At 40.2% G+C, this 60,905-nt stretch overlaps 2 protein-coding genes across 2 annotated transcripts in view; both read left to right on the top strand.

Annotated features, from left to right (window-relative positions):
- The first annotated feature begins 13,215 nt into the window (after window positions 1–13,215).
- Window positions 13,216–42,154, top strand: MYH2 (myosin, heavy chain 2, skeletal muscle, adult). The gene is made up of 38 exons (XM_006863429.1): window positions 13,216–13,419; window positions 13,508–13,651; window positions 16,093–16,249; window positions 18,132–18,159; window positions 19,063–19,177; window positions 19,257–19,349; window positions 19,755–19,818; window positions 19,970–20,068; window positions 20,842–20,945; window positions 21,460–21,598; window positions 22,166–22,284; window positions 22,377–22,526; window positions 24,320–24,490; window positions 24,619–24,928; window positions 25,472–25,545; window positions 26,360–26,447; window positions 26,534–26,651; window positions 28,301–28,424; window positions 28,514–28,650; window positions 28,981–29,236; window positions 32,028–32,270; window positions 32,363–32,539; window positions 32,622–32,767; window positions 32,844–32,934; window positions 33,021–33,410; window positions 34,166–34,292; window positions 34,925–35,043; window positions 35,178–35,374; window positions 37,084–37,267; window positions 37,344–37,509; window positions 37,612–37,736; window positions 37,885–38,193; window positions 38,278–38,481; window positions 39,146–39,271; window positions 39,355–39,525; window positions 39,609–39,713; window positions 39,841–39,936; window positions 41,873–42,154. Exons 1-38 carry the CDS (start codon window positions 13,216–13,218, stop codon window positions 42,023–42,025), a joined length of 5,823 nt encoding a protein of 1,940 aa, XP_006863491.1. The 3' UTR covers window positions 42,026–42,154.
- Window positions 42,155–45,809: 3,655 nt separating this feature from the next.
- MYH1 (myosin, heavy chain 1, skeletal muscle, adult) overlaps window positions 45,810–60,905 on the top strand; it is a 32,418-nt gene continuing 17,322 nt past the window's right edge. The window contains exons 1-22 of the mRNA XM_006863428.1: window positions 45,810–45,832; window positions 46,088–46,118; window positions 47,749–47,991; window positions 48,090–48,233; window positions 48,348–48,504; window positions 51,766–51,793; window positions 52,557–52,671; window positions 52,762–52,854; window positions 52,989–53,052; window positions 53,555–53,653; window positions 53,747–53,850; window positions 54,031–54,169; window positions 54,383–54,501; window positions 54,588–54,737; window positions 56,248–56,418; window positions 56,519–56,831; window positions 56,924–56,994; window positions 58,321–58,408; window positions 58,491–58,608; window positions 58,879–59,002; window positions 59,092–59,228; window positions 59,560–59,815. Coding sequence (XP_006863490.1) covers window positions 47,788–47,991; window positions 48,090–48,233; window positions 48,348–48,504; window positions 51,766–51,793; window positions 52,557–52,671; window positions 52,762–52,854; window positions 52,989–53,052; window positions 53,555–53,653; window positions 53,747–53,850; window positions 54,031–54,169; window positions 54,383–54,501; window positions 54,588–54,737; window positions 56,248–56,418; window positions 56,519–56,831; window positions 56,924–56,994; window positions 58,321–58,408; window positions 58,491–58,608; window positions 58,879–59,002; window positions 59,092–59,228; window positions 59,560–59,815 — 2,694 coding nt within the window. The 5' untranslated portion in view covers window positions 45,810–45,832; window positions 46,088–46,118; window positions 47,749–47,787. The remainder of the gene's footprint in view (window positions 45,833–46,087; window positions 46,119–47,748; window positions 47,992–48,089; window positions 48,234–48,347; window positions 48,505–51,765; window positions 51,794–52,556; window positions 52,672–52,761; window positions 52,855–52,988; window positions 53,053–53,554; window positions 53,654–53,746; window positions 53,851–54,030; window positions 54,170–54,382; window positions 54,502–54,587; window positions 54,738–56,247; window positions 56,419–56,518; window positions 56,832–56,923; window positions 56,995–58,320; window positions 58,409–58,490; window positions 58,609–58,878; window positions 59,003–59,091; window positions 59,229–59,559; window positions 59,816–60,905) is intronic.

The following is a 60,905-nucleotide window of genomic DNA, read 5'->3' as shown; positions in this document are numbered from 1 at the left end:
GATTCGTAACCACTACGCTACCAGAGCTCCTTTGGAAACAGCATTAGCATAGTGTAAAGTCTATGTGAAGAACCATCTGCAGGGAAGACAGGAAACAGGGGATCAGAATCAGATGTGGTTGGACTGGTTGCATGGACCTTAAAAACCAAGGAGAGGATCCATGTTGTTACGTGTTGTTGAGTCATTGCCCACTCATAGCAACCCTATGTGCAACAGAACGAAACACTGCCCAGTCCCAGTCCTGCACCATCCTCAGCCCATTGCTGCTGCCACTGTGCGTATCCACAGGTTTATCCAAGAAACATAATTGTCTGGCCTCATTTCTGACTGAAAAACCCTATCAGTGTGCCTCAGACTTTAGTGTGAATAGGAATCATCTAGAGAGCTTATTAAAACAAGGATCCCTGGGTGACTCCTGTGGAGATTTTAGTTCAAGTAGGTTTGGGATGTAGGCCCCAAATCTGCATTTCTAATAAGCTCCCTAATGATTCTGAGACTGTCTGGTCACACAGACCCTGCTTAGATTACCACTGATGTATTTAATGGTGCACAGAAAAGTAGAGTTCAGAGACAGGGATATGCTATGTCAACGTTTTCCAGCATTTGGCGAGATTGTACTAAACACTACATGGAAAAAGACAAAAAGAATTCCAAGGTGAAATAAATTTGTGACAAGCTTAGTACAGTTAAGACTATGCTAAGAATCGTGAACATACCAATACGCATGGTTACCCTTCCAGAAGGAACAGAGACACACAGTGTGTTCCGAGCTTCTCTGACTGAAAGAGGGCTTTGTCATTCGTCATGCATGATTCATGATTCAAAGGCCACATGTTGATAAAGCTGGTGCATGGGACTCTTGGAGAACTCCTCTAAAAGACAAACACCAGAGATGAGGCAAAAGCATTTTATGGACAGAATTTTTGTTTTTGTTTTAAGTCTTTGCCCATGGGTCTTGAGGCCAATCATTTTAGAGATGAGTAGCTCTGCCAACACTGATAGGTTCACTTGAAGTCATTTTCCAGTTGTTAGATTTCCTAATTCTACTTAAGTTAATAGTTTTCCTGAAAGCCCACCTGGCATCATTTGTTTGAGAAAAATCTTAGTGAGGAGGGTCTATCTAAGCACCCAGCTACCCCAGTGATGCAGATGAAGAAATGCAAGAAGGTAGCTCTATCATTCTTGTCTTTCTCTAACTGCCCAGGACACTTTCTGGTAAGCACAGACTAGGCACATATCACATCCTCATGTACATATAAAAGCATCCTCTCTTCTTATAATCTCTACTTTGAGGACTGTTCAGAATTGACCAGCTAACATTTTCCCAAAAGGACATGACAGATCTTTGGAATTCGCATGGTTGTTTCTGGAAAATACAGAATACGAGGCGAGAGTCTCCCACAGAGCAATGAAAACAAAACAAATGCCCACATTCTTCGATGGTGACAAAGAATGAGGAAATCCACTCAGATTTCGGCAGTCAAGTTTTCCAGATAGAGGAGAAGGATGACTGGGTCTCCACAGCACTTGGCTCTCAGAGCATGGCCTTTGGCTGCGTCCCCTTTGAAACGTGCTTGTCAAGTCATGCCAAGTTCTAGCTTCTGCACAGGACTGGTGCTTTGGATGACTTTATCATCCTTTCCTTCCTATTAAAAAAAAAAAGCTTCTTCTTCCTCAAGATCTAAAAATACCCATCAGCCTTGGAGTGCAGCCTTGTTTTCATCAACTCCTGCCTACTAGACTAGTTGTTTGACTGGGACAAGCCAAAACCACAAAGAAAAAGAAATCATTTTCAGGAAGTGGATCCAAATTTGGGTCTCCTTAAAAATGTCCAGCTCACAGAAATAGCAAAAGTCTTTCCTCCTATTCCATCCCATTCCCAACTCACACTATTTCTTTTTTTCTTTTCTTTTAGGGATTAAAAAAAAATTTTTTTTTTTGAGGTGGGAGAGAATCTTGGAAGGATATTATAAACAGTTCATTCCATTTTTTATTCTTGAAACTGGGAGAAAGAATTCAGAATGGGACTTATAGAATCCTTTTCTCCATCCCCAAAAGTTGACTCTAGACATTTCATCATTGTTGTTAGGTGCCATTGAGTGGGTAAGGACTCATAGTGACCCTGTGCACAACAGAACAAAACACTGCCCGGTCCTGGGCCAACCTCACAATTATTGCCACACTTGAGCCCATCGATGCTGCCATTTTGCCAATTTCATTGTAGTCATACAAAATAAAACTTTCTCACAGAAACAGTGGGTAGATTTTCTTTAGAACCATTGTATGAGAAGACTGTAGTATTCAGTGGTTGTTGTTGTTGTTAAGTGCCATTGAGTCGATTATAGTACCCTAAATTCTTGGAAGTGCTGCTCTGGCTAATAAGGCCATATTTACGGCTGTCAAAGTTGATTTGGCTTCTTGTTGATCATATAGGACAGAGTAGAATTGCTCCACAGGGCTTCCAAGGCTATAACTCTTTATGGAAGCAGACTGCCACATCTTTCTCCTTTAGAGCAGTCAGTGGTTTTGAACTCCTGATCTTTCAGTTAGCAGTCTAATACTTAACCCACTGTGCCTAGGTCTCTGTAACAGACCCATATTTGGGGCTAAATATTTGTTTTATTCAAGTTAAATCCTCGTGCCTGGCGTTCTTCTGTGACATCCTGTGAGGCAGAGTAGGAGCTGGGTAAAAGCCATAGTTGTTTCCAAGTGCATGAGGCATCAGTCAAGGAAGGATCTTAGTCAAGGAGGAGGGTGAGGAGTTCCGTATCCCAGCAGTGTGGTCAAGAGGGGTGTGGGGGGGGATATCAAGGGAAAGAGAGGAATCCAACCAGAAAGGGCTGAATAAGGATGTGGAGGATGAAAAGCCAATCAGAGGACCGAGAACTGAGTGAACAATATGGAGTCTGGGGGACAAAGCAGAAAGCTCCCACCTAGGGAAATCTGGTCAGCTTCATTTGGAGTTCTGAGGGAGGATGCTTACTCTTAATGAAGCAGTTCATAGAGATAGTGGTAACACAATCTGGTCCCAATTTGTCTCCCGTATAACTATGTTAGACTCTTGTCAGACAAGACTGCTCTATCTTTCCCCCCAAATTTCCAAACTTTCTCTCTTCCACACTCTTGTACTGTCTGCTTCTTTTCTTGCATCTAGACCGTCTTTCTTCCTGTGTCTCCATCTACCAACTCTTACTCATTCCTTCATGAATCATCACAGACGCCACTTACATGAAGCTTTTTCTGATTCCTCAGCCCAAATACCACCTCTTTAGTCAGGACATTTGCATATGCGGATCCGATTGAGAGGAAGGGTAGCCAAAATTAGGGGGAAGGGGCTATTCCATGCTGTCTACTCTAGAGCTTAACACTTAACATTTTATACATCCCAGAGTAAATATTAGCATACTTATTTTACTTCCCCACAACATTATAAGATGCCTGGGTAAGGCTAGCAGTTTGCTAAATTATACTTTATTTGTTGATCTAAAGGAGTTAGAGCAATTCTGGAATGACTTGCTCTTGAACTTACACATATTAGCCATTAGAAGCAACAGATCTTTATTTGAATTATACTCTATTTAGGCAAGCCATATAATAGCCCTCTGAATCATGGATTCTCCAACTTCAGTAAAGTGAGAAGTCATTTGTCCTATCCATGCCCCAGAACTGTTGAAAGAAGAAAGTGAGATAATGTTCACAAGATCTTTAGAGGCTATAAAATGATATGTATGTAGGTTGACATGCATGATATAAAATAGTATATTATCAGTTTAATGTCTATTTATTCATTTTTGTTGTTGTTAAGCACCGTAGAGTCGGTTCCTACCCATAGTGGCCCTGTATAGGGTTTCTGAGAAGTGGCTGGTGAGCTTGAACCACCAATCTTGTGATTCAAACTGACTTTGCAGTCCAGTGCATTAACCCACAGCACCACACCAGGACTTCTGTTTCACTAGTCATTAATTAATTGTTCAGTTAATATGTATCAATGCCTACTATCTGATAAGCAGAGGACAATAGAGACCATATACACAATGATAAAATTTCCTTAGCTGCATAATCAGATGAATCTTTATTGCTTGTTTAACCCAGCGTAAGTTAGTAAGAAAATGTTGGGTACGCAGGAGTGAATATTTTCTTCTGCAACTATCCTTAAGAAATCAGTTTGCTTGATTTTTATTCTGTTGTTCTTTTTCCAAATTTTTAGAATTTCCCACTACCTATGTTATCTTTAAAGAACTCTGGTAGCGTACTGGTTACGAATCAGGCTGCGAGCCGCAAGGTCAACAGTTCGAAACTACCAGCCATTCTGGGGGAGAAAGACGAGGCTTTCTGCTCCCGTAAAGATTTACAGCCTCTGTAAATCCTGTACAGGGTCACTATGAGTTGGAACCAACTCCAAAGCACATAACAACAACAACAACGTTATCTTTGTAATTAGGAAAATAAACAAGCATTGGCTTCATCTTAAGGAAGTTCGTTTTGCTTTTTGAAAATGTCACCATGAAGGGTAGGCAAACTCCTTTATGTGCATCTAGATTATATGCTTTGTATTGATGAGAGTGCTGGGTGTTAGGCACCAAGAATGCCCATTCTCCTCCTAAGCACTTAGTTAGATGCTCTGCCTCCTTTATGTGCATCTAGATTATATGCTTTGTATTGATGAGAGTGCTGGGTGTTAGGCACCAAGAATGCCCATTCTCCTCCTAAGCACTTAGCTAGATGCTCTGCCTACAGCAAGAATTTGGATTCTTGTTGGATTTTAACATAGCACACTTCCAGCAATTTCCTGTACAGTTCTACTGACGAATGCTCACCATACAAACGTCCTCCTTCCCACACCTGTTTTACATTAAGACTAAGTAGTGTGTTCTTTGAAATTTAATTCTGAAACTACAAAAGAGAGTCATATGATATAAGACAAAACCAAATTACAAGTGCATTTTGAATGATATCTCACCACCTCTCTAATAATTTTAAATTGTAAATACACTTACAGGTTTCTTGTAAGTTTTTTTTTTTTTCTTTTTTCCTTAACGAAGCAAATTCTCCAGAAATTCTGTGACTGGATGTTTGAGTTGCAACTGATGGGACTTTATACGAATGGGTTGCTACTGCAAAGCTATCAAGTTTGAAGCAAGCACATTCCTAGAAAACAACATCAACACCCATAGTTTTCAGTACGTAGATTGATGGATCTGGAGTTTTGTCAATAGAAGAAAGAGTACAGTGGCTACTGGAAAACAAACATCTCGATCTCGGGTCCTGACTCCTCTAAGACTTTATTCTTCTCTCTTTAATCCTTTGATCATAACGCCTTTCAAATACGCTAATTCTTTTCTTTGCTTTTTAGGTGGTGGTGCTTTTTTTTAAAAAAAAACAAAAAAACAACAAACAACAACAACAAATTATCCCTTTTCATTTTTAAAAGAATGTACCTGTACCTGGTATGAAAAGTCAGTCTCTCTTCCTCCCTGTCATCTAACCCTCAGTTCCCTTCCCCGCAGATCACCAGCTAACCAAGACCTTGAGCACTTTCTACACCAAAGCTTCAGATTAGATTCTCATTTCTACAAGCCTATCGTGGTGCTGTGGACTCCTGGTGTGGCGCTGTGGGTTAATGTGCCAGACTGCAAAGCCGTTTGAACTGCAAGGTCGGCGGTTCAAGCTCACCAGCTGGTCACTGTGGGTTGGAATCGACTCAACGGCACTTGACAACAACATGGTGGTGCCATGGGTTAAAGCATTGGGCCGCTAATGGCAAGGTTGGTGGTTCAAACCCATCAGCTGCTCCAAGGGAGAAAGACGAGGCGGTCTGCTTCTGTAAAAATGTATAGGCTCAGACACCCTATGGAGCAGTTCTACTGTGTCCTCTAGGGGTCACTATGAGTTGAAATCCAATCAACAACAGTGGGTCGGGTTTGGCCTTAACTTTATGTTTATATCAATTTATCTTTCTTTAGGCCAAATGATCCTGCCCCTATCAAATAGAATAACCAAGAAAATTGTCTCAGTACTATCTGAACTAGATTTTGACATAAGTTGCTGTTGTGTTGTTGTTAAGTGCCTAACAGTTGGTTCCAACTCATAGCGACCCTGTGTAGGGTTTCCAAGGAAACGGCTGATGAGTAGGAACAGCAGACTTTTCGTTTAGAAGTCCAGTGATTTTCCTACAATGTCAAAAAGAGGAAGAGGGCATTTCATGGTGGCCCTGGGAAGCTTACCTAAGAGACCTACATATAGTTAAAGCTCTGTAAATGTTTATTGGGTAATAGAAAGAGTCAATGAAGCAAGCACGACTTGTAGGAGTATATGTTGTTGTTGTTGTTATGTGCCGTGCAGTTGGTTCCCACACATAGTGACCCTGTACAGGTTTCCAAGGCTGTAAATCTTTACAGGAGCAGAAAGCCTCATTTTTCTCATGTGATAGCTGGTAGTTTCAAACTGCTGACCTTGTGGTTTGCAGCCCGATTCGTAACCACTACACTAGCAGAGCTCCTTGTAGGAGTATATAGAGATCAGAAAAGAAACTAGCTTCACCTCAACCCAAATCACTGCTGTTGAGTTGATTCTAACTCACAGGGACCCCTAGGACAGAGTAGAACTGCCCCCATAGGGTTTCTAAGACTGAAAATCTTTACAGAAGCTGACTGCCACATTTCCTCCCAAGAAGCAGCTGGCGGGTTTGAGCCACTGACTTCAGTTAGCAGCCAAGGAGTTTGACCAGTGTGCTACCATGGCTCCTTGATGCAACCAAAATGCCAAAACCCACTGCCATTGAGCCAGTTCCAATAGTGACCCCGTATGGGGTTTGCCAGACTATAAATCTTTATAGGAGCAGAAAGCCTTATCTTCCTCTCACAGCGTGACTGATGGGTTTGAACTGCCAACGTTGCGGTTAGCAGCCCAATGCTTACTCCACAATATTACCAGGGAAAATCAATAAGAATGATGCAGAATCTGTAGATTATTCATTTATGGCTAAAAATACAAATTACTCAACCGAAAAATATAACAGGCTAGTAGTCGTGTTCAAAGCGTTCACTGTTATTAGTCATCCAGGAAATACAATCAAAATAAGTTATTTTTCATCTATCAAATAAAGCCCAAATGAAATATATGCTACTAAAGTCCAGTTGTTGTTGTGAAATGCCGTCGAGTCAATTCTGACCCATAGTGACCCTGTATAGGGTTTCCAAGGAATGGCTGGTGAGCTTGAACCATCGACCTTACAGTTCAAATGGCTTTGCAGTCTGATGCATTAGCCCACAGTGCCATACCAGGACTCCAAAGTCCAGTATGATGTGCAAATTGTGTACACAAATCTCTGGAAAAAGAATTAAGAGCTTTAAAATGTTGCACATACATCAGTGTCGTTGACATTCTAAGTCTACTTCTAGAAATGTAATATAAAGAAATAGCAAATATACACAAAGACAGGTTACAACAGAGGGTGCCAAGTAAGAACTAACAAAAGATGGAGGTCAAAGTAATCACAATTGTTAATATCAATGGGTGTTAATGTCAATGAGCAATGGGTGGTAAGCATTGTTCTAAGCTTCTAAACACTTTATCTTATTTATTCTTCGTAAAACCCTTATGAGGTAGCACTACATTATTCATTTTGTAGGTCAAGAAAGTCTTGGTAAGATTAAATAAATTGCTAAGGACATCAGGCTGGTGTGCAGTCAAGATTCAAATCCAGGTCCCAATTTCAAGGATGATTAGGATAAAGACGCCTACAGTAGCTTAAAATTTGTAAACTAGAATGTTAGCGGTACTTTCTATATCTGAACACCATTTTGCATGTTGATGAGGATCAAATATTGCTGTTGTTGGTAAGTGCTGATGAGTTGGTTCCAACTCATAGCCACCCTTTATAGGGTTTCCAAGGAGTGATTGGTGGGTTTGAACTGCCAACCTCACACTTAGCAGTCTAGGGTTTATCCTACAGAGCCATACCATGTGCCGATGAGGATCAAATAGATGCATAAAATATGAATCATTTCCCCCAAATGCGTTGTTGCTGTTGTTAAGTGCTGAAGTGTCAGTTCCGACTCATAGCAACCCTGTGTAGTATTTTTTCAAGTTGTTGTTATGTTGTTTTGAAGGTGATGCAAGTCATTTCATTAGCGATCTCCTGGGTTCTCAGACAGATGATAATCCTCCTGAAGACAGGCCAGTGGTAGCTATTCCCTGTGAATCTCCTAGCATGACGAATATTCATTCTGATGTCATTTTTTCTCTCAGTGTGACCTATGCCCCAAGGTGAACAATAGAAAGTAGGAAGTCCCTGACTTTTTAGAGCAATAGTCAAAATATAAGTGAAATCAGGGTATATCCTTTGATCGGTTGATGATGCATGGAGGGGACTGTGACCATGGCAATGCTACGATGTATGATAGAATGAATGTAAAACTAATGTTCTCCCATGTAAACTATCATATATTTCACAATAAAACACTTAAATATATATATATAAGTGAAATCAACTAAAAGGCTTGAAGTGAATGTGATCTTTGGCCGATTTGCAGAGTGGGAAAGCATATTATCTTCACTGACACAGTGTCCAAGCCCTAGTTCTTGGAGAATGATCACCAGTCACAACTTGTAAGCTGAGTGGCACAGGAAGCAACGAAAATGCGTCTCTCAACCAGTGGGAATGAGGCTTTGGATTTTCTTCTTTCCATTAGAACATAATGCATTAGGCAGTCTCCTGGTGCTGTGCTATATAGATCAGCCTGGACTTCAAACCCCCAGGTTGGCAGTTCAAACCCACCAGCTGCTTCTCGGAAACCTGCTGCAGGGTCGTTATGAGTCGAAATGGACTTGATGGCACTTAACAATGACAACCTGTGGAATGGAAGGACTGGCAAGCCACTTCTGAAAATCAGCCAGTGAAAACCCTGTGGATGACAAGGGTCTGATCTGTGACGGATCCAGGGGGATGGCTCTGGACCAGGCAGCCTTTTGTTCCCTTGTGCGTGGGGCCACCATGAGTCAGGGGAAGACTCAGTCAATAGAGCTAATAAAAACAGTCTATCAAATTCAGCATTTACTGAAGGAGTTTACAAAACGGGGAAACAAAACATATAACTGTGAAATAACTCAAGATTGAAGATCTCAAAAATAACATAAAAAAGAAAGAAATATTCAACAAACCTAAAGATAAGGCCCATGAGCAGCAGTGATGGTGGGGCAGGAAAAGATATTGGGTTGGGCACTAAATCTGTCTGCACCATTGTTGTTGTTACATGCATCGAGTCGATTCCGACCCATAGTGACCCTGTATAGGGTTTCCAAGGAGCGACTGGTGAGCTTGAACCTCTGACCTTGCAATTCAAATGACTTTGCAGTCTGGTACATTAATCCACAATGCCACACCAGGACTATTCACCTCATTACAGAGATGCTCAACTCATGTGTTACATCAGGCATCAAAAGGGTTACAAATGTGCTATCCCATGTTGATTTCCTCAGACTTGGGGTGGCTGGAGGGTTTGGGGAGTGGCTCTATCTGACCAGGGACACTTAGATGGTGGCCTGGGCTAGTTGGGAGTTTGGTTGTATACCCTACAATCCCCAAAGGAGGCAAACAGAATGGTGATACTTGTCTTAAGTGGAACCTAGCAGGGCGCTTACTTTAGCTTTCTGCTGCTGTCAGAGACCCTGGAGCTGCTAGGAGAGCCCCAAGTACCATCTGCCAAAGGAAGGCACAGGCAGGCTGAAGAGGGTCTCCTTGGGGGGGACAGGTCTATGACTAGATCAGACATTTCTGTGTATTTGTGGTTGTCAACCTTTCGTCAGGGTGACTCCTTAAACAATATGCGAGCTTTTCTGAAATTAAGAGCAGCTTTATCATCTTCTGAAATATTTAATATGAAGAAAGTTCAAATGGATTCAAAATGCATGCTCATTACCCTAGGAATACCAACATCAGATGATTCAGTGAAAGAAAAAGGAGAACTGATAAAAATTTTAAATATTGTTTCAAAAGTTAGTTATGCTAAACATGAATTTACAGATTTCACTATCATCATTCACAATTTTTTGATCAGGAAATGTGCGTCATCACTTCAAGTACGAAGCCAGATACAAGCACGTTTTGGTCATGAAATCCAGTTTAAGTTTCTCTTTTTAAAATATAAAAAAGATGTCATTTGGAAGCTTTTGACACATCTGGCATTTAATATTTTCTTAATGTTGTACATATCACATAATATAATTAATTATGTTACACAAATAGATTCCAAGAAACAGAAAGAAATTTTCTCACCAAGTTTCGTTATGTTTGTTTATAGATATAGTCAAATCCTTTCCAAGTCACTGTAGGGTAATATGCTAATATTATCTTTTTTTTCCCCCCCTCATTGTGCTGTGATACAAAAAATGTTGATGAGTACTGCCTTCAAACATCTTTTAGTTGGAGCAAATACTCAACCTTTCATATCACAAGAAAATCAAATAAACAGTGGAACCGGAAATGGTGTACTGAGCAGAGATAACAGCTTGGATTAAAGCAAAGACATGCAAGAGCAAAGAAATTCCTAAAACTCCAAGAATATTACAACAATTTCAGTGGTTGAGGGCACATAGCTCACTTAATTTTGCAGAGCTGGGAAGAAAGGATCAACAGGTAGAAATGACGAAAATTAAAACGATGATTTGTATTTTATTTATATCATTTTAATATGATAAATGTTAAATATGCAAACATGATGCGAGGCATGTCCAGCATGGCCAAAAAAGAATGCAAGCGGGAAGCCAGGTATCTGACCGTCCAGCTACTGCCTTTATCCACCAGCTTGTCCCTTCCTTTCAGATCATCTTCTCAAATTATCCATAGGAGATTTATTCACATACTCAATAAGAAAAATATTTCTAATTATATCCAACCATTTTAATATGAATGAGAATTATGTGGGGACGGACACTCATTGCCAACATGCTTTTTTGCCAAACAATTCCTTTTGACTTAAGAAAGAAGAGGCGGCTGCATTGTTTCCATAACTATCCATATAAAAGAGCCCTTGGAACAGGCTGACAAGTCCTGCTTTAAAAAGCTCCAAGGTAAGTGGGAGCCCAGCGGGACCTGGCTTTTCAAGAGAGACGCTCAGGCCACCCTGCCCAGTCTCGGCGGCAGCTGCTTGTTTTGGTAATGCCGCTCCTTTTGCTACTGCAGGGTTTACATCTGGGGCCCTGAGAAATCAGTTGCCTTCTGTTTACAATAGCAAATCTTGACACAAATGGGATTCTATTTCATTTATGTATTAATTCACTTTTTTGTTCATTGATTGATCAAGGGTTTCCCCCTTTTTCTTTTACAGAATTGCCTCCATTTCCAAGCTACATCTCCTCACTTGCTAACAAGGTAAGATCTGGACGAGCTAGTCCCTGAAGAAGCATGAGAGAGCTTCTGGGATGGAACTGTGTCACTAAGCAACCTTTGAGAAAGTGCTTGTGTCAGTAAATGCTCTCTAACAACTGTGCTTGAGCAAGTTCTTGAGAGGAAAGTTTTCCAGGGCTTGTCTTTTAAAACAATGTGCCTGGCCCCATTTTATGTCAGGCATCCATGGCATGACATTTAGCAAGAAAATGGTTTTTGCTAGAATATGACAGTGTTTTGGCAGGAAAAAGACAGCAATAAGGTGACTTTGCTAAAATGTCAGCTTCACTAATAATGTATCCAGCTATTAGAATCTGTTTAGTAATCAACACACTAGCCAATAAATAACATAGGAGGTATCCTTCAATGTCTTAAACCCCTTTGTGAATGTCACCTTATCCATGGAATTTTGGTTGTATACATAATAAAAGGGATTAACTTGCCCTATTACTACACACTACATTTCTAAAGAGAGACTGGTGGATAGCTGATTACAATGAATTTCAAGTAATTTGATCATGTAATGACTGCAGTAATATTCTTGGCGAAAAGAGCTGAAAACAATTCTTTCCAAGCCCAGTTTCTTCTATTGATGTAACTGGCAATGTGTAGATATCATAGAATGGAGCAGCTGCATTTTTCAGAATGAAATTTGGGATAGCAACATGAACAACAAAAAATCATCTTCAATGTAGAAGAATGAGGCTTTTATTTTCAATTAGTATAACTGGGTTAAACTGATTAACTGGCTTTACTAGGCAAAGAAATCATATTAGAGGAAATCTACAATGCACCCAGTTAAAAAAAAAAAACCAGTGAGCAAAATGATAATTCCAGATGATACAGAACTTGATGCTCTGGCTGAATATCTATAAAAGGAAATAAAGTTTCCTTACATGGCATTGCAAGAAATGGAATTTGGAGTCATTACAACGAATGACATTAAAAAAAATTTTTTTATATATATAACTGGAAAACTGAACTTCTTCAAATTGCTTTTTAAGCTTTTTCCCCCAAAAACTGTCTTCACAATAGTGAAGTCCTGGTAGTGTAGTAGGTTATAAATTGGGCGGTTAACCGCAAGGTCAACAGTTTGAATCTACCAGCCGCTTTGTGGGAGAAAGATGAAGCTTTCTGTTCCCGTAAAGATTTAAAGCCTAAGAAATCCTATACAGCGTCACTATGAGTCGGAACGGACCCCACAGCACACAACCACTAATCACTACCATCTTTGCAAAATCTCATAGGTTGTGAATTAAGAAAGGCAGTTATTATAATCCCTGTTCTAAAGATGGACATCAAAGCTTAAAATGGCCAAGTGACTGACCCAAGATCACAAGTTACTCTTCCTTGTTGTTGTTGTTGTTATGTGCCGTCGAGTCGGTTCCGACCCATAGCGACCCTGTACAGGGTTTCCGAGGGTGTAAATCCTTACGGGAGTAGAAAGCCTCATCTTTCTCCTGTGGAGCGGCTGGTAGTTTCGAACCACTGACCTTAAGGTTCGCAGCCCGATTCGTAACCACTACGCTACCAGAGCTCCGTTAGGGCTATAAAATCAGCTCCTAATTAAAATGCTAGTCTTTGTGGATTGAAAAAGATCTGTATTTAGATCCTTGAGTACAACACTTGGTACCAAATAACCACCCGCTACGTTTTTTTTCTTGTGATTATGATTGTTTTAACACCAATAGCACGGTGTGCCTGTGGGATTTCCAACAAGGTCCAAGAAATATAGTCAATATAAAGACTTGTCAGTGCATGTGACAGTCCATAGCTCCAGTGGGAAATGTTTTATCTCCTTTAGGACCTCTGGCCTTTGAATTGCAGCCATGAGTTCCGACTCAGAAATGGCTGTTTTTGGGGAGGCTGCTCCTTTCCTCCGAAAATCTGAAAAGGAGCGCATTGAGGCCCAGAATAGGCCCTTTGATGCCAAGACATCTGTCTTTGTGGCGGAGCCCAAGGAATCCTTTGTAAAAGGGACTGTCCAGAGCAGGGAATCAGGGAAAGTGACAGTGAAGACTGAAGGTGGAGCGGTGAGTAGAGTCCCAGAAATCTACCACATTGAATTGATTTGTTTGTTTCGCTTCTTGGTATAAATGGTTTATCAATCATGTTTATCAGACTCTGACGGTGAAGGATGATCAAGTTTTCCCCATGAACCCTCCCAAATATGACAAGATCGAGGACATGGCCATGATGACCCACCTGCACGAGCCTGCTGTGCTGTACAACCTCAAAGAGCGCTACGCAGCCTGGATGATCTACGTGAGTGCCCGTCCTTCCCTGCCTCCCGCCCCCCTAGTGGTCTTTAAACTCTTTATGGTTATCACCATGTGCCTTAGTAGGCCTTTGCTTCCTTTATACTATCAGGAATTACATGATGCTTTCACTAGTAGTGTAACCATTTAAGAGATTTATTGTTCTCATAGTAAGGGCCAAACCAACAACCTGCCAGGGAAGCCATTGTTCATTCACATCATTTCATTTTGCCACACTTCACTTGAACAGACATATGAGCAGCTACTGCCTCATATATCAACCACGTGCCTACATATTCCCCCTCTACTTCAGCTAGCATAGTGGTTACAAATCGGGCTGCTAATCTCATGGTCAGCAGTTTGAAACTACCAACTGTTCCATGGAAGAAAGATGAGGCTTTCTGCCCCCGTAAAGATTTACAGCCTAGGAAACCCTGTCGCTATGAGTCGGAACCGACTGTATGGCACATAACCACCACATAACCACCACCACTCTGTTAGCTGTGGATTCATCTAGCAGGAAAAGATAAACTTACCTTTTAATACTCAAAAAATGATTTAAAAAATTACTTGCATTCTCATTTCTCCTAACTGACAATAGTTTGTACCTATAGTCAATTCCCTGCTAGTCTAGATTGTCACCCTATCAATACAACCTCTCTAACTTCTCCAGGCAGAGCTGATGTTCTGCCCTATTGTTTCTATCCCTGCCATCATACTGACCTCGGTTTTCTGTGATCATTTATCAATGTGTCTGTCTCTTACACAGACTTGGAGTTCCTCAAGGGACATCATCTCATCTAACCTTCACTCCTAGTGGCTTGCAGAGTGCCTGGCACATAATAGGCACTCAGTAAATATTTTTTAACTAATTGTGTTACATCCATATGTTTACGCACTTTTGCCAGTGCTGACTTGCATGCAACTGAGCAACACCTAGGCAGGTGTTTATGGTCAGAGCATCCATTCTGATTTTTTGGTGCCTGTCCTGGACCAGTTGTCAAAGATTTTGAAAATCCCCCTGTTGTAATCATATTTATACTATTTGGGACTTTGTTCCTGTATAATTTAACAGTACTTTGCAAGATACTTTCTCTGTGTTAGTACATATTTTTATTTTCCCTTTTAAAATGTCTGCATCATACTATGTTTAGGAAAATTATAGAAGTTCCTCTAACAAAGCACTTATTGGTTGGCACTTAGCTTGTATCCAAATTCATCATCTTCTGAAGTTTGAATTATCTGGTAGTGTAGTAGTCATGAGTTGGACTGTTAACCTCAAGATCAACAGTTTGAAACTACCAGTGGTTCTGCGGGAGAAAGATGAGGCTTTCTGCTCCTGTAAAGATTTACAGCCTTGGAAACCCTGTACAGGGTCTCTATGAGTCGGAACCGACTCCACAGCATCCCCCCTTCCTCAACTACCACCAATGTTGAGGAAATCAATCCTCATTGTCTCTAACAGGCAAAAGGTCTCATTGTAGCCATAGAACAAAACAAAGAACACTTGGAGTTCCAGCGAGGTAAATGACATAGTGACAAGCCCCACCAGTGTTGTTTAGGACGAATGCTCCTGTTAAGTGGCATAGAATCGATCCAACAGAATGATCCTGTGCCATCTTCTCAAACATTGTTGTTTCGATCCATTGTTGTACCCACTGTGTCTTCCTTTTTTTGTTGACCCTCTACCAAACATAATGTCCTTCTACGGGGACTGGTTACTCCTGATAACATGTCCAAAGTACAGGAGACAAAGCCTCCACATCCTTGCTTCTGAGGAGAATTCTGTTTGTACTTTGTCTAAGGCAGATTTGTTCATTTTTCTTCACCAAGACTACAATTCAAAAGCATTAATTCTTTTTTTGGCCTTCCTTATTCATTGTCCAGATTTTCCAAGCATATGAGGTGATTGAAAATACCATGCCTTTGATCAGGCACATATTAGTTTTCAAGGCGACACTGTAAAGAGGTCTTTTGCTGCAGATTTTCCCAGAATGGAAATTCCGGAACATATCATTGTACTCGTGCAGAATCTGTCCATAAATCAAGAGGCAGCCATTTTACACAGAACAAGGCAATACTGTGTGGCTTAAAATCAGCAAATGTGTGTGTCCAGATTAGATCCTTTCACCAGATGTATTCAATCTGTATGCTGAGCAAATAATCTGAGAGGCTGGATGGTATGATGAAGAACATGGCATCAGGATTAGGAGAAGACTAACAATTTACAATATGCATATGGGGAATAGTAGTAACAAGTCTAAATTGTGGTCCCTTCCCTTAAGGATTTTAGTTGTAGAAACTGCAAACTAGTTTTCATGCTGGTGTCTTGAAGAAATGTAAAGTATTCATTTAAAGTGCTCTGTTTTGTGAAAATTCATTTAACTGGTGAATTACACAAATATTAGGAAAAGTAGTTAGTCTTTTTTTTTTTTTCCCCTTGCACAGACCTACTCAGGCCTCTTCTGTGTCACTGTCAACCCCTACAAGTGGCTGCCGGTGTACAACCCCGAGGTGGTGGGAGCCTACCGAGGCAAAAAGCGTCAGGAGGCTCCGCCCCACATCTTCTCCATCTCTGACAATGCCTATCAGTTCATGCTGACTGGTGAGTGAGTCCAGTGATTTTTATATGGGTAATCTTTTCGGGAAGTTCTGGTGTGGTGCTGTCAGATAATGCACTGGACAGCAAGGTTGGTTTGAACCACAATGTCTGCGGTTCAAGCTCACAAGATGCTCCTCAGAAACCCTATACAGGGTCTTTATGAGTCGTAACTGACTCGAAGAAATTTAACAACAATGACAATGATTATTATAGAATAGAACCACAGGAGGAAGATCCTCCAAATGATCTCAGTACAATCTGGAAGATGGGACCAGGAAGGATAGATTTTGCAGTCCCTAATATGTGGCACTGTAGGATCAGCACTGGACTGAGAACCGCAAGGTCAGCAGTTCAAACCCAGCAGCTGGTCCTCAGAAGCTCTATACAGGGTCGTTATGAATCAGAATGGACTCAACAGCACTTAACAACAGCCACAACACATCTGGAAGCACAATGGCAACGTAGGATAAGCACTGGACTTCAAACCACAAGGTCAGCAGTTTGTGCCCACCAGCTGCTCTGTGGAAGAAAGATGAGGCTTTCGGCTACCAGAAAGATTTTCAGCCTTGGAAATCCTATATGGGGTCGCTATGAGCTGAAGCCGACTCAATGGCATTTAACAACAACAATATGACATATTTATGAGTGTTACAAATTTTTAATCATCAACACAGATTGGCCATAGTACTTTTGAATGACTCAGGAACTCAAATAAATTTGATCATAAAACCTCCCCAATATATTGATGTACATATATGGCTTCAAAACGTTTGTGGAAAATGGAATTAAAAGATCATTGCTTTTTTCCCAGGAACTTTTAAAGCCTCCTCATGTAATGACTTATATTCACACACACACACACACACACACATAATTGCAAACATACACTCAAACACACAAACTGAATCTCCACTACCAAGAGCCAAAGGCCAGAAAAGAGAGTTTGTCTCTATAGCCTTATCCTTAAATGTGACCAATGAATAGTCTCCACATTAAGAATGGTATAATCACCCTGAACAGCCTCCATCTATATTTTAAGGTACATCTGGTATCAAGACAATTTTACCATGAATCTACTTCTTAGAATATTGTCAAATGAAAGGACTTATCACATTGGGAAAAAGCCTCCAAGAAATCCAATATCCTCATCAGAGAGTAAAAGTTCAAAATGAACTTTTACTTTTCTCTAATTAAACAACAAAAACTATGGGTGAACACTTCCAAGCTACCGTCTTGAATGTCATTACTCCTCTCATATACAAAATATCTCCAGTGCCCTTTTTTCTCTACTTAGATGTCATTAGGTGAAGGTGTCATTTAATCCCACTAGAGATCAAAGTCTTCTTTTGATCTTTATTTAGTGGTTGTTGTTGTCAAGTGCTGTCAAGTCAGTTCCGACCCATAGCGACCCTGCATAGGGTTTCCATGGAGTGACTGGTGAGCTTGAACCGCCGCTGACCTTGCAGTTCAAAGGGCTTTGCAGTCTGGTGCGTTAACCCACAGCGCCACACCAGGACTAGAGTATTAAAAAGTAAAGATTTGCTATTCCAGGAGAATAATGTCATGTGATCACTTATACTACGGGTTCCAAAGCTTTTTTTCTACCACATAATTTTTATTTCAAATGAAGACTTGGGAGACTTTAATGTAAAGCAGATAGAAGTGGGCATGCTCTGTTGAAGCAAGTGCAAACATGAGAGGGTGGTGGGGATAGTGGGAAACACAGCAAGGAGGCAGAGAAAATATGGCAGGCCTAAGGACTCACCAACCCTTCGGAATTGCAAAGCCCTCTTTGAAAACTGCAAACTTCCATTTCATTTTATTTTATTTACCATATACAAATATGTAAGAAAACTGTTAAAAGCCTTCAAATTTTCTTTTTCAGACCGGGAGAATCAGTCAATCCTGATCACGTAAGTAGATTTTATGTCCTGGTTAATATTATTTAATTATTATTAATAATTAATTAATAATATTAATTAATATATATTATATATATTAATTAATAGGCTTTTTCTAAAAAGTAACTTTACATTTACAGACAAATTGAGCAGAAAGTACAAAGAGCTCCCATATGACTCCTCTGTCTCCCCACTCACCCACCTTATCCCTCACCCACGTTTCCTCTATTATTAACATCTTGCATTGTTGTTGTTGTTGAGTGCCTTCGAATCAGTTCTGACCCACAGGGGCCCTGTATAGGGTTTCCAAAGAGTGGCTGGTGAGCTTGAACCACCGACTTGACAGTTCAAACTGAATTTGCAGTTTAGCACATTAACCCACAGCGCCACACATTAATGTGGTATATTGGTTACACGTGGTGAATGAATATTGATTGATACACTATTATTAACTAAAATCCATAGTTTACTCTGTTAAGTAAGCACTGGACTGACAACCACAAAGTTGGCAGTTGGAGCCCCACCAGGTGCCCTTTGGGAGAAAGATGAGGCTTTCTGCTCCAGCAAAGACTTTCTGCTCCTCGAAAACCCTGTTCAGGGTCACTATGAGTCAGAACCAACCCGACTGCACTTAACAACAGCAACAAAATGCATAGCTTACATCAGGGTCCATCCTTTGTACAGTTCTACATGCTTTGAAAAACATTACAGCATCATGTAGAACAGTTTTACTGCCCCCCAAGTACCTAATGATCTACCTATTTATCCACCCTCTGCCTCCCTCAATGGCTGTCAATCAGTGATCTATTTTCCACATCATCTCCATCTCTAGATTTGCCTTTTCCAGTATGTCATATTCTTTAATGACTGCATTAGCTGTCAATCTGGGGACCTCATCTGATTTATCTTTGACAGCGGAGAATCCGGGGCAGGAAAGACTGTGAACACCAAGCGTGTCATCCAGTACTTTGCAACAATTGCAGTTACTGGAGATAAGAAGAAAGAGGAAATAACTTCTGGCAAAATTCAGGTGGGTCTGGTTGCCGTGGTTAAAATCTTAGGTAAGAATTTTCAAGACCTGAATGTGAGGACTGTCCTTTTCTTTGCAGGGGACGCTGGAAGATCAAATCATCAGTGCCAACCCCCTACTGGAGGCCTTTGGCAATGCCAAGACCGTGAGGAATGACAACTCTTCACGCTTTGTAAGTTTTTTTAGGAACAATGATGGACAGTGTTCATTGGTCAAAATTTATGGCAGGTTTTGAATACATTCTCTGAATCTTCATTCATTCATGTTAAATTACACCGGGGTTGTACCCTTTGGGTCGGGAGCGTGTAATAACATGGATCAAAGCCCCATCCAAAAGGACATGTGTGTACCTTTTCTTAGTTCTTCTTATTTGTCATATTATCTACAATTAGTCACAATTTTTAACATCAAAGATAAAAGTATTTCACTGCAAATTAGAAGATACACTTTTCCTACCATATATAAATATCCTGTGAATTGATTTTAGCAGCTCCAGTATTTTGAATTTCTCAAAGATTTGCTATAACTTTAAAAAGCAGTAATCTTACAAAGTATTAACACTAGTTTTACTTTCAAGGGTAAATTCATCAGAATCCACTTTAACACCACAGGAAAACTGGCTTCTGCTGATATTGAAACATGTAAGTGTCTAATGTCAAGTTACTGTCAACTAGGACTCAAATAGACTTTAAAATCATTTCTGTTTCTGACGGCCTATAAAAATTACCGAGAATCAAAATTGAATCTCATGAATTTTTACATCTTCCCTGTTTGCTATTTGTTTGCTTCTAGATCTGTTAGAGAAGTCTAGAGTAACTTTCCAGCTTAAGGCTGAAAGGAGCTATCATATTTTTTATCAGATCACATCAAATAAAAAACCGGAACTAATTGGTAAGAAATCTCATCGCTTCCTTTTTAAAACTACTGTATCAACATCATGGCTAATGCATGATCCATATCTGAATTTTGATGAGTTTATAGTTCATGTGGTTTTTGAAAATTGCTTTATAATTTGAATAAAAATTTCTATGTGCTCATTACAAAAATCCTCAGGAAAAGCTAAAGGAAAATAGAATATAACACACCAAAACTCTACCACTATGAAATAATCACTATGAACTCTTGGGTGAATTATCATTCTCATGATCTTCTAACTCGAGCTCCATATATAGATATACATATAATTGTACATAAGTAAAGGAATTGTTACATGCTTTTCCATAATCTACCTCCTTTAAAACTGAGTAGTGATATGGGTTTTCCTATGTCAATAAATATAGTTCATAAGCAAGAATTTTAATAGTTTCATAGTATTCAATTCTAGAAGTAACCATTCTTTACTTAACCATACCCCTTTAAGTATGTTTAGGTTATTTCTAATTTTGGATTTTAAAGAGTCAACACTGTAATGGTCATCCTTATTGATACAATTTTTCCCGTTACGAGATTATCTTTTTAGATTATAGTGGTTTTAAAAGTGGGAATTATAGAATACACCATAATTTCAAATTCAAGGTCTTTGAGGTGGTGCTAAAGATCTTTTAAATTTCACTTTAAAGCCCATTATTCATATTTCAAACAAGTGCCGTATAGTACCTTAGATCTTGTCTAGAAGTCTCTTGTTTTTCTGGAGAGAATAATTCTGCTCTATTCTATGCATCTAGAAATGCTTTTGATCACCACAAATCCATATGATTACCCATTCGTCAGTCAAGGGGAGATCAGTGTGGCCAGCATTGATGATCAAGAAGAACTGATGGCCACAGATGTAAGTTGAACACAAGAAAATTAGAATTGTTATGTTGGATTTCAGCAGTTGTTCATCCAGATAAATACCCAGTCTCTAGTAGAAACAGCAAAGGTGGGGTCAAGGATGACTGGGGTTATGCTGCCTGAAGTTAATTGAAAAGATTAGGATATGACCCCAAAACATTTTACTTTCCCTTGATAGTCTTCTAAAGAGATGTCATTCCTGAATTTACCTAAATCTGCTTACATTAGACCCATACCAACTATCGAAACAAATTCTTTCAATTTACTGTTGTTGTTCTGTATCCTGTTTACTTTTGAATCTTCAGAGAGAATGCATCTATAATCCTAATGCTCTGTGCTGCCTTCTGGTCAACTTTATCTCTATGCACCCAACCTAAGGGGTTCCTTGACACCCATTAGTGCTGGTAGTGCCCTCAGCTTGATCAGCAAGTCAAGAATGGAAACGTGAATTACGAGCAGTAAGTGTACGGATCAGAATCTAATAGCTACCTTATTGGTTATGTTGGCAGAGTGCTATTGACATTTTGGGCTTCTCTAATGATGAAAAGGTCTCCATCTACAAGCTCACTGGGGCTGTGATGCATTATGGAAACATGAAATTCAAGCAAAAGCAGCGTGAGGAACAAGCTGAGCCAGATGGCACTGAAGGTATGAATGTAGCCATCCACTTGATTTCACATCTGTTTGAAAAACACATTCTTAACTGACTACTATCCTAGAATGACAAATCAAATTTTAAGAGTTTTGTTTCAAAGTATAACTAAGTAATAATATTACATGAAATACGGATGGTTCTTATGGTTTCTGACAATCTTTAAAGCAAATTACCCATAATCAAGGTCTTGAACTTGTTGTAAAATGGGCAAGAATATTAAAAGAGATACACTAAAAACACTGGACAAGATTTGTTGTTGTTGTTATGTGCCGTGGAGTCGGTTCCCACTCATAGCGACCCTGTACAGGGTTTCCAAGGCTGTAAATCTTTACGGGAGCAGAAAGCCTCATCTTTCTCCCGCAGAACAGTTGGTAGTTTTGAACTGCTGACCTTGCGGCTCGCAGCCCGATTCGTAACCACTACGTTACCAGAGCTCCTTCTGGACAAGATTATTATACCTTAATATATATGTAACAACAACAATAATAATAAAATATATGTATAAGGAAGTGGGTTTCTATGGCACATAATAACACTGTTTAATCCCTACTTCCTTTTAGTTGCTGACAAGGCTGCCTATCTCCAGAATCTGAACTCTGCTGATCTGCTCAAAGCCCTGTGCTCCCCCAGGGTAAAGGTCGGCAATGAGTACGTCACTAAAGGCCAGACTGTAGAGCAAGTAGGTGCAAGATTCAAATTTACCACCAGTGATGAAACCACTTTTAAAGTCCTCCAATAGTTCTATCAAGAGTTTTATCTTTCTCTCTCAAGGTGACCAATGCTGTGGGTGCCCTGGCCAAGGCCATCTATGAGAAGATGTTCCTGTGGATGGTCACCCGCATCAACCAGCAGCTGGACACTAAGCAGCCCAGACAGTACTTCATCGGGGTCTTGGACATTGCTGGTTTTGAGATCTTTGATGTGAGTTCCTAACTGGTTGGGATTTTACAATATGGCAATGGAAATATCAATAAGGACAAATCTGTAAATACTTGACCTTTCCTTACCACTCTCAAAATGTTATACTAAGGCTTAAAAAAGTGATTGGACAGCGAGTCATTTATTGTGGTGGCAAGCCCACTTCTATGAGAAATAGTACACTTAATGAGGACTCTCCAATTTACTACATGATCCAATTGGAATTAGAAATTAGCTTGGTGTAATGGAAGTCTCTAAAAATACCCCAAAGCAAAATGAGATTGACAGAAAGGCATTAAACTTGTGCAACATATAATACAGACTCTAAATATATGGAAGAGAAATCATTCATACTTAGGTGGATAATATGAGTGGAGAAAATGTTAGTGATTTGGAATCAGCATTAGTCAATGCAATCAATTTTTTATACTTGTCATTAATGTGGTATCATGGGATACAAATTCATATTTGATTACAGTTTTAAGAAGTGTATTTAATTATTTCTAAATATAAAAGCAAATTTTCAGAAAGTGTAGAAAATTAAGAAAAACCCTCATCATTCAACTATTTATATCTAGTTAATATTAACATGTTAGTGTGTGCTTTTTAAAAATACAAATGCATGTTATCATACATTGTGATGACAGTGACACACGACATTTGATTTTTGTCCCCATTCCCCATTGAAGAACAGAGGAGACAATCATTTAGTTGACATGTTGAGCATGGTGACTCCATACAATAAAGTCTTTCCCCAGATTCTAACAGGTCACAAGTTGATTGTTAAATAAGTTGATAAGAAATCATTACCCCTCTGGAAGATGCAGAAAGGATGGGGATATAGCACAGAATGAGTAAGCAAGTACAAAAAGAGTGAGGATGGTAATTTATAACAAACAACGTTTTTCATAAAATGTCAGCAGAGAAAAGCAATAGATCCATGTGCCCCTAAAACTTTCAACACTTTCACCTCAAAAAGAGACTTATCAGCCCAGTGATTTTGACTTCATAATCTAAAAGCTGGAGTCCTGGTGTGGCACTGGAGGATAAGCACCGGCCTGCTAACCATGAGGTTGGTGGTTCAAACCCACCAGCTGCTCCTTGGAAACCCTACACCGGGTCGCTATGAGTCAGAACTGACATGATGGCAACAGCCTAAAAGTTACTCACCACATATTTGTTTTTCTCCAGTGGGGATTCTACCTTCCCCCGCACACTCTGAAACTAAACTCCCTCTTGAAAAATTGTAAGCCAGTCACTTCATACCTTTATAGCGCCCCTATTTTAGGCAGCCAGTGTCTAAGTTGCCCATCCCTATCAACCCTGTATACAGAGCGGATAGGAGTGATCCTTGATATGAAGACTCCTTCCCTCTCGTTGGTATTTTGAGCTACTACATCCATAAGTACAGGTCAAGTTCATCAAATTATAGCAATTTACACTTGTTTCCTTACCACATATTTTAAAAATAAAAAGTCCTGTAGAAAAAAAAATGCTCAATTTACTAATTTTATTTTTTTATTGTGAATTATGTGATAGTTTATATGGGAGAACATCAGCTTTACATTCATCCTATCGTATATCATTTCATTGCCATGGTTATAATCCCCTCCATGCATCATCAACCAACCAAAGGGTATACCCTGCAAGCCTGTCCCCCAGTCGTCAGCATACAGCCCCTCTCCTTGTCTGGGTCTAAAGCCCCCAGCCACTCCATCTCTCCACGTCATCTTCTCTGTCTCTATCTCTGCCTCAATTTACTCTTAAGAGAGAAGTAAACATATCCATGTATTTAGTACAACAGCCTGGAGCAGCTGTGCATCAACTTCACCAACGAGAAACTGCAACAGTTCTTCAACCACCACATGTTCGTGCTGGAGCAAGAGGAGTACAAGAAGGAGGGCATCGAGTGGACATTTATTGACTTCGGGATGGACCTGGCTGCCTGCATTGAGCTCATTGAGAAGGTTTGTTTGACATTGCAGAAACTATGTTTTGTGACAACGGCCTTATTCATCACATCTTAGTTTCATTTTATAGACAGAAACAGTTAAAAGAAAATGATATATGTTTGTGCTTGTGGTCTACTTTTCAGCCCATGGGCATCTTCTCCATCCTGGAAGAGGAGTGCATGTTCCCCAAGGCCACAGACACTTCCTTCAAGAACAAGCTGTATGAACAGCATCTTGGAAAGTCCAACAACTTCCAGAAGCCCAAGGTTGTCAAAGGCAAAGCTGAGGCCCACTTCTCCCTGATACACTATGCAGGCACTGTGGACTACAACATTACTGGCTGGCTTGACAAGAACAAGGACCCCCTGAACGAGACTGTGGTTGGGCTGTACCAGAAGTCTTCCATGAAAACTCTGGCTTACCTCTTCTCGGGGGCACAAAGTGCTGAAGCAGGTAACACTGAATGTCTAGCACTTTCTCTAGGTATTAAACAGCATGGTGTTAGACAAAAGGTGATGATCTCATTTGTAGTCCTGGCAGAAGGACCATCAGGATGCACACCTAGTTCCTTCAGGTGATCAGTAGACAAAACCTTGGTTTCTAGGATTCTCTCCAGCGTCTTCCTCCACATGTGCTAGCTGTTGGTTATGTAGGGATATTTACGGAAGTTTAGGAACACACTTTTACCTTTCAGGATTTGTTTCTAGTGATACTTGTTGAAGTTTGTGTGTCCTGAAATGCGCTAATATTGAGATATCCATCGGTGTGGGGAGAGGTGAATGCCCTTCAATTCAATTCCCAGAATATACATAATCACAGAAAAATGGATGAAAATGTAGTTGACAGATAAGATTCCTTCAGGGTCAAGCAGAGAATCCAGTAGGGTCTCAAAATGTTCCACTTGATGAGCACAAAAATCAGCAGTGAGATAAGAAATATCCCTGTCAATGCAAAACTATACTTAAGTAACACCTTTTCTTCTTCTTTTCCTCCCAGAGGCCAGCGGGGGTGCCAAGAAGGGTGGTAAGAAGAAGGGTTCCTCATTCCAGACTGTGTCTGCCCTTTTCAGAGTAAGAAAGAGTTTGTTTTTTGGCACTGCCCGGTGACTTTGGGATTTGTTTTGGAAAACACGGGATCTTTCTTCCACAAGTCACTTAGGAAAGGACTAACATTACGTAACGACTCCTGTAGATCCAGCTTTGGGGAGAAGGACTTTATACTACTCTGCATGTATTAGTTCGTCTTTCGTCCTAAACCAAATAATGAAAACTCTATTATAGGACATTTCATGAAACAGAATACTCTTGTCATTCATAAGCTAGCTGAGTCATGAAAATAAACAGACCTAAACTCAGAGACCGAAATACATCAGGAAGACTAATGAAAATCCGGTAGCCAGCCTACAATGACCCTAAAAGGGTATCCTTGCTCTTATGCCTGTCAATCCTTAATTGTAGCTGGTAGAATTATTCCCCTTATATATAAAATTGATAGAACCAGAAAGGGGAAATCTATATTTGTAAGAAAAATGGAAACTGTGGTGCTGGCTTGCATTTTCTTACTGGAGAACTATGGACTAGACAAAAGAACAACCATGTAGTCTGTAAATGGAATGGCCTTGTTGAATACAGGTGTATGGCCAGGGACCAGGGTACTTGCTTAAACTGAGAAGAATCACATGCAAAGCTACTTTACATTCCTGCCAACTCAATAGGAGTAAGAAACTAAGGAGAAAACGGCATCTCCAGAGAAGCATATCAAGGTGCTACCTCAAGTGAAAGCACACAAGCCATTCAGCTAAGCCACAGGCAATGACAGCAAATCACCAGCTGCTCATAACCATGTCGGATGTCTGTGATAACCGAGGTTTTCCTACTTTTACAGGAGAATCTGAATAAGCTGATGACCAATCTGAGGAGCACCCACCCCCATTTTGTGCGGTGCATCATCCCCAATGAAACGAAAACTCCTGGTAAGACATCCTGGAGTAAAAGCACAAAGTCTGTGGGCCTGCCCTTTTCTTTGAACCCTGCAGTGAAAAGACTGTGTATTTTTTAGGGGCCATGGAGCATGAACTTGTGCTGCACCAGCTGAGGTGTAACGGTGTGCTTGAAGGCATCCGCATCTGCAGGAAAGGGTTCCCCAGCAGAATCCTTTATGCAGACTTCAAACAGAGGTCAGTCTCTGCTCATCACCGCTCTTCTTAAAGTTGCAAACAAATTTGGCACCAGGAAAACCACATAGTGAGAAATCTACCTCTATTTTCATGGTTAACTTGCTACGGAAAAAAAACCCCAACAAAACGATACGCTTCCAAATACTTTTAAAATATAGGTATGCAGCATTATCATTCTCTGCAGAATTTTCCTTCAATTCACCAAGCTCAGTGCTTAGACTACAATTCTGTACATTAACTTGAATAACAACTTACAGGATTACAGTTTTGGAGTGCTTGATTATGTATGGGATGGTGGAGGTGGGGAGAGGGCTTCAAAAGTTTGTGGAAAAAAATTCAATATCTTTTTTTTTTTTCAAATTTTTATTGTGATTTGAGTGAAAGTTTACAGGGCAGATCATCAGTTTTACATTTAACAAATCATACACTTTATTTCATTACAATGATTATAATCCCTTCCATGTACCATCAGTTAACAGTATTTCTCTCTATTAATTTTAGCACTTTTTAAAAAAACCAAAAGGCATATAAAATAATTTAAACCACCAAAGGGCACATTCTTCAAGCCTGCCTCCTGGCTGTCAGCACTCAGTTCCTCTCTTTCCATGAGTCTAGAGTCCTCAGCTGCTCCCTCTCTCCATGTCCTCATCTCTGCCTCCATCTCTAGTGTTGCTGCTTCTCTGGATAGGGTCCTGCATTCAATAGCTTTTCATTGCATTTTCCATGAACTTTTTGAAGCCCCTTCATATAAATTATCTCACTTCATCCTGACAAAATTCCACTACAGATGAATAAGCCAAGGCTTGGAGAGATTAAGCTACTTGCCCAAAGTCACAGAGCCAATATGAGGCCAAGTTAGGGACTCTCCTCTCACAAAGGAGTCACTTCATTTGGTCTTACGTATCATCATCTTTTGCCTTCACACACTAACTTCCCAGTGTTCCCAAGAGGCAGAGGGCATGTGACACCATAATAGAGTCTCTTTCTCCTACCCAGAGAAGCCTATCTTGGGAGTCAAAGTGAGGCAGAGGGAAATGGGCAGGGCAGCAGTTGCAAGAGTCTCTCTTGAGCCTGGGCCTGGTGGAATCCACAGAGAACTCCACAAGTGTTCAAGATCCAAAGCATCCAGCAAGAAGCAGCTTTCCATGTAGTTTGACTTTAGATGATGAGTCATTTTTCCACACCTAGAAGTGTACTTTCTACTTGTTGTTGTTGTTATATGCCATCAAGTCGGTACCGACTCATAGCGACCTTATACACAGCAGAACGAAACACTGCCCGATCCTGGGTCAACCTCACTATTGTTGCTACGCTTGAGCCCATTGATGGCTTTCTGCTAGATTCCTCAATAAAAACTTGCTTCCTTGGACCCAGGACCATATCAAGCAAATGCATCTAGATAGGATCCCATAATACATTTTGTTGGTCATCGATAGCGTAAGTGACCAAGATGATTCACATTCCTGAGAACAGGATATTTGAAGAGAAAGGAAAGATGCAACTGTGAGAGACGGTAAAGTGGAGCACAAATAGAATAGATGCTAGATTGACCATCCAAGTTAACAAGAATAATAATCATAAATTTACAATAGATCATCAGTGTCATCAGTAAACTAAGTTTTTAAAACATACTATATCTACTTTAACAGATACAAGGTACTAAATGCAAGCGCCATCCCTGAAGGACAGTTCATTGACAGCAAGAAGGCTTCTGAGAAGCTCCTGGGATCAATTGACATTGATCACACCCAGTATAAATTTGGTCACACCAAGGTAATCATTCTTTACGTTTTGTCTAATGCAAATCTTGTCCCTTTGAACTTGGTGTAAAGTTAACCATCTGAGCCTTTGCCCATCTGCAGGTCTTTTTCAAAGCTGGTCTTTTGGGACTCCTAGAGGAGATGAGAGATGACAAGCTGGCCCAGCTGATTACCCGAACCCAGGCCAGGTGTAGAGGCTACTTGGCCAGAGTGGAGTACCAGAAGATGGTGGAGAGAAGGTATTAATAGGGATATTTTACTTAACCCCATCAGAGTAAACCTTTCCATTCTGATTCTTATTATAGGCGGGGGAGTCCTGGTGGTGTAGTGTGTTAAACATTGGGCTGCTAACAGCAAAGTTGGTGGTTCAAGCCCACCAGCCACTCCATGGGAGAAAGATGTCTGCTCTCATAAAGATTTGTAGTCTCATAAACCTTAAGGAACAGTTCTAATTCTGTTCCATTGGGTCGCTGGGAGTCAGAGTCAACTCTGAGGCAATGGATTTGGTAGTTGATTTTCATTTTTAGTTTTATTATTGGTTGACCTGGAACATTTCTATTCGTTTCCAGAGAGTCCATCTTCTGCATCCAGTACAATGTCCGTGCCTTCATGAATGTCAAACACTGGCCCTGGATGAAGTTGTTCTTCAAGATCAAGCCCCTTCTCAAGAGTGCAGAGACCGAGAAGGAGATGGCCACCATGAAGGAGGAGTTCGAAAAAACCAAAGAAGAACTCGCCAAGTCAGAGGCCAAACGGAAGGAACTAGAAGAAAAGATGGTATCCTTGCTGAAAGAAAAAAATGATTTGCAGCTTCAAGTTCAGTCCGTAAGTAGTGATGTCATTCTGGGTACCACTAATCAGGATGCAAGAACTAGATCTCTATACAAACACTGGTAGTGTGTTGAGTAGATAGTATGGAGAACACTCATGGGAGCAAGAAGATGAATATACTCAGATAATATGAATAAAGGCCCGATCTATTCCTTCATTGTCCAGTAAGAGCCTCAAACCAACGCTAGGTCAATAAAGTGCATCTTCATTCTACACAATTTCATCAAATTACATGGGAGCGTGGGTGAAGCTGTTGGATAAGCACTGAACTGCCAACCACAAGATTGGCGGTTTGAGCCCACCAATTGCTCCTAGAGAAAAAGATGAGGCTTTCTGCTTCCATGAAGATTTACAGCCCATATAGGAAGGTGTGAGTTGGAACCAATCAGACAGCACCTAACAACAACAACAAATACTATGTATTGGAGCCTGTGAGTACTGCAGTTAAGTGTTTGGTGATTCGTCAGAAAGGTTGGAGGTTGGAACCCTACCAGAGATGCCTAAAAAGAAAGATCTGAACCTGTTTCTGAAAGGTCACAGCCTTAAAAAAAACTACAGAGTAATTCTATTCTGCATGCATGGGCTTGCCAGCAGTCAGAACCGACAGCGACAACATCATTTATGACTTCATTTCCATTTAAAGACAGCTCTTAAAATGATTTTAACATGAACCAATCCCAAATAAAATACTGAGGAGAGGGTATCATTTGTTGTTGCTAAGTGTGGAGTCAGTTCCAACTCATAGTGACCCTGTATAGGTTTCTAAGGAGTGGCTGGTGGGTTTGAACTGCCGACCTTGTGGTTAGCAGTCTAGTGCTAACATACCTACAGCCCCATACCAGGATATCATAGACAGTGATTTTTTTTTTTCTCTCTTTAAAATGTCTTTGAATCACTTATGAAGGATAGTATTCTACATCAAATTTTATTGAATTATTGATTGTTGTTCATTTTAAAAACTTCAGTTTCCCTTTTAAATCCACCATCAGTGACCTATCACATCACACATGGATTACTGCAGCACACGTTAGCTGTTCGGCCTCCTCCCATCCCATAAGCTCGCTCTCCTTTCATCCAGCTTGCTCACTGCTCAATCATTCTAGAACTGCTTCCATCACTTTTGAAATCTAATTTATAAAGATTTTTTTTTCATTTGGGGCAAATTGAATTGGTCTGGTATAATTTGCTCATCACAAAGTTCTATTTTTTTTTTCTTTTTTCTTCTGTTGATTGAGATCAGTCTCCTCTGTCAAGTTTTGGCAATGTAATAGCTCTTTTGAGGTTATAAAAGGGAAAAAAAGCTATTTAGTTTTTCTGCCTTTACTCCAACACCCCCTCCCCCCATCTATCCTGATTCTCTTGTGTTGTCTCCAGAGAATTACTCAGAATTTATTTCATACTGCTATAGTCATGTGCTGCTCAATGCCCATGATATGTTCTGTGAAACAGGACATTATATGATTTGGGCATTGCGTGAATACCATGTTATATACAGACATTCCCCAGATTATAAATGAATTCCATTCCTAAATCTGTCTTTAAGTTAAATCAGTACTTAAGTTGGAACAGTTAGGTACAGTTTGTATCTAGCATCAGTTAGTCAAATGTTTGTCTTAGTATATAGTACTTAGTGTAACTTTTGATGCATAAACACATTAAAGAAACACTTCCAGATAGACTAAAACCTCTTTAACATAACAATATAAGGGGGTTTCAAAAACTTCGCTGAGAAATGAAAGCAAAATATAATGGAATTTTTCCATGAGTTTTTTGAAGTCCCCTCATACAGTAATAATAATGAAAATAATGTTTTGATGCATGTCACAAAATAGTGCCCATCTGTCAGTAATGAACCATTGTACACATCTTGAATTTTTACTAACAGGCTTTATAGGGGTTAGGACCACAGGTGTATATATGGTTGGATATTGCCTGAAAGGATGGAAACATGATGTTATAAGTATATTCACTACTGGCTTTATGCAGCAGATTTCATTCTTTTATGTATTCAAAGGATAATATTCCAAATCACTGAGGTATGTATTGTTGTTGCTAAGTGCTGTTGAGGAGGTTCCAACTCTTAGCTACCCTCTATAGGTTTTTTGAGGAGCAGATGGTGAGTTTGAACCGCTGACCTTGCGGTCTGGTGCTTATCCTACGGCGCCACATCAGGACTTGAGGAATGTATATTCCCCCCCAATTTCTCTCTCATTCCCTCCCTAACCCCCTAGTCCCAGTATAGGAAACACAGCAGGTTGAATTTTTTAAATTAAATTATGCCTCCATTTAAACTTAGAACATTACAGCCAGGATCATCTTCCAGTACTACAACAGAAATGTTTCTGTAGCAACTGCATCTTAAATTTTTCCTGCTGTAATGTCTTCTCCCCTGTTTTTCCACCACCTAATAAATTTATTTCATAAAAGCAAATCCTACTGTGTCTCAAGGCCCAACTCAGACACTACCTTTTTAATGAAGTGATAACTGATCAAACTTCTCTGATCTTAGTGACACTGATTGCTTTCTATAGTAATGATTTGTTTTGGGGGTAGATTTTTCTAGTCACTGTAGAATAATAACCTCATCATCTGACACATTTGGTTTTTACTACAATGTGGAGCATCCTGTCTTTACATAGTTTGGTGGTTCATGAAAGTAAAATTTATTAAGACATAAATAAATGAATGTAAGAAATCCAAAGGACCAACAACAGAAATTTACATTGTTAATATTGTAAAGTGTCTCATTCTTTCCTCCCAATTTTAATTTTGTTTCCAACTCAAGGAAGCTGAAGGCTTGGCTGATGCAGAGGAAAGATGTGACCAGCTGATCAAAACCAAAATCCAGCTTGAGGCCAAAATCAAAGAGGTGACAGAGAGAGCTGAGGATGAGGAGGAGATCAATGCTGAGCTGACGGCCAAGAAGAGGAAATTGGAGGATGAATGTTCAGAGCTCAAGAAAGACATAGACGACCTTGAGCTGACACTGGCCAAGGTTGAAAAGGAGAAGCATGCCACAGAGAACAAGGTCTGAGTCCTATTTGGCTGCACTGTGTAGAACTTCTGCCATCCACCTAAGCAACTTTATAACAGAGATCATGTCTGTCTTAATTTTTCAAGGTGAAAAACCTCACAGAGGAGATGGCGGGCCTGGATGAGATCATTGCAAAGCTGACCAAGGAGAAGAAAGCCCTCCAAGAGGCCCACCAGCAGACCCTGGATGACCTGCAGGCAGAGGAGGACAAAGTGAACACCCTGACCAAAGCTAAAATCAAGCTGGAACAGCAAGTGGATGATGTAAGTCTAGTATCATCCAGGAAATTATTTTCTTCTAAAGAAAGCTAAATAGTCTTTTTGACTAAACATTATTAATATTTAGCTTGAAGGATCTCTGGAGCAAGAAAAGAAGATTCGAATGGATCTAGAAAGGGCTAAGAGGAAACTAGAGGGTGATCTTAAATTGGCCCAAGAGTCCATAATGGATATTGAAAATGAGAAACAGCAATACGATGAAAAACTCAAAAAGTAAGTACGTAAGACTTGAGTATGAATTTGCTTCCAAATGTTAGATGTGGACTAACTTGCTATTCTTTTCCAAAAGGAAAGAGTTTGAACTCAGCAATCTGCAGAGCAAGATTGAAGATGAGCAAGCACTTGGTATTCAATTGCAGAAGAAGATCAAAGAGTTACAAGTAAGTACCTGATTTCCAGCAGTCCAGCTCAAAGAGGCATAATTGTGATATAAAGAAACTGAGTTTGTGCTTGTCACCATTTCTAGGCCCGAATTGAGGAACTGGAGGAGGAAATTGAGGCAGAACGAGCCTCCCGGGCTAAAGCAGAGAAGCAGCGCTCTGAACTCTCCCGGGAACTGGAGGAGATCAGCGAGCGTCTGGAAGAAGCTGGTGGAGCGACTTCAGCCCAGATTGAGATGAACAAGAAGAGGGAGGCTGAGTTCCAGAAAATGCGCAGGGACCTGGAGGAGGCCACTCTGCAGCACGAGGCCACGGCGGCTACCCTGAGAAAGAAGCATGCAGACAGTGTGGCTGAGCTCGGGGAGCAGATCGACAACCTGCAGCGGGTCAAACAGAAGCTGGAGAAGGAGAAGAGTGAAATGAAGATGGAGATTGATGATCTTGCGAGTAATGTAGAAGTGATCTCTAAATCCAAGGTATAGTCGGTGATAGGAAATTTTTATTCCCAATCATAATCCACTTTATGTGCATTACATCATTTCTTATTAACAGTAATCCAAGGGAGTAAGCAAGAAATAGATTAGTTAGATTTTCTAAAAAAAAAAAATATATATTATTTCCATTTAACATAGAAACTGAAATTCAAAGACGCTAACTATATCAGCCAAGCCACACAAGTAAAAAACAGTAACAACAGCTTTTGATCATAGATCATCTGTGTCCTTCAGATTCCCCACTAGAAAACACAGGTCTTCAATATTCCAAATACCCAATAAACAAAGTTTGTTATACATCAAGTAAGGTTGTTGATCTAGAAAAAGTACCACACAATTCTTATGAAATCTTGAATCTAGGACATAATCCATAAATGTGGCACAGGATCAACACTGAACTACGAACCTCAAGGCCGGCAGTTCAAACCCACCAGCTAGCTATTCCTTGGAAACCCTATACAGGGTCGCTATGAGTCAGAACCTACTTGATGGCACTTTGTAACAAAAACAATATTGAACAGAGCCTCATCATTAGCGTTTCTATGTTCCAATGTATATTTTCAATTTAGGGCAGCAAGCCTAAAATACAAAGAAAAAATATTACTTATGTATTGCATTACATATAAGAGAATTCGAGTTGTTGTATGAGTACATATAAAAATAAATATATCACATTTTGTTTTACAAAGAATATTTGATTTAAATATCTCCCTGTGCTTGTACTATGTCTCATGTAGGGAAACCTAGAGAAGATGTGCCGCACTCTCGAGGACCAAGTGAGCGAACTGAAATCCAAGGAAGAAGAGCAGCAGAGGCTTATCAATGACCTGACCACCCAGAGAGGACGCCTGCAGACTGAATCTGGTAATTCTCCCCTCTTCCATGGCACCTAAGAGTGGTGGAGAGGATGTGGTTAAGAACAACTGATTTGATGATGTGAAAGTCTAAGAAAAGCAACTGAGAAGATGTGTGATTCACTACAGGACTCAGACTCCCAATCTGTGTGCAAGGTCGTTTTGGGACAATGCTAGAGATATGGGCTTCAATAGGACTGAGTCAAATTCCATCCCAGAACAACCTTGAGGGAGTGCTTGGGATTAGGGGTCACTCCAGCAGGGGTCAGGGACCTCACTTTCAGACCAAGCTTCTTTGTGTCTACACCAGAGTGGAGCCAATTCCTGAAGTGGAAAAACTTAGTCTCATGGGACATTCTAGCTCTTTTCTTTGATAAGTCCTTGCCAGATTTAGCACAATATCATGTAATTCGGAAAGAATAATTATGGAGAGTACAAAAAAACTTTAGCAAAATTTGTTCATTCAGACAAATGCATACATTTAACTATACAAACCAGATAGTTGATAATGAACGTGAAGATGTCAATAAAGAAAATCTTTTGAGCACTCCATTTGGGGATTAAGAATGAAAAATTATTTCTAATATGTGTTTACGAAATTTTTCTCACACTTGAAAAACTGATATCTCTTTTGTCTATTAGGTGAATTTTCACGACAGCTTGATGAAAAAGACGCTCTAGTATCTCAGCTGTCCAGGGGCAAACAAGCATTTACACAGCAGATTGAGGAGATAAAGAGGCAGCTTGAAGAGGAGACAAAGGTGGCTATTATTCTCATTATCAGGCCCCTTGATCTGACTCCAGTGGCAGCATATTATACCAACCTTTAAAATGGGATTGAAATTTAAGAATTAAATATTTAAATATCCAGTAAAATGAAGGCATATCTCCACAGGCCAAGAACGCCCTGGCCCACGCCCTGCAGTCCTCCCGCCACGACTGTGACCTGCTGCGGGAACAATATGAGGAGGAGCAGGAATCCAAGGCTGAGCTGCAGAGGGCGCTCTCCAAGGCCAACACAGAAGTTGCCCAGTGGAGGACCAAATACGAGACAGACGCCATCCAGCGCACGGAGGAGCTGGAGGAAGCCAAGTATGTGTACAGACATAAAAGAGTGCAGTAGATTGAATCAGAAAGATACATATGAAGGTGCAGTGAATTTGTTCACAAATGCTCTTTAAGTAGCTTCTATTTGCCAGGCTCTAGATAGGCCTCTGGTAGCGTAGTGGTTACGAATCGGGCTGCGAACCTTAAGGTCAGTGGTTCGAAACTACCAGTCGCTCCGCGGGAGAAAGATGAGGCTTTCTACTCCCGTAAGGATTTACACCCTCGGAAACCCTGTACAGGGTCGCTATGGGTCGGGACCGACTCGAAGGCACTTAACAACAACAACAACAGATAGGCCAAGTGGCAGCATAAATGGGCTCAAGCATGGCAACAATAGTGAGGTTGGCCCAGGATCGGGCAGTGTTTAGTTCTGCTGTGCATAAGGTCGCTATGAGTTGGCACCGACTCGATGGCACCTAACAACAACAACAACAACATTATGCATGAAGTCCTGGTGTGGTGCTGTGGGTTAATGCACCAGACTGCAAAGCTGTTTGAACTGCAAAGTCAGCGGTTCAAGGTCACCAGCTGCTCCTCAGAAACACTATACAGGGTCGCTGGTAGCATAGTGGTTACGTATCGGGCTGCGAACCTTAAGGTCAGCAGTTCGAAACTACCAGCTGTTCCATGGGAGAAAGATGAGGCTTTCTGCTCCTGTAAAGATTTACAGCCTCAGAAACCCTGTACATGGTTGCTATGAGTCAGAACCAACTCCATAGCACATTACCACCAACGACCATGGGTCAGAATTGACTCGATGGCACGTAACAACAACAACTTAACAGCAACATTACACACTGAGGGGTCTTGGTGTGGTGCTGGACTGTTAACTGCAAGGTTGGCAGTTCAAACCCATCAGCAGCTCTTCAGAAACCCTACATAGGGTCGCCATGAGTTGGAACCAACTCGGAACCACTTAACAATAACAACATTACACTCTGAGGTGTAGTGGTTAAGGACTGGCCAGCTAACTGAAAGGTCAGGGATTCAAACCTACTAGCTTGAGTCGAGAGATGTGGTTCTCTGCTTCCATAAGGATTGACAACCTGAGAAACCCTGAGGCAGTTCTACTCAGTCTTACAAGGCCATCATGAGTCAGGCTCAACCTGAGGGTTGCTTTGGGTTACCATACACTGAGAACAAGACAAGACAAAAGCAAGCATGATCCTTGCCCTGTAAGCCTAAAATCCAATTAAGAAAACAAAGAATAGCAAATATAATTAGAGGTCTTACAGCTGTGGGTCAATTCTCTGAGCCCACTGCTGTCTCAGCATTTTGTATTTGCTGTTCCTTCTACCTGGAATTCTCTTCTCCCAAATCTTCGAGCTCACTCTGTAACTTTAAGTTCTTCATTCCAATGGTACTTCCTCAGGAAGGTCGTCTCTGAATCTCTAGAGTAGTTGCCCACCTCTTCATTGTACATACAGCTGCAATATGCTATGCATCCATATACTCACTAGCTCATTGAGTATCTCTCTCACTTGTTGATGTGGTTCATGAGGCAGAGTCTTTACTTATCTTTTTCACTGATGGGTTACCCACTGCCAGGTACATAAAAGGAGCTTATCAATATTTGTTGTGTTGAATGAATTAAGAGTATTAATATGACATTTCCAACATTTTAAAGTGTGGTGATAGTTCACAATTCCTATTTTGGTGCACTTCTCTTTTAAAAAATAATCATAATCTTTAAGGAAGAAGCTGGCCCAGCGGCTACAGGCGGCAGAGGAGCACGTAGAAGCTGTGAACGCCAAATGTGCTTCGCTTGAAAAGACGAAGCAGCGGCTGCAGAATGAGGTGGAAGACCTCATGCTCGATGTAGAAAGGACAAACGCTGCCTGTGCAGCCTTGGACAAAAAACAGAGGAACTTTGACAAGGTAATTTGTGCTGCAGCCTAAGCTTTCTCCATTTTCCTCTGGCCTGTACTACAGCTAACTGCTCTGCGTTCCTCAGATCCTGGCAGAATGGAAGCAGAAGTATGAGGAGACCCACGCTGAGCTCGAGGCCTCCCAGAAAGAGGCACGCTCCCTGGGCACTGAGCTGTTCAAGATGAAGAATGCCTACGAGGAGTCCTTGGATCATCTGGAAACCCTGAAGCGAGAGAATAAAAACTTGCAGCGTGAGTCCTTTTCACTTTCAAGAATATCCATGGTTCAGAAGAACCTTCCTTTAATGGTATCTTTCTGACCAAATAACTACTGTTTTTTACTCAAAACAACAGAGGAGATCTCTGACCTCACGGAACAGATTGCAGAAGGAGGGAAACGTATCCATGAACTGGAGAAAATCAAGAAACAGGTGGAACAAGAAAAGTCGGAACTCCAGGCTGCATTAGAGGAAGCGGAGGTACAGATCAAACTGTACATGAAAACACACACACATTCAGGAAAGAATTAGGCCAATTTGTATGGACTGAATGAAAGTGATCCAAGTGAGACACACTTTTCAGAATACTTGTATTCCCCTGCTAACACCTCCCCTTATTCTCTCCAAGGCTTCTCTTGAACATGAAGAAGGAAAGATCATGCGCATCCAGCTTGAGTTGAACCAAGTCAAGTCTGAAATCGATAGGAAAATTGCAGAAAAAGATGAGGAAATTGACCAGCTGAAGAGAAACCACATTCGCATCGTGGAATCGATGCAGAGCACGCTGGATGCTGAGATCAGGAGCAGAAACGACGCCATCAGGGTCAAGAAGAAGATGGAGGGAGACCTCAATGAGATGGAAATCCAGCTGAACCACTCCAACCGCATGGCTGCCGAGGCCCTGAGGAACTACAGGAACACCCAAGGCATCCTCAAGGTAATGGGTTCTAGATCTGCTCTAGAATGTTGGGGTGAGTGCAGCTCTGAGAACGTGGTGGCTCAATGACTGTTCATTCCACAGGACACCCAGATCCACCTGGATGATGCTCTCCGAGGCCAAGAGGACCTGAAGGAGCAGCTGGCCATGGTTGAGCGCAGAGCCAACCTGCTACAGGCTGAGGTTGAGGAGCTTCGGGCCACTCTGGAGCAGACGGAGAGGAGCAGGAAGATCGCAGAACAGGAGCTCCTGGATGCCAGTGAGCGTGTTCAGCTCCTGCACACCCAGGTGAAATATCCCACACAAAGAATTTACCTTCAGCAAGCCATGTGTATCCCAGAAAATATCAGTGTGGATTTTTTTTATATGGCAGGAAGATTTTATACTTCTATCAAATTTTTAGTATATTATTGAAATATCTTTTATCTTTTTTCTGTTACATAATTATTTGTTGTTGTTAACTACTGTTGACTCAGTTCTGACTCATAATGAATCTATATAGGGCTTCCAAGGAGCGGCTGGTAGATTTGAACTACAGACTTTGTGGCCAAGTGCTTTATCCTACAGTGCCACACCAGGACTCCAAATAATTATTGACTCATATTCCTACAATGTTCGGATGCAATATCATATAGTATTGTTTTACTATCTTTATTGATCTTTGTTCTTAATATTGGCATTTTTACTATGAGAAGTGGAACGTTAATATCTGTTATAATTTTATTCCCATGAATGGTAAATGACAATTATTTAATTATAAAACATTGTTGGATATTTGGTCTGCTTATGAGTGATACACTTGAAGACACTTAATATTTTATAGTATCTTTTAGTATAATCTCATTTATTATTGAAGGGCATTTTGACTTACAAATATTTTTCAAAGAAATTGTTATTATTAAATTCTTAGGTGTCAAGATTAAAAAAAAAATTATAACTTCTTTTCAACCAGAACACCAGCTTAATCAACACCAAGAAGAAGCTAGAGACAGACATTTCCCAAATGCAAGGAGAGATGGAGGACATTGTCCAGGAAGCCCGCAATGCAGAAGAGAAGGCCAAGAAAGCCATCACCGACGTGAGTGGAACACAACACAGTGGTTTGCTTTGATGTTGATGTACCATCTCAACCCCTTTAATTGATTTCTTATTGCTGATCAGGCGGCCATGATGGCTGAGGAGCTGAAGAAGGAGCAGGACACCAGCGCCCACCTGGAGCGGATGAAGAAAAATATGGAGCAGACGGTGAAGGACCTGCAGCATCGTCTGGATGAGGCTGAGCAGCTGGCCCTGAAGGGAGGCAAGAAGCAGATCCAGAAACTGGAAGCCAGAGTGAGTCTCCTAATATTCATCTCTTTCCACCTGCTCTCAATGCTTTATTAAATGACCATTAATATGAGCCTACTTATTTGTAGGTGCGGGAGCTCGAAGGAGAGGTTGAGAATGAGCAAAAGCGGAATGCCGACGCTGTCAAGGGTCTTCGCAAACATGAGAGAAGAGTGAAGGAACTCACTTATCAGGTATGGCTATTATTTTTGCTTTTATCAAGCTAAGCACTCTTCCATATTTATGTGAATTACTGGCATGCAAAGCTACACTAGACACGCGCTTTTAAAGTAAAGCCATACTGTTTTCATCATCTTTCAGACGGAAGAAGACCGCAAGAACATTCTCAGGCTTCAGGACTTGGTAGATAAACTTCAGGCAAAAGTTAAATCTTACAAGAGACAAGCTGAGGAGGCTGTAAGTATCCTTATGGTAGAAGGGAAGAGAGAAATCCTCAGATTCATAAAAGCGTATAAAAAATAATTATATTTATTACCCCTTGCTGTAAATAAACTCTTTGCTTTATAGAAGACCATGAAGCACTTCTTTAAAAAATTTTGTATATTTTTTGTTAATTATTTCTATGTTAATAATTAACGTTGTTGTTGTTTCTATAATAATAGTTTGATTTAAAAGTGAACTTTTAATACACAAATTTTAAAAAAAATTTAAATTTAAAATAATACAGGCCACATCTTCTGGATACAATGCAATAGAATTGGGCTGTGATGAGAAAATATATACAAAAATTTCCAATGTACTTAGCAATCACAAAAACTTTTCTAAATAATTACTGGTTTAAATTGAAAAATTTTTAAAGCATAATTATGAAATACCAATTATTTATAAATATATCACAAAGAACATAGTATATAAAATATATAGACTGTTGTCAAAGCTGTCTTTGGAGTCCAATTCATTGCTTTAAACACTTTCATAATAAATCAGAAATAAAAGGAAAAGCTGACACCTCAATCAAGAAGTTATAAATAATAATTATAATAAAAGCCATTGCAAGTAAGAAGTACAACTAAAGATAGAGGTAGACATTGATGAGTTAGGGTATACTATTTTATAATTTGGTAATTTCAATAATATCTGTCAATTTAGCTCTGGTAGCGTAGTGGTTACGAATCGGGCTGCGAACCTTAAGATCAGTGGTTCGAAACTACCAGCTGCTCCGTGGTAGAAAGATGAGGCTTTCTACTCCCATAAGGATTTACACCCTCGGAAACCCTGTACAGGGTCGCTATGGGTCGGAACCGACTCGAAGGCACTTAACAACAACAACAACAACAAATTCTAATTTGGTAGTAAATAAATATTAAGATTAGGTTTTTTAATGGAGACTAATAAAATTAATATCTTATAACTAGTTTAAACTTGGAAAAAGAGAGAGAATGCCAACTCACAGCATTAGGAATGAAAAATGGGTAAACCACACATTTTATTTTTTTAAGATGTAAAATCAAAAGCTTGAAGAAATAGATGATTTATCTTTGTTGTTGTTGCTAAGTGCCGTAGAGTTGGTTCTGACTCATAGTGACCCTATATAGGGTTTCTGAGGCTGTAAATCTTTGCAGGAACAGAAAGCCTCATCCAGTCTCCTGTGGAATGGCTTGTGGACTCCAGCCAGCGACCTTATGGTGTGCAGTCCAATGATTATCAGACAGAGCCACCATGCTAGCCTAGAGGATTTATCTAGGAGATTGTAAATTACCACAATGGCTAAATAAGTGGTTGCAGAATGACTTCTAAAAACAGACAAGTCCAGATTGCTAAGTGGTTGAAACCTTTATTGATTTAATTCTCCATCCATCAGTGATTAAATAGACTCAATTCCTACGCTGTAAGGATTATTTGAAATTAAGAATGCCATCAATAAAATCATTATATCTAAGACAGAATAAAAAAATTATAGTTTAGAAATTTGCTAAAGTTATATATGATTAAATTAAATACTTCAATGTAAAAAATTATTACTAAGTCCATCCTTAATATGATAAATATCTAATTTTAATAAATAGTCATCATCTCAAACATTGTCGACTATGATTTAAATACCCTTGACTTCTTTTCGGATCTTATATATTTTTATCTTGCTCTACTTGTGATACATGCCCTTTCATATGTTTCAGTTGCAAAATTAGGGTTAGAATTATTTGTGACACTGGGCCCAAATGAATCATAAAGCTAACTTCAATATTAAGTGAAACCCAGGAGATAAGATAATGATATTTTTTGTTGTGTATTTTAAGACCTCGGTAGATGTCAAACCTTTTCTTCCCTTTAGACCTGCTCAGTCTAGACAGATGTACAGTGTGGGTTCCTTACAATTCCATTTTATTCGCAGGAGGAACAATCCAACACAAATCTATCTAAATTCCGCAAGATCCAGCACGAGCTGGAGGAGGCCGAGGAACGGGCTGACATTGCCGAGTCCCAGGTCAACAAGCTGCGGGTGAAGAGCCGCGAGGTTCACACAAAAATCATCAGTGAAGAGTGATTAAGTCCTGATGCCATAGAATGACTGAAGAGAAGCACAGAATGTGAGCTCTTTGGTCATTTCCCTCTGTAATTATTGTTTATCTGACCCTCTTGTAAAGGAAATAAAGAGGATAGGGTACTTGGCAAATGATATCCTTAGACTGGTCTTGTCTTTTTCTCTCTCTCCTGAATTGATACCAAAGTTTGAATCACAAGGCTATCCAACACCAATACACAACGCACCCCTAAGAATTATTTATGTTTTTACATTTGTTTTAGGTCTATAGTAGCACTTTAAGATAATAAATGTATCACTGATCAAGGAAGCCTGTTTGGATGGACAGAAACCTGAAAGTCATTTTTATTTTTCATCTTTCCTCAATATCTAAGTTCATAAAATCTTGAAAATCCCCTGCTTCCCTTAACATGAACTTAACTTTTCAGATGTATGCAAAGAATGATACTAACTCTATTCTCATGTAGGTAATTCAGACCAAGCTACATCATATATTCTCTTTGCTTAATAAACTAATATCTTGAATGAAAAGCCTGAGCATCTATTAGCCCATGAAGATCTGTATCACTGATGTCAATATGCTGAGTGTCCGTACAGTATGTTTTAGTCATCTGGTAGCTGTGTGCCGTGGAGTCGGTTCCGACTCATAGCGACCCTGCGCAGGGTTTCCAAGGCTGTAAATCCTTACGGGAGCAGAAAGCCTCATCTTTCTCCAGAGGAGCAGCTGGTAGTTTCGAACTGCTGACCTGGCAGTTTGCAGCCCGATTCGTAACCACTACGCTACCAGATCTAGTGCTGCTCTAACAGAAATACCACAAGGAGATGGCTTTAACAAACAGAACTTCATTTTCTCAGTTTGTTGTTGTTGTTGTTATGTGCCGTGGAGTCGGTTCCACCTCATAGTGACCGTGTACAGTAAATCTCTACGGGAGCAGAAAGCCTCATCTTTCTCCCGCGGAACAGCTGGTAATTTCGAACTACTGACCTTGCGGTTCACAGCCCGATTCATAACCCACTATGCTACACAGTTTAGGAGGTTAGAAGTCGAAGGTGCCAACTCTAGGGGAAGACTTTTTTTCTCTGTTATCTCTGGAGGAAGGTCCTTGACTCTTCTGAGCTGCTGCTCTGGGACTATGTTCATGTGCTTTGACATGTCTCTTCCCGGCTCTGCTTCCCTAGTTTGCTTGTTTAATCTCTTTTCTATCTCTAAAAAGATCAACTCAACATACACCCTACACTAATCCTGCCTCATTAACATAACAATGATACTAATTCATGAATGGGATTAGAATCACAGGCATTTGGTGGTGATGTTAAGTGCAGCTGTGTTGTTTCAAGTTCACAGTAACCCTATTTACAACAGAATGAAACACTGGTGGTCCTCCACCCTCCTTACAACCATTGTTGAGGGTCTTCCTCTTTGTCACTGGCCCTCTGTTTTATCAAGCATGATGTCCTTCTACAGGGTTTGGTCCCTCCTGATCAAGTGTTCCAAGTATGTAAGATGTGAGATGAAGCCTTGCCATCTTCCCATCTAAGTAAGGAACATTCTGACTGTGCTTGTTCCAACACGGATTTTGTTTGTTCTTCTGGCACTCAGTGATATATTTAATATTCTTTACCAACAGGCACAAAGGTTAGAGATGACTACACGTATTTTGGAGGACACAATTCAATCTGTAATATTATGATATGATAGATTTGATATGTAAGAGTGTGATGTGTCCCTTCTCCCTATGAAAATTCCAGGGTGGCCATAAAGTTAGGAGATTTAGAAAATATTACTCTATTACATTATAATACCAATTAGCTATTTATTAGCCTATGACTTTATGGTCATCTTTCTACTCCCATAAAGAGCCTTAATAAATGCATAAATGGGCCAATAAGCTATGAATCTAAAAGAAGACTACTGCACAGTCAACACATTAATGATGAGTTTGAGTTTGGTGCAAAAAAAAAAAAAACACATAAATATGCTAGCAATCTGGATTTTCCTAGAGGATAAAGATTTTTATACTGAATTACGTTTGAGATGTATAGCCAAAATGTAACTCTCCTGGCGAGTACAAAGAGAAAGCTAAGTAAAAATTTACCTGAATAGAAAGCAAGAGTGTCTGGTTGAATGGCACCTCCTCAGAATGCCTTAAATTAAATGTGTGGAAGTAGTTTGACAGGTTACTAGTGTTCACAGTGCAACTCTGGACTTCCTTTATGAAGCATGTGGAATCACTATTCTTACTACTTTGGTACCTCATCCGCTTTGTTCCCTTATTACCTGTTAATGTGCGTCAGTGCCTCATGTGCGGCAGTAGTGACCAAAAACCAAGCCTGCTTTCTAGTTATGAAAATTGCATCCAAATCAGGTTCAAAGCCTGTCTTAAAATTCCCATAAAATCTTTTTCAGAGACTTATCACACACACTTTGCAGATACTTAATAAAGAAACAGAAACGTAAGAAATAAAAGTTATGTACCTGTGGTAACAAAATGGGTTAACAGGTGTGTAGGAAAGCCTCTTTCAGGTGCACATCCCCTGTAAGAAGACCTTTCCTGTTGTTTCAATCTCCTCCAGGTGGAAAAGGATGACTAGCAGGAATGCTGGGCTGCAAGTCAGGTGACCAGGGACTAGACAGCTGTGTGATTTATGGAGACTCTGTCCTACTCTTTGGAGCTCAGTCACTTTATTAGTAAAATGAAGGACATGAAATAGATGGTCCCTTATGATAATAAAATTATGTGCCTATTGCAACCATTATCTCCAGATACTTGTCTTCGTAAGGCAAGCGATATCATAAGGTCAATTTAAAATGAAATATAATAATACAATCATGACTGCAAAGCAAAATTTATTAAGCAAATTTGGTCCCAGTATCAGGCAGACAAGAGATGCAAGGCCACAGAGTCAGTAAAGCAAATATTTTGCAAACAAAATATTTGAAAAGTTTAGAATAAAAATAATGGTTAGATATTGTTTGTGAGCAAAAATGTGAAATATATTCCATGGGTAACTGATGGAGGAGAAGTCTTAGAGACTACGTAGTCAGGCAGAGATATGTCCTGTTTTCTAACAGTTTCCTATGATAAGTTTCAAAGGGGAGACAAGGGACTTGCAGAAAAAAATATAAAAGAAGCAGGCAATCTCAACTCAGCAAGGCAATATAATTTTGGAGCAAGTTTGAAGTGGGAGTGAATGATATGACAAAGAATCAGAGGCAACTGACTAGAGGAAACAAAAGAAATTGTCTATCTTAGCCTGTTCGTCATGAAGCAACTTTTTAAAAAATTCAATTTCAAAATATCTTTTCAAAAGCACAATAAATTGCAAAAAAAAAAAAAAAAAGTGTTGTTGTTTTCTTTTAATATATATAATTCTTGAGAAGATCAGCAACTTTCTTCCCAAATATAATAAGCTCTGCAATTGTGCAGGACAGTTTACAAGACTTCACACAGGCAACTGGGTGAAACAGAAGAGTAGTAGGCAACAAAGTCCAGGGATTCCAAAACATAGCTGTCTTTGAAACAACAACTTACATTATTCCAAAGGCAGATCGCATTCAGGTTGCCAACAACTCAAATTATTTATAGGAGATTGATTCATATACTTCACCCAATGTGAGAGGAAATCTTTCTAATTATATCCAAACATCTTTAATATGAAGGGAATTATGCTTGGAGACCTTCATTGCCAAAAACATGTTTTGCCAAATATGTTTTAAGAAAGAGGAGGAGGCTGAGTGTTTTCCATATTTGATCCTATAAAAGTACTCTTGGAATGAGTATGACTTGTCTTTCCTCATAAAGCTTCAAGGTAAGTGTGTGTGAGGACAGGCCTCTGGCTGGAGGGATGGGGGACAGAGTCGTGTCTGGCTGCCTGCGTGCATGCCACACATCCTGGTTCCCACTGTCCCTGGCAGCCCTTCCAAGGAAGCACCAACTTGCTCTGTAGCAATTTTAATTAGATGCCGTAGTATGTCCAGTCATTTCAAAGTTTACATTAGAGAATTATGGTATTATTGGGAATTTCTAGAATTTAATCAGAAGAAATACGCTCTTTTTCTAACAGTTCTGACCAACTTCAAGGTTGCATCTCTAAGGTAAGAGCCTGATTTTTTTTTCTTCTCGTTCCCATCAGGGTGCAAGGAATCTTCTGTAGTGTTTTGGAGAGTGGTCTAGAGGGTTAAAAAAACAAAGCACTTCAATTTAATGGCCAATCAGGTTTTCCTCGATAAACTTGGAAGGAAATTTCAGAACTGGTTCTCATTAGTGCATAACCTTTGCAATGTATGAAAATGCTTTCTCAGAATCTTTGGAAGTTTAATACAACTTTTTTTTCAATTTACAACATTATAATTTGTCTTTTAAATGATTTAATTAAAATGGACAATGCAACGTTTTAGGATGTTACCATTCATTTATAAAGAAAATGGAAATTGCTGCAGCTTTTACTCGGTACTCTGTAGCATGGCATGGATAAGTAAAATAAATTGAGTCCTTGCCTTAAAAACGTTGAGTAGATCTGCATCTCATTTCACAATCTGTAAAATGGGATTAAAAAAAAAAAATCCTCACGTGAAAAATGATGGTGAATATTTTCAGCAATACAGAGTATCCTGTGTTATCTGAATCACTGCAGTTTTAGTGGGATAATGTGAAAAGGTTTATCCCATGCTTTGTGCTTTCCTGGGAAAGATATCTTATTATTATAAAAGTAAGTTCTATGTGCTGATTATTGAGATAATTAATGAATGAATAGAAAGAAGTGGCTAGAGATTGTCTCTAAAAGAAAAGAAAATTTAATGAAAAATTTTATAAGAATATTAGCAAGAATTATTACATAGGCAATAGCACTTTATAAGAAATCTTTGAGAAATATGGAAGACGTGAAAAAGCTGAGTTTGCCAAAATGATGCTGAAGGGACAGGAGAAATCGATGCACAATGATAGGTTTTTTAAACAAAATAATGCAAAACAAAACTCACATTTCAGATTTCTTCTATATTAAGTAGTCTTCATCATGGGAATGATGAAACAAATAATTTTTTTCAACATGGACAATGGAATTTCTGTAATTTTAGCAACATATTTCCATTGTTCTTTTAATTCTCCAAGCCTGCTTTGAGCCCCTTCTCTGTCTTCAGCATACATTCTAAGAAATGTGAAGGATGCTATAAAAGTGCTCCCACCACAAGAAATTTATCATCGATTGAGAAGAAAAGAACCTATGCATGAAAAAGCCTAAGAATGCCTTGTCATCATCTTAGCTTAGTATTCTATGTAAGCCAGTGATAGGCAGCTTACAAAGATCAATATACATAACAAACAAAACAAAGAAAGCAGCTAAAATAGGTGAGCCAGAAACAAGTTTCTTTCCAAAGCATGATTAAGTAGCTGTCAGCACTGGCACACAACACAAGAGAATGACATTTCATCTACAACCAAGCCAGAGAAGTGGTTAAACCTAATGCAGTGTTACATGCTCAGCTAGTGGAGTCCTGTGGCACTGTGGGTTAATGCACCAGACTGCAAAGCCATTTGAACTGCAGGGTTGGTGGTTCAAGCCCACCAGCTGCTTCTTGGAAACCCTATACAGGGTCACTATGGGTTGGAACTGACTTGATGGCACTTAACAACAAGTCAGTGAATGAAGAATATTTTGTTTTTTTAAACTATGAATTTAATAGTCCAATTTCTGAAATTACATCAATTCTTTCTTTCCTCTACTAGGCAGGCTCCTCAACAGGCTGCCAACTGTGACCTGCAGCCATGAGTTCCGACGCTGAGATGGCTGTTTTTGGGGAGGCTGCTCCTTTCCTCCGAAAGTCTGAAAAGGAGCGTATTGAGGCCCAGAACAAGCCTTTCGATGCTAAGTCATCTGTCTTTGTGGTGGATCCTAAGGAGTCCTTTGTGAAAGCAACTGTGCAAAGCAGGGAATCTGGGAAGGTGACAGCCAAGACTGAAGCTGGAGCTGTGAGTAAAACATCTAGAGATCATGAGACCCTTCCTTGTTTTGGGTTCGGTTTTTAGCTGACAGTTTTTGACCTGGCCTCTCTTGTTTGACTTGACAGACTGTAACAGTTAAAGATGACCAAGTTTTCCCCATGAACCCTCCCAAATATGACAAGATCGAGGACATGGCCATGATGACCCACCTGCACGAGCCTGCTGTGTTGTACAACCTCAAAGAGCGCTACGCAGCCTGGATGATCTATGTGAGTTCATTCTCATGGCTTTATACTCATGTGGGTCACTCATGTTCATTAAAAATTAGTAGATGGCTAGGGTCCCTGTGAAATAATTGTGTTGTTTTCTTATTTTTGGTGCAGACCTACTCAGGCCTCTTCTGTGTCACTGTCAACCCCTACAAGTGGCTGCCGGTGTATAATGCAGAGGTGGTGGGAGCCTACCGAGGCAAAAAGCGTCAGGAGGCCCCACCCCACATCTTCTCCATCTCTGACAACGCCTATCAGTTCATGCTGACTGGTGAGTAGTTCAAGTGGTTTTTCATAAGAACTCTTTTACCTTTTACAAAGTCCTTTAGAAATAGCCTAACCCACTGGTTGTACAGAAGAGGTGACTGAAGTACAGTGAAGTTGTTGTTAGGTGACATCAAGTCAGTTCTGACTCATAGAGACCCTATGCACAACAGAACAAAACACTGCCCGGTCCTGGACCAACCTCACAATTGTTGCCAAGCTTGAGCCCACTGATGCTGCCAATTTTCCAATCCATCACGCTGGGGCTCTTCTTCTTTATCTCTGACCCTCCACCTTACCAAATATGATATCCTTCTTGAGTGACTGGTCCCTCCTGACAATATGTCTGAAGTATGAAAGATAAAGTTTGGCCATCTTGGCCTCCAAGGAGCACTCTGGCTGCACTCCTTCCTACACAGATCTGGTTCTTTTGGCAGCCCATGGCACTTACAATATTCTCCAAGGACACCATAACTCAAATGCTTCAATTCTTCTACGGTCTTCCTTATTCACTGTCCAGCTTTCATATGCATATGAGGTTACTGAAAATACCATGGCTTGGGTCAGGCACACCTTAGTCCTCAAGCTGACATTTTTGCTCTTCAACACTTTAAAAAGGTCTTGTGCAGAAAATTTGCTTAATTCAATACGTCAATTAATTTCTTGACTGCTACTTCCATGAGTGTTGATTTTGATCCAAGAAAAATGAAGTCCTTGACAACTTCAATCTTTTCTTCATTGAAAAGAATGTTGTTTATTGATCCAGTGGTAAGGGTTTTTGTTTTCTTTACATTGAGATACAATCCATACCGAAGGCTGTGGTCTTTGATCTTCATCAGTAAATATTTTAAGTCCTCTTCACTTTCAGCAAGCAAGGTTGTATCATCTGCATATCACAGGTTATTAAGACTCATTAACAGAGAAGTAGATACCGTCAAAGTTAGGACTATACTTCAGTTCTCCTGATACCAAGTCTGTGATTGTATAAGACCATGTTACTTCTCCACCCCTGCCTGTTTGCTTACAAATATGTGATTTATTTTACATATTAAGTAGCAAGAATAAGATTGAGTAATGAATGATTCATGTTGTTGGAATACAAATTTTAAAAATGTGTGACTAATTTCTTAGATGGAATCCTGGTGTGGTGCTATAAGATAAGCACTGGACTGCTAACCTCGAGGTTGACAGTTCAGACCAGCCACTCCTCAGAAACCAACAACAACATATGCAAAATACTTTAGGACACATTTTTTTTTTACTGTTTTATTGTGAATGATGTGATAATTTACATGGGAGAACACCAGCTCTACACTCATCCTATCGTACATTGCTACACTGCCATGGCTACAATCCCTTCCATGTATCATCACCCAACCAAGGGGTACACCCTGCAAGCCTGCCCCCTGTTTGTCAGCACACAGCCCCTCTCTGTCTCTGGGTCTAGAGTCCCCAGCTGCTCCATCTCTCCACATCATCGTCTCTGCCTCCATCTCTGGCATCACTGTTTCTCTGGGTAGAGTCCCTCACTCCGCTCTTCTCCCTTGATTGTCCCAGGGACCTCAGCTCCTGGACTGCAAAGTCAACCACTCCCCTCCTTTTGCTACAAAATGTCTACCTTTACATTTCCAACCCTCACTGTCAGTCCTGACAGTAATTATTCAATATTGTACCACATGAGTGCTATCCCCATCTCCTTTCATCAGTCCCACCCAGACAGATTCAATACTACTCAGTGGAGATGCTACCTTCCTCCGTGCCCTCTGGATCTAGGTTCCCTCTTGAAAGCTAGTAAGGCAGTCACTTCTTGCCTTTGTAGCCCCCCTGTTTTGGGTAGCCAATGTCCAAGTTGCCCATCCCTGTCTACCCTGTGCATTGAGGGGGTGAGAATGATCCTCGCTGTAAAGATTTGTACCTTCCTTTGAGCTACTGCATCCATAGGTGTAGGTCAAGTTCATCAAATTGTATCAGATTCCTCTACTTTCTTCTTCTAGTTGAGCTCTCATCATCTAGCCATTGAAGCTAGGTCAAGTGGGTATTATCTGCAAGTATGGGTGTTCTTGTGCATATGCCCTCTCTTCTTATCAGCTGGATGCTTCATTCTCCACTCTAGTAGGACACATTCTTATCTCTTTTAAATCATGAGAGTCTATCTCAGATATGATACCCTTTCCTTGAGCAAAGATGCTATTTTGGAACTATCAACAGGTTTTTGAAGGCATAGAAACAAGAGTTTTTATTTTGCCACTCAACTGCAAGGCTGGTTTGAACCACAAGGTCGGCAGTTCAAACTCACCAGCCGCTACTTGGAAACCCTATAAGAGTCACTGTGAGTCAGTACCCACTTGATGGCACTTAACAACAACAACAACAATTTTGCCTGGTTCTTCTGATTGAACCATTCTCTTTCACCCAGTCCTTCTTTGACTCAGTGGTACACTTGTGGGAAGGTTACTTAGATTTAGGGTTGTAGTATGCGGCTACAGGAGTCCTGGTGTGGTGCTATGGATTAATGCACTGGACTGCAAGGTGAGTTTGAACCACAAGGTTGGTGGTTCAAGCTCACCAGCAGCTCCTCAGAAACCCTATACAGGGTCATTGTGAGTCTGAAATGACTCGATGGCATATAACAACAGTAACATGTGGCTATAAGACAAGACTTTTCACTGATTTTCGAGTGAGGCCAATACATTTAGAAACTAAATCTCAACCTTATTCTTATTGACACTATGCTAGCCTATTAAACTATAGCAGACTCTTGTTAGCATATTGTGTATTTTTCAGTTATATGTCTTTACTCAGCAGACAGCATGCCATGGGAATCTGCAAATGACAATTGGGAAATGTGTCTGGCTTTGTAATGTGCTATTTTTTATGTTAAGCCAAAAAGATACACTTCCTATGGAGGTTGAAAGAACATAAGATATGACAACATTTATGTTTTTCTCTTATTTAAAAGACTTAAAAATAATACTACATATAACTTTATAATAATATATTGACAAACTCCTCTGAAACTGGCACTTATGCTCAATGTCTAAGAGTTTCCCTATACAAAATAGTGTTTGTGTAATTGGTGTGGTGCTGTGGGCTAATGCGTCAGACTGCAAAGTCACTTGAACTGCAAGGTCAGTGGTTCAAGCTCACCAGCTGCTCCTTGGAAACTCTATACAGAGTCGCTATGGGTCAGAACCGACTCGATGGCACTTAATAACAACAACAACAACTGATAATTATACTAACTGTTACACTTCTTTTTTTCCTTCAGATCGGGAGAATCAGTCTATCTTGATCACGTATGTATTCCTTTTCTGTGGAGGATTAGTAGTTTATTCTCAGTGGGAAAATGACAGACAAGTGAAGTAAATAGTTAATAGCCCCATTCTAAAGTGATGGCATGACAAGTCTGGAACTGGGTAGCATTTTCCCTTTATTGCAAGATTTAGATTGCATCAGAATAGAGAAAACTGTGGCTCAAATCACGCCATTTACTAGTCTAGTCTAGAAAGTACTACAGAATTTTCCTTGAAGTAGATGTAAAACACCAAATGGGAGTATGGCCAAAGTGTACAAAGTCAAGGGAGTCAGCAATATTTAGCCTTCTGAAGAATGAGCAGTTTGGGTATATTACAAGTGGTTCATTTTTAAGGTCTATTGGAGAATGTCTATTCCTTCAAAGACCTAATTTGGGTCATTTTTTCAGTCTAAGGAAACTGAAGAGTATGTGCATCTCTTGGTAAATTGCTTTACTAGTTGTTTAATTTATCATGTATTTTCTGAGTAGCTGCTTTCTGGATAGCTCAAGCCCCAGGTTTCAGTACCTAGAAAAGATGGTGGTACATCTAAGGCCTCAAAAAAATGTGTTAAATGAATAGTTAGTGATTTTCTCTATTTCTTGTCAGTGCAAAGCAACAGATATAATATGAGAGAAAGATCTGGGAAACACTATGACAGAGACATAGAAATAGATGTGTGAGCTAGTAATGCAGATGGTGGAAGAATCACTCCCCTTTGTTATCCCACTGAATTTCTCACATACGTTTGGTCTTTGTTGGACAGCGGAGAATCCGGGGCAGGAAAGACTGTGAACACCAAGCGTGTCATCCAGTATTTTGCAACAATTGCAGTCACTGGAGATAAGAAGAAAGAGGAAGCTACTTCCGGCAAAATGCAGGTGGGTCTGATTGTCATCATCAGAATTAAAGCTCTCTCTGGGCTCCCAGGTATGACATTCTCAAATTCCAAACTGTTCTTTCCTTTGCAGGGGACTCTGGAAGATCAAATCATCAGTGCCAACCCCCTACTGGAGGCCTTTGGTAATGCCAAGACCGTGAGGAATGACAACTCTTCTCGCTTTGTAAGTTCCTGGGTGAGAGAAGGGATTTCTCTACCATTAAATGCCAGTGAGAACATGTCTGAATTATTATTTCAATTGCATCTTTCTTGAGAACTTCATGTTTTGTATATGACATCATCTTTTTTATTTGCAAGGGTAAATTCATCAGGATCCACTTTGGTACCACAGGGAAGCTGGCTTCAGCTGATATTGAAACATGTGAGTAACAGGAGCTCTTAAATAGAATCCAAGAATGAGAAATGATGCTTTGGAGAAACACCATAAAGTTCCTACTGAGCCTGTAGCCTGTAGAACAGCAGTCTGCTGCCAAACATGCCAGTGGTTAATACCAGTCTTAGCCAGAACCCACTGTGTGCTTTACCCACTTCAGTCATGAGCTAATAATTTCCTGGAAACTGCCAGCAACTTGCAGAGCTTGTCTGAAGTATTTCAGCCTTGAGATGAACTTCAATTTTTTCAAGTGTCAAAGATCTTCTATATGAGAAGTGAATACATCAAGGGTTAGGCATTCTTCCATCTCTTTCCTGAGGTGGTGAAAAGTACTACAATCCTGTTTGTAAAGCTGTAATATGTGGGAATATTCATCTGAAATGTTAAAGGGGTTGATGGGATTTAGTTAATAATACCAAATTTCAACATCACTCAGGGCCACTTCATAGTTTTCCTCCTTTATAAATCCAATGTCTACTTTCCGTTGTAGATCTTCTGGAGAAGTCTAGAGTTACTTTCCAGCTAAAGGCAGAAAGAAGCTACCATATTTTTTATCAGATCATGTCCAACAAGAAGCCAGATCTAATTGGTAAGAAAAAACTTAAATTCACAGATTAGAAGTTAATGAAACATATGCATTACACGTAATGTAAAACATATACTCTGACTTTTGTGTGAGCAGAAATGCTCCTGATCACCACCAACCCATATGACTATGCCTTCGTCAGTCAGGGAGAGATCACTGTCCCCAGCATTGATGACCAAGAAGAGCTGATGGCCACTGATGTAAGTCACACACACACACACACACACACACACACACACACACTTTAAAGTAATCCGTTGTTTATGGGAATGGCAATGGTAACCTAACGTAGATGTGGTTACCTTACCATATAGTATAAATTCTCCTAAGTAAGTTAGGGTCTTCTGCCCTAACTTTCGTTTTATCGTCTTTCCTGTCAGAGTGCCATTGAAATCTTGGGTTTCACTTCTGATGAAAGAGTGTCCATCTACAAGCTCACAGGGGCTGTAATGCACTACGGGAACATGAAATTCAAGCAAAAGCAGCGTGAAGAGCAAGCTGAGCCAGATGGCACTGAAGGTACCAAATGAACCTCTCCATTGGGATTTAATGAGAAAACAGAGGCAAGAGAGCTAATTCTAAACTCATGTCTCCTTTGCAACTAATAGTGATGGTCATACACACATCTACCCTGACACAATTTCTATAAATGATTCCTTGATAATTCTGCTCCTACGAATTGTGTGTTTCATGTTGTGGGTCATGTTGGATACCTGAATTGTGTCTCTGCAGTTGCTGACAAGGCTGCCTATCTCCAGAATCTGAACTCTGCTGACCTGCTCAAAGCCCTCTGCTACCCCAGGGTGAAGGTCGGCAATGAGTACGTCACCAAAGGCCAGACCGTGCAGCAGGTGAGAGTACTACACTGGGCCAGCCACAACCCAGGCCTTGAGGTATGTGTCAGATAATGAGGACAAACACTGTTCTCTCTGTGAAGGTGACCAACTCAGTGGGTGCCCTGGCCAAAGCTGTCTATGAGAAGATGTTCCTGTGGATGGTCACCCGCATCAACCAGCAGCTGGACACCAAGCAGCCCAGGCAGTACTTCATCGGGGTCTTGGACATTGCTGGTTTTGAGATCTTTGATGTGAGTTATAAGAAGACTTAACAAATCCTGTTGCTTTCATCAATATTGGAATTGGTTTACTAGAAATAGCTGTAATGCATGGCACATGAAACAGGAACAAAAGTCCATGAAAGGGCATGGGCTTTAGAATGAGACAGACTAGGATTCACCCTCAAGCTCCACGAGTTAAAAGCTGTGTGACCTTAGATAATGAGAAAGTATCTGAATTAAATTAGGACCTGTGTGTAAGCACTCCAGTATTCCAGATTACACCCTCGCTTCTGAGATTTTACTGCTAGTTGTATAATTTCTTAATTCAAAGACTTCCCAACAATCCCCAAAGCACACATTTCATCACCTTACGAAACCCTGTATCCACTAAGCAATTACTCCTCGTTCCTTCTTCCTAGATACACCAGTCGGCTTTCTGCCTCTATGGATTTGCCTATTCTGGACATTTTATATAAATGGGACCATACAATATGAGGATATTTCAAAAAGCTCATGGAAAATGGAATGAAAAGATAAAGGAATCTTTCCGTGAACTTTTTGAACTCTGGTATACGGTCCTTTGCTTAGCATACTGTTTGCAAGGCTCATTCATGTTGTAGCACACTGACTTCTGTGTTTGGTGCTCGTGCTCATAGATGAGCCCATTACCAAGTGTGCTCACAGGTAGGTGCCCTGAAGGGTAAATGCAGTAAGATCTAGTCAAGTCCTAGGTGTTGCTATGAATTCTGGTTCTGGTGTCAGAACACCACTGCCTTCACAGTGCTTCTTACAAGTGCAGTCTTTCACGATTGCATCTCACTGATAGCAATTCCTCACTCCTCCAAATAAGTAAATAGTATGACCTTAAAAAAGTAATTATGAGGATAATTTGTAATGCTTTATAGAAAACACTTAACATAGTGTGTAACATACAGTGAGGGTTCAATAAATGTTAGATGCTTAGTTTTTATCCAGACTGTTAATAACAACATATGAACCACAATGGCAAGCTTAGCTAGATGTACAACAAAATCAGTAGTAGCTAAATCATGAAGAAACCTCAGATCCAAAAAAAAAATAAAACAGATATTATGAAAAATCACACATTTTTTTTTCTTGAATAGAAAAGCACCACTCAGTGCCTGTTATTCCCATTTAAGAAATAATTCTAATGAGTGTGGTGACAGTTCCTAGTTAGCAGCAGCAAGAAAAGGAATTGTTGTTGTTAGGTGCCATCGAGTCGGTTCCAACTCATAGCGATCCTGTGAAGGGTTTCTAAAGAGTGGCTGGTAAGTTTGAACCACTGACCTTGTGGTTCAAACTGATCTTGGGGTCCAGTGCTTTATGCCACAGCACCACACCAGGACTCCAGGAAAAGGAATAGGAGGGAGTAGGGAGCTTGCAGCCTGCATGAGGAAATCATACCATTCTAAGAAGGTCCTGAGAGGAGATGGGGCTAAGTAACCAACTGAGCGAAGACCTCCCAATGAGAACCTATAACTCTACATTGTGGATCCATTTGCATTTTCTATTCATGCAGTTCAACAGCCTGGAGCAGCTGTGCATCAACTTCACCAATGAGAAACTGCAACAGTTCTTCAACCACCACATGTTCGTGCTGGAGCAAGAGGAGTACAAGAAGGAGGGCATCGAGTGGGAGTTCATCGACTTCGGGATGGACCTGGCAGCCTGCATTGAACTCATTGAGAAGGTATCCTCTCCTCTCCACCTCTCCACTCAGTAGCTTCTTCTCCTTCATTCTGCTGATCATTACTACCACTCATACTTACTCCATGTGTCTTCAAATCCAGCCCATGGGCATCTTCTCCATCCTGGAAGAGGAGTGCATGTTCCCCAAGGCCACAGACACTTCCTTCAAGAACAAGCTGTATGAACAACATCTTGGAAAGTCCAACAACTTCCAGAAGCCCAAGCCCACCAAAGGCAAGGCTGAGGCCCACTTCTCACTGGTGCACTACGCAGGCACCGTGGACTACAACATTGCCGGCTGGCTTGACAAGAACAAGGACCCCCTGAATGAGACTGTGGTAGGGCTATACCAGAAGTCTTCCATGAAAACTCTGGCTTACCTCTTCTCTGGGGCAGCAGCAGCTGCGGAAGCAGGTACTTTTCAATGAAATGAATCTTTCTCTTCTTGTATAAAGATAAATAGGCAATGACTTGTCTCTGATTGTTGCTGCTTTTTCTGCCCACAGAGTCTGGTGGTGGAAAGAAAGCTGCTAAGAAGAAGGGCTCTTCTTTCCAGACTGTGTCTGCTCTCTTCAGGGTATAGACTTAATTCTATCTCTTTAATTAGATTTGGGAAATTACATTTTACTTCATTGTGTAGAGGAGGGGAACTCATATTGCAAGAATTCTAGAACTAGCTGTGACTTGAGAAGACAGGTCAGCTGATGAACTTATGGGAGGTTTCACACATTCTGTAGGAAAGACTTGTGTATAAGGGAAGCAGGAGTCAGGAGGGATGAGAGTAAACTCTAGAAATCATCATCAGATGGCAAAATTCAATTCTGGGGCAAGGGAAATGTGATCATTCGACACTTAAAAGGCTTCATTGAGGCAGGATTAAATACAGCATGAAATTTGGGTTGAATCTTTGGAAGCTTTCAACTAATTTAGGTGCTTAAGTTTACATTGGTATAGAAATGAAGTGGGGCATTTCGAAAATTGAGGGTGAAAGAATCGTGGTGGGAATTGGAAGCTGAATTGAAAGAAAGACATTAGAAAGAAGATATGGTCAGCAATAAGTCTGTAAGGAAAAAATAACTCTTCTTGGAAGTGATCCCATTTCTATGGGATGCTCTTCAATGCTTTGAATTGAAGCTCCTGAAAAACTAGGGTTTCCATAGGGTGGGAAACTGGCAATATGACTGTAAGTTGTCTGCCAAGTCCCAGAGTGAGATATCTGTACCTGTAACAAGAAGTAAGCATATGATAGAGGTAACAAGAAGTAGGTATATGTGGAAGCTGGGTAAAGAAAGAAATGGGAGAGTTGGAGGAAGGCATCGACCTAGTACTAAAACCAGACCAAATCTCTAGGTAAACGTATAGATGGGGTATTTGCATATGTACAGAATGTCATAATGACTGGTGGGTTTGAACTGACAACCTTTTAGTTACCTGTCAAGCACTTAACCACAGTGCCACCAGGGATCTTTCCATAATGTCATATGTATGTTAGGAAATCCAACAGCAGTGAACCAAATAACTTTCACAACTTTCTACAGAGAGTAAAAAATATGTTTGAAATTCACAAAAATGAGATATATAGCAAGATATGTTAGGAATGCTGAAATTCCAGAGAAAACTTTGCAAATTCAAATATGGATACTATTCATTAGAATTTTACTAGTATCATAATGATGATGCCGATATGAATGTGTGAAAGCAGTGCATTAATAAATGAAATCTACATATGATTCTGGAGTCCTGGTGTGGAGCTGCAAGTTAATGTGCTGAACTGCAAGGTCAGATTGAACCACAAGGTCAGTCGTTCAAGCTCACCAGTTGCTCCTTGGAAACCCTACACAGGGTTGTTATGGGTGGGAACTGATTAGACAGCACTTAACAACAACAATATATGGTTCCACAGGAGAATTTGAACAAGCTGATGACCAATCTGAGGAGCACTCACCCCCACTTTGTGCGATGCATCATCCCCAATGAGACCAAAACTCCTGGTAAGACACTTCTGATATCCAGACAAACTCTGGCGGGTTTACACTAGACCATTACATAAGGTGTGTGTATTCTTCCTTTTAGGGGCCATGGAACACGAACTTGTCTTGCACCAGTTGAGGTGTAATGGTGTGCTTGAAGGCATTAGGATTTGCAGGAAAGGATTCCCAAGCAGAATCCTTTATGCAGACTTCAAACAGAGGTGAATTATTTTAAGAGGTTCTTGTTAGTTTAATTTATCCATGAAAGAATTCTTTATACTTTCTAACAAAATTGAAGAGACGAGAAACTAAGTTAATATACTCTACTATGACAGGCCCAAAGTCTGAAGTTCTTTGAGTATACAAGAATATGTAAAGGGGGTCACTAGGGCTTCTCTTTTATGTTTGCTATACTTTGTAATGGCTATGTTGTTTCTATAAGAAATCAGGAAGTTTTCTTGTGATATCATTTATTTGTTTGGCTTTAACAGATACAAGGTTTTAAATGCAAGCGCTATCCCTGAAGGACAGTTCATTGACAGCAAGAAGGCTTCTGAGAAGCTCCTTGGGTCTATTGATGTTGACCACACCCAGTATAAATTTGGTCACACCAAGGTAATCATTCTTTACGTTTTGTCTAATGCAAATCCTGTCCCTTTGAACTTGGTGTAAAGTTAACCATCTGAGCCTTTGCCCATCTGCAGGTCTTTTTCAAAGCTGGTCTTCTGGGACTCCTAGAGGAGATGAGAGATGACAAGCTGGCCCAGCTGATTACCCGAACCCAGGCCAGGTGTAGAGGCTACTTGGCCAGAGTGGAGTACCAGAAGATGGTGGAGAGAAGGTATTAATAGGGATATTTTACTTAACCCCATCAGAGTAAGCCTTTCCATTCTGATTCTTATTACAGGCAGTGGAGTCTTGGTGGTGTAGTGTGTTAAACATTGGGCTGCTAACAGCAAAGTTGGTGGTTCAAGCCCACCAGCCACTCCATGGGAGAAAGATGTCTGCTCTCATAAAGATTTGTAGTCTTGTAAACCCTAAGGAACAGCTCTAATTCTGTCCCATAGGGTCGCTGGGAGTCAGAGTCAACTCTGAGGCAATGGATTTGGTAGTTGATTTTCATTTTTCAGTTTTATTATTGGTTGACCTGGAACATTTCTATTCATTTCCAGAGAGTCCATCTTCTGCATCCAGTACAATGTCCGTGCCTTCATGAATGTGAAGCACTGGCCATGGATGAAGCTGTATTTTAAGATCAAACCCCTTCTCAAGAGTGCAGAGACTGAGAAAGAGATGGCTAACATGAAGGAAGAATTTGAGAAAACCAAAGAAAACCTTGCAAAGGCTGAGGCCAAAAGGAAAGAGCTAGAAGAGAAAATGGTAGCTCTGATGCAAGAGAAAAATGACCTGCAACTCCAAGTTCAATCTGTGAGTTGAACTCCAAGTTCAATTGTGGACTCATGCTTTGACAATTTGATGTTGACGTTTCAGTTCAGTAATCACTAGGGAAAGAGCTAAAAACCACCTTACCAAAGGGCTATTTATTAATTTTCTCTAATTCAAAGCTCCTTAGAATATTCCATAAAACATCATGCATCACATTGAGAATACTTTGGTGTTGAGATGGAAAGAAAACAAATATTTTTCCTTTCCTAGCAAAATATGAACAGAAATAGGTGATCTTTGTTCTCTTGCCTACTGAAAGAACAACTAAAGGTAATGAACAAAAGAACAATACTGTCAGTGAAAAGGAAAGACACTTTTTGATGAAAACACATCAACTTGAAACCAACATTCTCAATTTTTAAATTTCCTGGAACCTTTCCTCTCAACTTCACTCCAATACCTGAAAGAACAGGATCATTGCAATGGAGAGCAATACTTTCTATAGAAAATGTAAATTTTTATGCAAAGTATTATAATATGAACAATTATGATAATTCTCTGCTCTCCTTTGGATGTCCCAATAAATACCCAGAAGGTTGAGGAGAAAGATTTGATCAAGGACAACTGTATAGCCCTTTTTTTGGTGACCCAAATGACAAGAGTTCACTTGCTACCACCAAAACCAACAACAGAAACAGGAAGGTTACCCTCTAGTTTTCTGAATTCAGAAGACAAATCTAGATTAATCCCAGTTGGGCCCATAGGTTTTGGACACAGAACTAGAAAATGGAAAGAAACGTGATTTGAAAATACCTAGGTTACACTTGTGACTTTTGTTGTACGTAGTGCACATCAGGGTTTTGCAAGTTCAGAGGTTCAGCAAGAACTAAGGGATAACTGAAGGAGGAATCTAGGCATAATCCAAGCATGCTTTTCTCTTTGAGTATAATATGAGCTCTTTACAACACTATTCCATCAACTATCTATTTAATAGATTTTTGATGAAGAAGGCACTAGGGATAAGATTTTGAGCAAGAGTTTGTAATCCAATTCCCATTTCTTTCTGTAATATGTGTGCTTAGTAAACATTATATATCTATATCTATATATCTATATATCTATATATCTATAT

The sequence above is a fragment of the Chrysochloris asiatica genome, unplaced genomic scaffold, assembly GCF_000296735.1.
Source record: "Chrysochloris asiatica unplaced genomic scaffold, ChrAsi1.0 scaffold00054, whole genome shotgun sequence".
Taxonomy (NCBI): Eukaryota; Metazoa; Chordata; class Mammalia; order Afrosoricida; family Chrysochloridae; genus Chrysochloris; species Chrysochloris asiatica.
Note: the sequence above shows the minus strand (reverse complement) of the source record. Positions and strands in the feature narration are given on the sequence as shown.

Coding starts and splice junctions, on each gene's coding strand:
- MYH2 (XM_006863429.1), top strand. CDS start 13,216: ATGAGTTCCGACTCAGAAATGGCTGTTTTTGGGGAGGCTGCTCCTTTC. Junction 28,651..28,980: donor CAGAAGATGGTGGAGAGAAG/GTATTAATAGGG, acceptor ATTCGTTTCCAG/AGAGTCCATCTTCTGCATCC. Junction 37,510..37,611: donor AGAGAATAAAAACTTGCAGC/GTGAGTCCTTTT, acceptor TCAAAACAACAG/AGGAGATCTCTGACCTCACG.